Below are 72089 nucleotides of genomic sequence, written 5' to 3'. Positions count from 1 at the left end.
TTTACGATATATGCAAGGTAAGTATGCTACAATCCCTACCTTAAACTCCACATAAGCTTTTTAGAAGTAGGAAGGAAATAAAGGCATTATTGTGATGTGCCTTGGTGAGGAATCAAACACCATTGAGAGATTTGAGAGTACCATTTAAAGAGTATATAGTGAAATATGCCTTTCTTGTGAAAACTTTAAAAACTCCAAGCTACTGAGATGAGAATTTGGGAAGACGACTTCGCTTCGTGAGCTGTTCCACTTTTCAACCACTCAAGGAGATATGTTAGCCACTCCACATATCCTACAGATATAAGGAATGTTTTGGAATAATCTATATGCTAGTTCCATTTCTTCAAAAGTTATGCTTACTTTATTCTAACCTTTACTCGATGACGAGCAAAGAACAAGTGTGGGAGAACTTGTTGACGGTTGTTAATGTCAATCCTAAAGCATTAATATACTCTACATATACACTTAATTCCATCAACAAACATAGGTATAGGGTTTTAAACTAATGAATTCCATAGGTTTTGGTGAATATTTGGATGCAGGAAGATTTATCCAGAAAATAGCTCCCGGGACCACTATCATACACTCCAAACAAGCAAACCGACAACAACAAGCGATTCAACTCACAAAAACTACAAAAGTCGACTCAAGACGGAGCCCAGGACCCACCACCCAAAGGGGAGGTCCACCTACCATAGTAGCAGGCTGGCCGGCCCATTACAGAGGCCCCTCGCCCTCCGCTGCCTCGTACGCCTTCCTAAGATTTGGACCCTTGATTTTAAGACTATTTTAGGTTGGTTCATCCATCGGTGATCTAGGGAGTTGATGTGGATCGATGATGTGATGATTCCTTGCCCTATAATCCACCATGATTCCTTGCCCCATACGCCTAGAACCCCTCTAGGAGACATACATCTACACACCCTATGCTCTAGAGCTTCATTATTTCATACCCTAATTGTAGTAGTGTCCATCTAGATGATTCTATCTAATTGAATTATAGAAAATAGGGAGAGAGGAGACGAGAGAGATCTGAGGAGGAGCGGGATCTATCGAATTCTTCTCGACTTTGTACCTCTATGGATCTAATTCATCTTTGAGTTACATCCAGGTTCTTCTATTGGTATTTTTAAGTTCTCCAGTTAATTGAATTCAATCTTTACTATATTTTATTTACGGGAACTCCACTTGCATTGAGTGCTCTAGTCTTAAGATCTAGATTATAGTAATAACCATTAGTGTAAATATGGTGCCTAGGCTAGTGTTTACCTGAGTTTGCGCCCAATCCTACAGTTAGTTGTGGTAGCCCCAGAGGTGATAGCTCTATCAGGACATTGTAATCCACCATGTTAGAATTGATGTTTCATAGACTTAGGCAGCCTTCCCCTGACTACTTTTCTCACCTATTTCAAGAGTCAAAAAGGTACTATTGCTCCAAAGTAAGTAAAGTATAGTAAGCTTGATCCTTAGTTATCTAGTTTAAGCCTAGAAAACCCCTCTCTACCCACAAAAACACTTTTCAATCTTTACCCTTAGATGACCTTGATTCATACTAGAACACTTCACGTTCCTCGTGGAAATTGATACTCTGGAATACTCCCTGGTGAAAGCTATAGCAGTATCCATGTGCTTGTAGATTTTTCTGTGTGCGTTAAGAAATACCAACACATAGCATGTCATACTATTAATAAATGCTATGTACTCTTCACAAATGTATAGATGCTTGATAATTATGTTGCATCCACCAAATGTTATATGTTGGACTTAAGCCCTGTGAGTATGCAATGTACTCACGGTGTTGCCGTTAAGTTGTTTTGCAGGTATGTGATAGAATGGGTGGAGCCACGGCTCTAACTACCGCTGCATAGTATCACTTGGAATGGGAGATTCCAATTGTGCTACAAGTTAACTCCAAAGTTCATGTATGAGCGACCATGAGTACCAACTTTAGATTGAATGAGTACTCCTGTCCAAGGGTTGGACCGGGCAGTAAAATTTATGTAACATCCTTTAAATACATTGATCTTAGATGCAATAATTGGGTGTTATCTGTTAGTGATGTGTACGTTTATTATTTGGATCACTATATGCTACTCAACATGATCCTAAAGAGGAGTTGCCGAGTGTGCTCCTAGGGGGCTCATGGTGGAAATGCGACAACCCCCGTCAGCCTCGATCTCGCAGGCATGATAGGGATCGAGCTCCACTTTGAGTAGTGGTGGTGCTTGTTCTAGGTGATCCGCCTAACGTTCAGAGGCGTCCCTCCTCGGATGAGGGGAGCACTAATCCAAGTTTGCCCTGAAATGGTGGATGAGTACCCGACCACTAGGTGGGCCCAATGCGGATGATGCAATAGAGTGGTAGAGGCATTGGTTCTTCCTAACAAACCTCATTCCAATGCTGCCACCATACTCCGCTGCTTGGCTAGGCCTCATGGCGCTGGCATCGTGGACATGACTCCCTACCACGCGCATGTGGAAAGGACTAGCCCCACTACTGGTGGTGATCTAGTACCTTAGGGAGATCATCGTGTTTAGATTTTGTGTGTGCGTGTTTGGGTTCTTGTCCCATATTTTCCTCTTAATATACTAAAGCATAGCTCTCCTATGTTTTTGAGAAAAGGGAGCTTGAGCTGATGGGCCCAAGGGTGCTCTACAACTTCTTGAGCCGGAGGGACCTTCCCTTAATAGTGCGTGATCATCCTCAATGGATGTATGAGGGGAAGAGGGACCCAACGGCCGAATGTAGCATCCCTATCACCATAGGAGAGCTGGATGACTAGGTGATGGCCATCCGGGGGGCATACTCGATGGGTCATGACGAGGGAGAGGCCCTGGTGGCCTTCCAAAGGGATCAACCTTCTCCATCCAACAACCGTTTTTTGGTGTGATTTCCCTTCCACCCCTTCCACCTTCGGAAGTGGAATGGGTGGGTGAGATGGTGGCAGTGTCCCTGGTCAAAGCGTTAGGCTCTCAGTCAATAATTGCATTAGGGAAGCACCCTTACATGGTGCCTCCTAGCGGTGGCGAGCATCGGGCCATCCACAACCTGTTGTAGTGAAGCTTCCCATAAGTCCTCGTTGCCCCCCTATGTGACATGCCTCTTTCTTTCTTTTGAGCTTGAGTTCTTCTTTAATGTTGCAGTATGCAAGGTCATTTCCTCGGTAGGATTATCGCTCACTATGGGCCGTCCTCTCAGGGAGGGTGGCCCTTAGTCTACGTGATGCTCGCGCTCTCCATCCCCCATCTTGGCTCATTTGCCTCAGTGATCGACCACGACCTTGGGATCTTCTAGTTCCAAAGCCAGGGGGTCATCGGACATCATCGCATAGGTGCACGACTGCTAGATGGCGCATGAGGTGGCTGGGGCGGCCAACTTAGAGGCCGAGGGGTTGCAGAGTTCCTTGCCCACTGCACATGGGATGCTCGATGAGGCCCTCCAAGAGGAGGCCACCGCCATGGCGGTGGTGGCCAAAGCATAGGCCAACTTGTCCTATAAGTGTGGTCACATCCTAGTTCCTAGCCACACTCTTTGTCTTGTTTCGTTTTTAGTCCTAGTGTTGAACTGTCATTTCTGACAGCTAAGCAGGAGCAATTGTCTGCTGAGCATGAGAGCACTAGGCGCCTTCGTGTGGACACCATGAAGGTGGTGCATGCTCACCAAACTATAGAAGGGAACACCTCGTAGGCAAGAGTGTTCTTTGGTCATGTGGCCTTTGGCTTCACTCGCTGCAAGGGGCAATGACTGCTACCTATGACATAGTCTTCCCCACTAAGGAAAGGGATGATAGGTGGACATTGAGGTGCGCCTCTAGGCCCTACCAGGCTGTCTTTGGAGAGGTGACACTTATGCCATCAAGTGGTGGGCAGCCACTGCCTTAGCCATGGCCTAACTTTGGACTGGTGGGCCTGCGGTCATGCATGAGGTGGAACACGGGTTCCCGTCGGGGTTGACCTCAGTGGGGATCGCGGAGATGGTGTGGAGGCCTTGGCATGACCATTGACATCATCCTAGTGGAGATGGATGTGGAGGCGATCCTCATGAGGCCCTTGATGCGGGCGAGGACGATGAGTGATGTGGGTCATGCACATCCCCCTTGTCCTATAGCAAAGGAAAAAAGACCGACAATTTGTTTTGTGTGTGTGTGCGGGGCATCATCCCCATAAACTAAATTTTGGTAAATAATGTTTGTCATTCATTGCAATTTCTATCACCAACTTTTTTCCATTTTTTGGCTGTTTTTGGGGTTTCCTTCAACAGTCGGGGTCCCCTCCCCCCATGAGCCTCAACCTTAACCTCATTGGCCTGGGTTAGTCCCCTTTTGGTGCTTAGGTATTAGCACTTGGTCAAGGTCAGGACCACATGAATAGGATGAGAGGAGGCTCGGCCAGAAATGGCAAATTGAGCGTGTGCGTGTGGTTTTTCTGCGTTGAGCAAAATTTACCCAAGGATGCACACTTAGGGGGAGCCTTGAGCCTTCCACCTCACTTCGGTTGGGCAAGTGAGGTGAAACGTTCTTCACTGTAATGCTCTCTCTAGAAAAAACAAGGCTTCATAGCAATGAGGACATGATTTTCATTCAAGGTGAAAGTTGGGAGAGTACAGAAAGTAAATGAAAGACTTAGGGTTGAGCTAGGTAGCTTTCATTCCACCTCCTAGATGCCTTGTTGATGTAGAGTCTCGGGATCCTCTACCTCCTAGAAATGCCGTGCTACTTGCCTTGTGGCTCAGCTGAAGCCCTCCTTTGGGGGAAAGGGTTGGTACCCACCTAGGTCGGGCTGGTTCCTACTACAAACTCAAGCATCTAAGCGGAGGTGCTAGCTGTTGGTGGTCCTTATCGACCAAATTCAACCACCAAATAAGACAGAAAAATAGGAGAACTAAGCAAACTTACACACATATGTTATTTATATTGACCTATTTCCACATGTATTAGAGAATCTTTGTATTACAGGACATATACATGAAACACATGGAAAGAGTCAAAATGCGCAACCAAAGAAGGAGTAAAGAAGAATCCACGCAAAAGAATAAAGAGAAGGCCCATGTACCTTGCAAATCTGGGCCAAGCATTGACAAAACCAGAGCCCCGGCCCACTCAGAAACCCACCTGCACAAGGCAGTGGCGAGGAAGGCTAGTAGGGCCACCATCGGCGTGGCTCAGCCCACCATTGCTTTGGCAATTGCATGGCGGCATGTGGAGGCGGTATAGGATAGTTCCCTATTTTACCATATGCCAAACCTACCTCAACATGTATAAATATAGGGTGTAGGTGCTATTCTCAAACACACACCACACAAGAGCCTCTCTCTCCCTCCACCTGTATATGTTTACTATTTTTAGTTTTGTTGGAGCAAGGCAAGCTTCATTGGAGAGCTTGAACTTCTAGGGGCAAACTTGGTATGAATAATATGAAGAGTTCTCTTATGTTCTTGCTCTCACATTATTAATATAGTTATGTTATGAAACTGGAGCTAAGTTCTTATGTTATTCATTTAGCATATAGAACTTTATGCTTAATCTTTCATACATACATGTTTAGATCATGACCTAAATTGAGGTAGTGGGTTCTACTTTAAGTTAGTTTTGGTCGCTATATGCTTGTGGGTTCATCGTCCATCCACGTGGTGGATGCCCTAGTAGAGGACTCCTAATAAAGACAGATGTTCCTAGCCAACGCTAGAGTAGTAGTCAATATCATAGACGTGGTGTCTACGCTATAGGCTACCTTTGTTTGCCTCATATCCCATGGTTGAGGGGTAGGCGGTAGGTGGTGATAGCCCAGTCCGTCCTTCATAATCCCCCATGTTCGGATATGACATAGAGCCGTACGTTGGTACCGCCTGGCAGACTAGGTGCACTATCTTAACTTAGGATCTCTACCCTTAGAAATTCATGTATTTGTATGACCAAAGCTATCTTAACTTAGGATCTCTACCCTTAGAAATTCATATATTTGTATGATCTGCTAATCTTAACATATCTATACAAGATAAGCCTGCTCCCGGTTAGATATATTCTTTATTCTTTCTTTTTATCTTTATCCTTGAGATCGGCTTGAGTGTGTATGTCACACTATCCAACAATTATCCTAGCGTATCCCTATTATGAACTTTGGTCTATTATATAGTCATGTTATCTTGACCATGTCCATACTAGAGACTTTTACACCATGCCTTCCTTTGGAAAAATATAATTGAACGCTACCCGAATACTTCCAGGTGAAATGCTACAATGATATATCCGTGCGCTTGCAGAGTATTTCTACATGTGTTTAGAAATATCGTCATGGAGTTTCTGGTGCCATTGCTAGGAAACACCAATCCTAGTGATAATGCTAAGAATACCAACAAGTATTTCTATCACCGTTGCTGTGGAATGCACTAGTTAAAAGAATATATTAGGACATGTTCTTGATGATATGCATGTGTAGTAGCCATTGATCATAATAGGATAACTTTACTTATTTTCTCCTATTGTGGGTGAAAACATGATAGTGTATGATGATTTTGACTTGCCTGTTGGCGGTCTTTAACGATCAAATCCGACCACTAATTAAGACACAAAAAGAGGAGAAATTGGCAATCTTAAACACATATGCATTTACTATTGACCTAGTTCCATATGTATTTGGAGAATATTGTTTTGCAGGACATAAACACAAATGCATGGGAAATTTCACCAAAAGGCGCTTTTCAACGCTGATTTGCACAAAGGAACAATAAAGACATCCATCAATTCAACACATTTGGATGAAAAACCCACCGAGGAGCAGCCTAGGACCAGCCCATGGCTCACCATGCGAAGGCGATGGCAAGGGGGCTTGGTCAGGGGGCATCTGACCCCTAGGGGCGGCCGACCCCCACCAGTGCCTCTCTACCACCCCTTTGTATGGTGGTCGCATGAGGCCATGCAGAGGCGGTGGAAACTGAGCTTCGTGCCAAATTTAGCCTCCACACTACCTCATACCTCTGTATAAATAAGGGGGTAGAGTCCCCTCTACAACACACACCTACCTTGAGCTTCATCTTCATACATTTGGTAGTAGTCTCCCTCTAGGTGCTTCGCACCTAGTTGTAATAGAGAAAAAGAGGAAGAGAGGAGAGGAATAGAGCGGAGGAGGAGCTAGGTTTGTTGGGTCCTCCTCAACTTTGTATCTCTATGGAACCAACTCAACTTGAGTAATATCCAAGTTTTCGTTTGGTATTTTCAAGCATACTACTTAACTAAGTTTAGTTGTTGCTTTGCTTACTGGAACTCCGCTTGACCGAGTGCTCTAGTCTAAGAATTCGGGTTAGAGTAGTAATCATTATCATAGACGTGGTGTCTAGGCTAGTGTTTACCTAAGTTTGCGCCCAATCACATGGATAGTTGTGGTAGCCCCAGAGGTGACAGCTCTGACCAAGCCTTTGTAATCCACCACGTTCGGATTGGTGTTTTCATAGAGCTTTTTGGCAGCATGACCCCGATCACCCCTTCACAGTCTTTTCGATGATCAGAAAGGTACTGTTGCTCTAAAGTAAGTAAGTATAGTAAGCCTAAACCTTGGTTATCTAGTTTACTTGGGAAAACCTTAGAAAACCCCTCTCTTCCCACAAAAACACTTTATCCTTGGACGAGCTTGATCATTTCTAGTAAACTTCATGTTCCCCGTGGAAATCGATATCTAGGAATACTCTAGGTCAAAGCTACAGTGGTATCCGTGTGCTTGCGGATTTATCTGTTTGCGTTAACAAATACCAACAAACTTTCTGGCATCGTTGCTGGGGAATGGTAGTTGTTCTAGAATTGAACCAAGTTTGTCCATGTATCCTTTTTTCCCACATCATAAGTACCTCACCACCACCACCACTACCGTCCCTACCACATGGATTCCACTCCTATCTATAAATTCTCCGCTCCAAAGGGCGAATTGTTGGAGCCTCCACCATCATCACATCCCATTCTTACAGATGGCTATGAGCTTCTCCCTACTTTCATAGCCATGGTTCAGGAGCAATCCTTCTCTGGGCGAGAAGAAGAAAATCCTTACGCCTACCTTCATGAATTTGAGCACTAGTGTTCTTGCCTAATTTTTTCTGGCATAACACCAAAGACCATTAAATGGAAATTATTTCCGTTCTCCCTTTTAGGAAGAACAAAACAATGGTACGCTCATACCATAGGAGGTGTACACAGAAATTTGGATGAACTTTGAGACAAATTTTGTCTTGCTTTCTTCCCTCTTTCTCGAGTTGCCGCCCTTCAAATAGAACTTCTTACCTTTCAACAGAACAAGAAGGAGACTCTAGGAGCATCCTAGGCTAGGTTCACAAATCTTATCAATATCGGTTCAAATCTTTCCATGCCTGACCATGTGCTTCTTTTCCACTTCCTTATTGGTCTTTGTAAGGAAGCTGCTCTCCAACTTGACCTATCTTTAGGAGGCTCGTTCATGCACAACTCCATTAGTGAGGGGAAAGCCATTCTTGAGAAAAACTTTGAAAACACCCCTTACACTAGCATTTATGATGAGTTTCTTGAATAAACAATTGAGTCAGGCCCCGACCAACAAGAGGAGGCATATGCAGCTGAATGCAAAATTGCTTCAAGTCCTTCCTATGATCCGGTTGCCAAATAACCTCCCATTTAGGGAACATATCACACTTTTAGGGATGATGAACCCCATCCTTTTACATGTCCCTTTGAATTTGAGGATGACCTTTTCCTTGATGCTGATCTTGGGAACACCTTAGAGCCTCCCAATTCAACATCACCTCGTGCCTCGAATTCCTATACGAGACATTAGGGAAAATTTAAGAATGGAATATCAAGCGAACCCATAGAGGGAGAACCAATTCATATAAAAGCCATTTCTATCATCTCTCCCTCTATGCCGCAATTAATGTCTCATCAAAATTGGTTTTTAGGGGTGAGCTTATGTTAATCTCTCCCTTGTGGAGGATTTGAATTATCATGAGAAGGAAAGTGCTCCCCCTAAATTGAAAGATTTTATCAATGAGCATGGAAGTTATTTCCAAACAATCCCATCAAATTCATGCTTATATGAGAAATCTCTCGAATTGATCTATAACTCTGCCATCATTAGCAAAAGCTACAACCCTTTCTTACTCCCTGTCCATAAGATCTTGGAAAAGGTTGTTGTAGATGCATTTGTCTATAACAAATTTTGCAAATTTCGTGGTGTCATGGCATGAGTTTTATAGATAGGCCCGTGAAGGTTGGTGTTGGAGGGGAAACCACATCACCAACATAAGATGTAATAGGTTTCCCAAGGACGAGCTTTTGTCCCAAAACAAGCACTTTTGGGAGATAACCCGATCTTTCATCATTCCTTAAAAATGTTCTTTTCAATAAAACAAATCCTTTTACTTCCATAAAATAAACACAATAATAATTAATAACATGACTACTAAAAATGAGCTTAAGGACATATTTGTGAATATGCTCCTTCAGGTATTTTTGTCACTAACCTTTTAGGTTTTGAATGAAAAGAACGAAGGGTGGAAACACAAGGTAAATCCAATAGAACATCATTCAACAATGAAGCACATCCAACGGAGGGTGCTACCATCCAAACTTGATTTTGCATACTGCAAAATTCAAGTGTGGGGGTGAACTTCTCTAAAACATCTCATGACATGCTTCACTCATTGATTTTGTCTTGGTTGTCTCTACTTTGTTTCACCTTTATGGGCTCACTATGCTAAAGTCACTCAAAAAAGTATATAATGATAATAAAAAACATGCTTGTTTCATTCTTTTCAGTCATTAGAACTTTTCAATAATGATAATAAAATAATTAAATATATTTTTTTTGCATAATAAACTCATTTTAAACCTAGTTTTTTAGAATAAAGCTATGACCTCCCTTTCTCCCTCAATAAAAAAACTGGGTTCTAGACATGTTCCCTTCTAGTATTATTTGTCACTAACAATTAAAGAAACGAAGAATGAATGATGTCTAGGAACACGGGTGCTACAATACACACTAAGGAGGTGCTCCAACATTCACACTTGCCTTTTAGTCTCAAATGACATAAAAGTCCAAGTGTGGGGGACCTGACCCTACCATGCTTTTTCTCGGGCACACTGGTTTGCACTCCATCTTCTCACCCATGCCTTGCACCTACAATTTTGATTGTGTTGGAAATGCCATACATGATAATCAAAATTAAAATATGAAACAAAAGCACTGAACCACATCATGAACTAGTGGAGAAGCCTATACATAACTCGATTTGATTCCTTCCCACTTATTCATGTGCTTGGTCCTGGTTCTACCCTCATTTAAACATGCAAATTAAAAAGAACCAAGTTTCACACTTAGAGTCAAATTTGAAAGTGAACATGAATATAGCTCTTTGAGATTGGCCTGCATAATCTTCATTCCTTACATACACTTAGTGCTTGTGGGAAAATATCTTATAGGAAAAACATATTGACTAAGTTGTAGTGAAGTGAGATATGGCATTGACATGGAAATCTAACCTTTTCTATTCAAAGCACTTGGAGAATTTTCTTTTTATAAAATGTCAAATTCCATAGTTTCTCATATACTCCTCAATGGTAAAGAAATTCTTACCAAGGCCAAATATCAAGATAAAACCTCCTACATATGCTACTTGTTTTTGTGTTGAGCTTTGTCAAACTTTGTTGACCCATGTTGAGAAAGTTATCATGCTTTTAAAATCAAGAATACGTACACACCACCAAATATAAGCACTACTCCTACACTAGGAGTAGTCACAAAAACATGCCTTCCACTTAGATCCATCCACAAATGTTCTACTCCTACACTAGGAGTGAACAAAAATATCTTTGTTAGGATCCATCAAAATAAATGCTCCAAATCCTTGTTAATATCTCACTCAAAAGTTTGGTTGCAAAAAAGAGGCATGAGTGTTGACGGTAGTTAACAACCATTATAAACTATCAAAAAACATGTATAAGTGAACAATTGTGATCACCAACAAAGGTCTAGGGGTTTAAACTAACACATTCCATAAGTTTTGGTGAATTTGTATTTTTTGCAGGGTTTATCTAGAAAACCGTCAAGGCAGACCTACATGTCAGAATTAATCGTGCTTATCCACCGTGAAATGGGCACCAAAAGGTTCCAGAGGACACCACACCAAAGCAGGAGCCTAGGGGCTGCCATGTGGGTTTGGCCTGCCCCACCTGCAGGCCGCCCGGCCCCTAGGGCCACCAGTTAGTCTCCACCCCATCATGTCTATTCTACACTGCCTCCAAGATTGCATCTAAGCCATTCTTTATGTTGGTTTGATCCAAGGGCTCATGATGGACACTCCGGCCTATATATATCAACCCTTGCCCCCTCCCTCAGCAGATCCCTAAAACCCTAATTCATATCTCAGGATTAGAGCCAGCAATCAAGAGAAGACTAGTCCTCCATAGGATCTAGTCTTATAAATAGAATAGTGAGATAGAGAGTGAGGGAAGAGTTTGGAGGAGGTGCGGCTTGTCGGTGCCCTCTCTACGGCTTGTACAGATCCAAGTTCTACTTGAGCTTGCTTTCGAGATTTCTCTGGTAATCAATTTCTAATTCAAGTAAGTAATTGTTTATATTGTTCATCAGGATCATGACTCTCTTTTGAGTGCTTTAATCTATAGACGCTCTAGGTTAAAGTATTAATCGTAAGTGTAAGCGTGGTGCTTAGACTTGGGTTAATCGTGGAGGCCCCCTGCATTTCGGAAGGTGGTAGATCACATGTGTGACATAAGTTCTATATAGCATGTACTATATAGCTTCGTTGATCCTTTGTAGTCCACCTCCTGTCTGTAGGTGCACATAGGACTCGATTGCGAAAGAAAGCATCCTCTACTAGTGTCTTTCCCTAGTAATGTCCCCAGTTGAATAGTAGAAGACATGGTTTACCTAAGTTAGAAGTAGAGAACCTCAGTTATCCTCTCTACGCTCCTATCCTAACCTTGTTGCTAACCCTAGTTAAGTTAGACCGTAGTTAGTCTCACACATTTCCCTGTGGATACGATACTTGGAATACCTCTGGGTGAAAGCTACAGCGGTATTTGTGCGCTTGTGGATTTATTTGTGTGCATTAAAATATACCAACAATGAGGCTATCACCAAAAGAAAGAAAAAAAGAAAAAGGAAAAAGAAAAAGAGATGATAACAAAGAAAGAAAATAATAAAAGAAAGATGAGGATAAAGATAGCCCATGTTCTCACAAAAACTATCCAAATGCCAATAAAGAGAGAGATTTGTTTTAAAGAGCATAGTAGAATTAGATTAGCCACCATACATATCCACCTAATGTTCCACACACATGCACATCTTGATTTGATTGTATGGCATCTTTCTCCTCGGATCCATTGTTTGACTTAGCAAAATACACAATGCAAGTATGCCTTCATCCTTTTTTCTACCCAAGCTCCATATAAGCTTTTTAGAAGTAGGAAGAAAAAAGGCATTGCTATGATATGCCTTGGTGAGGAACCAAACATCATTGAGCGATTTGAGAGTACCATTCGAGGAGTACATGTGAAATATGTTTTATTTCAAAATGTTACAAAAACTCCAAGTGACTAAGATGTGAAAATGGGAAGAGATAACTTTGTTTCAGAGCCCTTCTATTTCTCAACCACTCAAGGAGATATGATAGACACTCCACATATCCCACGAGGTATATTTTGGAATAATCGTTTTCCTAGTCTCATATCATGAATTGCCATGTTTATGTTTACTTTATCCTAACCTTTGCTCGAAACGAGCAAACATCTCAGTATGGGGGAGCTTGTTGGCACAAAAGAGGAGAAATTGGCAATCTTAAACACATATGCATTTACTATTGACCTAGTTCCACATGTATTTGGAGAATATTGTTTTGCAGGACATAAACACAAATGCATGGGAAATTTCACCAAAAGGCTCTTTTCGATGATGATTTGCACAAAGGAACAATAAAGACATCCATCAATTCAACACATTCGGATGAAAAAACCCACCGAGGAGCAGCCCAAGACAATCCCATGGCTCACCACGTGAAGACAGTTGCGTGGGGGCTTGGTCAGGGGGTGGCCGACCCCCCACCAGTGCCTCTCTGCCACCCCTTTGTATGGTGGTCGCATGAGGCTATGTAGAGGCGGTAGAGACTGAGCTTCGGGCCAAATTTAGCCTCCACACTGCCTCATACCTCTGTATAAATAGGGGGTAGAGTCCCCTCTACAACACACACCTACCTTGAGCTTCATCTTCATACATTTTGTAGTAGTCTCCCTCTATGTGCTTCACACCTAGTTGTAATAGATAAAAAGAGGAAGAGAGGAGAGGAATAGAGCAGAGGAGCTAGGTTTGTCGGGTCCTCCTCAACTTTGTATCTCTACAGAGCCGACTCGACTTGAGTAATATCCAAGTTTTCTTTTAGTCTTTTCAAGCATACTACTTAACTAAGTTTAGTAGTTGCTTTGCTTACTTATGGGAACTCTGCTCAACCGAGTGCTCTAGTCTAAGAATTTAGGTTAGTGTAGTAATCGTTAGTGTAGATGTGGTGTCTAGGCTAGTGTTTACCTAAGTTTGCACCTGATCCCACGGATAGTTATGGTATCTGCAGAGGAGACCACTCTTACAAGGCCTTTGTAATCCACCATGTTCAGATTGGTGTTTTCATAGAGCCTGACCCCGATCACCCCTTCCCAGTCTTTTTGAGGATCGGAAAGGTACTATTGCTGTGAAGTATCCATGGAAATTGATACCTAGGAATACTCCGGGTGAAAGATACAGTGGTATCCATGCGCTTGCGGATTTATCTATTTGGGTTAACAAATACCAACATTGCCGACAACCTTCACAAAGAATCCAAAGTCATTCATGAATAAGGCTCGACCTCGTGTCGGTCCTCCTTCCACTACTCCACTAGCAACCGAACCCATCATCCAAGCACCTTCCGTACCAAACACCATGGCTGACAAGGCACTATGCGAGTACTCTATCCCTACTATTGCCAACATGCCCATTGGGCCTGCTGTCAACATGAGCGATGTGAACTTCTAACTAAAGTCTGGACTAATCATGATAGTGCAGGCAAATCCATTCTGTGGATTGCCTAGCGAGGACGCCAACGCACATCTCCAACACTTCCTGGAGTTGTGCGACACTATCATCATGAAGTATGTCGCACCGAAGATAATTAGACTCCACTTGTTCCCATTCTCCCTCTTGGGGAGGGCAAAATAGTGGTTCTACAAGGATCAAGAAGTTGTCAACACGTGGAACAAGTGTTCCATGGCATTCCTCGTGAAGTTCTTCCCGACAGGCAAAACCAATGCCCTTTGTGGAAGAATTTCCAACTTCCAACAAACAGCATCAGAATCCATCTATGAAGCATGGGATAGGCTACAAGAATACATCCTTGTCTACCCACACCACAGGATGGAAAACTAGTTAATCCTTCAAAACTTCTATAATGGGCTAACTTCCACATCTAGAGCCCACACAGATGCGGCTGCCGGAGGAGGCTTCTTCTCGCTCACAGTCAACAAAGATACGTCTCTCATTGAGAAGATGGTCTCCAACCAGGGGTGGAGTGAAGATAGACTCCAACCCTAAGAAGACGGCATGCATACCATAGCAGAAATGGATATGCTGGCCACAAAATTAGATCTCCTAATAAAATGCTTGGACGAAGATGATGACATAAAAGGAACAACCTATGGTACTATCCAATCACTCTACTCGCATACACCATGCGAGGTGTGTGGAGACTTCCGACACTTAGGGAACGACGGCCTCAAAACCCATGTAGATGTGTGGTACAAAAACTACAACAGGTTCTGTCCACAAGGAGATCCAGGGTGGAATCAGCCGCACCCACAATATCAAGAAGGAAAATACAGAAAGCACGGGGGTATAACCCTAAACCTGAGGATTTGAGCTAGCTTGGGGGAGGACCCCCACAAGGTAATGTGTATCTTGCACTCTCACCATTTTCTGTTACCTTGCATCAGGAAAAAAAATAATAGTGAAAAAAACCAATGGTTCTCTTGTACCATTCAATGTTTTCATCTCTGTTGGATGATTATTGTTTAGACTTCAATGCTTCCTCTCTCCGTGCCGGCATGTTTTGGTTTGGGAGTGTTGGTTATACATCTTTTAAATTAAGCATGGTGCTTAGTTTGAAGTTTGGATGTCATGATCATACTTCTATAGGTTTCTTAACTTAAGCATGGTGCTTAGATTAATCACCTATCTTGATCAAATTAGACATGGTTTCTAATTTGGTTATTGAACTGAAACTGCTAGTATAGATTTTAGTTGATCTTATGGACTAACCCCTGCAGGAATTTATCAACTTCATGAGGGTAAGTCTTTGAGATGACAATAGAAATGAAAATTTGTTTGGTGAACCTTGATAAAAAATAATACAATAATAATAATTATTATTATAATAACAATAAAATTTATTCCACTCCACATATGTGTAAGTAAGAATGTTTAGTTTCTCCTTTTGTTGAAATGATGAATAGTTGCTCTGTTTTATAATTCATTTGTGCCTAGTTTATAACTTAGTATTCTCCAAGATTTAAGTTTGTTGGCTAAAAATATCTCATCCTAAAAACTTGAAACTTGTGGGATGCAAATGTATGATCCTTTTCTAAGTTGTTGCGAGCTATGATATGGTATAAATGGAATTTGCAATGATCTTGTTCTAAGAGAGACTTGACATCTAGAGTTTTCAATTTAAAAATGCTAAAATGAAAAGTTCCTCAATGATTATGAATACATACCAAGGCCATATGATAATACTCAAAGATACAAAACGTTAGTCATATGCTACTTGTTATTGCATTGAGCTTTGTCAAATTGTTGTGACACTTGTTGAGATTCTCGTCATGCACCCATGATCAAGATTCACGTACACCCACAAATAAAATGCTAACTCTTACACAGAGAGTTATGCAAAAATATGTTTTTCCATCCACCAAATAAAATACTCTAGTCACATGTCATGAGTCTCTCTCTCAAAAGTTTTCATGTACCAAAAGAGAGTATGCGCTATGCTAAAAAAAGAAAAGAAAGGAAATACATGCCAAACAGCATGAGAAAAAATAATAATACATGCCAAAGAGCATGAGAAAAAAGGGAGGTAATAATCCAATGCAAAAAAACATGATTAAAAAAGGAAAAAGAAAATAGAAAGATAGCTCATACTTTCAAAGGCAATCATCAGTGAGAGAGAGAGAGTTATGAATCAAAGGAGTACAAAAATATTTAGAATTAGGAAGGTTATAAAAACTCCACACACTTGCATGTCTTGATCAAAGTGTATGACTTGCATCTCCTTGGATCCGGTTTTGACTTAGCAATATTATGTGATGCAAGTACGTCTCCCTTTCATCCCTACCCAAAACTCCACAAAAAGCTTTAGAAGTAGGATGAAAAGAAAGGCAATTTCAAAAAGCCTTTGGTAAGGAACATACACTTTTGAGTGATTGAGTGGATCATTCGAGAAACTTACTTTTATTTTACAAAACTCTTAAAACCTCCGAAAAGAAAGTCAATCAAGGAATGAATGATTAGCGGTTCTGTGAAACCGTTCTATCTTGCAACCGCCCAAGACTTGGAAAAGCAACGAGCCCCATAAGGATCAAGGTAAAAGGGTGGATAAAATGCCAACTTATTTAATTCAAGGAAGAATACTTTGTTATAAACATGGTACTTTTAAAATGTAATCAGCGTTGAAGTAACTCATGATCAACAACCAATGTCTTAGCTCTTGCTTGGGACGAGCAAGGGGTGAGCTTACGGGATCTTGTTGGTGGTCCTTTTTGACCAAATCCAACCACCAAATAAGATAGAAAAACAAGAGAACTAAGCAAACTTACACACATATGTTATTTATATTAACCTATTTCCACATGTATTAGAGAATCTTTGTATTACAGGACATATACATGAAACACATGGAAAGAGTCAAAATGCGCAACCAAAGAAGGAGTAAAGAAGAATCCACGCAAAAGAATAAAGAGAAGGCCCATGTACCTTGCAAATCCAGGCCAAGCATCGACAAAACCAGAGCCCCGGCCCACTCAGAAACCCACCTACGCAAGGCAGTGGCGAGGAAGGCTAGCAAGGCTGCCATCGGCTTGGCTCAGCCCACCGTTGCTCTGGCAGTTGCATGGCAGCATGTGGAGGCAGTATAGGATAGTTTCCTATTTTACCATATGCCAAACCACCTCAACATGTATAAATATAGGGTGTAGGTGCTATTCTCAAACACACACCACACAAGAGCCTCTCTCTCCCTCCACTTGTATATGTTTACTATTTTTAGTTTTGTTGGAGCAAGGCAAGCTTCATTGGAGAGCTTGAACTTCTAGGGGCAAACTTGGTATGAATAATATGAAGAGTTCTCTTATGTTCTTGCTCTCACATTATTAATATAGCTATGTTATGAAACTAGAGCTAAGTTCTTATGTTATTCATTTAGCATATAGAACTTTATGCTTAATCTTTCATACATACATGTTTAGATCATGACCTAAATTGAGGTAGTGGATTCTACTTTAAGTTAGTCTTGGTCGCTATATGCTTGTGGGTTCATCGTCCGTCCCCGTGGTGGATGCTCTAGTAGAGGACTCCTGATAAAGACAGATGTTCCTAGCCAACGCTAGAGTAGTAGTCAATATCATAGACATGGTGTCTACGCTAGAGGCGACCTTCGTTTGCCTCGTATCCCATGGTTGAGGGGTAGGCGGCAGGTGGTGATAGCCCTGTCCATCCATCATAATCCCCCATGTTCGGATACGGCATAGAGCCATACGCCAGTATCAACTGGCAGACTAGGTGTGCTCCGGTGCCTGAAGTAAGTTTATAGTGATGATAAAGAACTACTTAGTATCATTCTAGTAGTGATGTTAGGCAGTACCAACAAGCATCTCTGGCACCATCACTAGCGATAACAACCTAGTAAAGTAATGTTAGGAGATGTAGGTAATTAATAGGTGGCTCCTAAAACAAGTGACAAGTTAATAAATACGAACACCTGCGCATAAAGAAAAAGGGAAGGAAAGTTGTCACGACCTAATGGAAAGAAGTCGACGAAAGGCGCGCTGCCGTCGGATCTGTCCTACGACACTTCAGCCACGAAAATGGAGTCGCACTAAGCTAAGCCTCATGGGTCAATTCCTAGGCAAGGTCGTGCATCTATGACATTCGAATGACTGGATCATCGGTGAGCACATGAAAGAAAAAGAAATACATGGCACAAACTAAGAAGTTTTCTTTATTAAAGGACCCTAGGTACAACCTAAGGCCCTTGGCCACCACCATGGAGGATGTCCTCCATGTCCATGGTGGCCACGACAGCGGCCGTGGAGGCAGCAAAGTCGCCGACCAGCTCCGCCTACCCCGCTTGCCTAGCATGATCCGAGAACCTAGGCGCCACCTAACAAAAGTCTTGGCTGATACGGAGCTACAATGCAGTAAGGCCTACACCGGCTCCCTACCGAACTATAGCCACTACTGTGCGCTCATGGTCCTCCATCAGGAGAACCTCCCAGAGGCGAGCCTCTTCCATCTCATGGCAGGAGGCCACCAGCTGCTCCTCCAATGCTGACGACAAGATGAAGAGCATCCTTACCCACGACATGCGCCTGTGCATCGGCGGCCACCTCCTACTTGGTGGTAGTATCCCCCTCTAAAGCCTCAAGGGGCACCCTAATGGTGTCAAGGTAGCGCTCTAGCTGACCCACCTCATAGGTGGCATCAGAGTAGCACTGGCGGGCCTCATCCACTGCATGAACCAGCTCATAGAACTCACGATGATCATCCAAAGACAATGTCGATGATGACGATGCGCCCGACCCCTCCATTGGTGGGGTCATAGCACAATGAGCATGAGACGGCCCTCCAGCTACTGCCACATCATGAGAAACGTCCCTAGGAGCACACATGGTCAATACAGGTCAAATTTCAAACTTGAACACCATCCAAATGCACTTACCCCTGATCGCGCAGACAAGAACGAAGACGTGGTGGTGGCCCACCGGCATCTAGTGACTCCTCTAGTGGTCGTTTGTCATGATCCATTCTAGCTTGTGGAGAAGGAGCTCCAAATGCATGAGAAAAAGAATAGGGAAGTGGCAGAGCAGGTGACTCAAAGCGAATGCCTCTCCCGCCGTACCACTTTAAGCATATTTATAGCCACTGAGGACAATTAACATGCACGTGTGTTCACTCGCATTTACTAACCGCTAAGGAAACATCGCAGAGCAAGTGAAGCAATTGGAGGGGAGGCGGAGTGACGGTTGCCCAACCAGCGGTGCGAACCAAGTAAGCCTTGCACATTTCCACTTTTTCCATATCATTTTGACTCACGCGCCCGCTGTTGACGGTCACTAACACCTGTTTTAACCATCAACATTCCACCCAAAAGCATGGTAAAGTGAGGTAAATCATCATCACATGTGAAGAATTATGTTTAAATTTCACCTAGTTCCACTTGTGCTTGTAGAATTATTTGTATGCAGGAAATATAGCAAAGTTTAACGAAAAAGGTGACATATATGGACATATGAAGCATGTGGATGTGGTAGGGCCACTTGGGCCCACAGGAAGGTGTCGCTCAGCCCCCAAGTGGCCATGCCATGTTAGTGATCCATGGGAGCTCCTCCTCAGCCAATGGAAAGCCTCCATTCAAGTCGGTGTGATCAAGGGCCAAGATTTGTTCATGGTGGATTCATGACCATCATGATAGCCCAATCGATCTCCATTACCATGACCTAACTTAACTACCTCTGCAAAACACACGTTAGTCACAGTAATCACGTATTGTCATTAATCACCGAAACCCAACTGGGGGCCTAGATGCTTTCAATCTCCCCCTTTTTGGTGATTGATGACAATACCACCTCAAGTATGTGAAAGAGATGAGGTTTTTAATATGCTTGGTTCATATAAGCGTTTTGCAATAAGAACAAAAGTGTTAGGCAAGCTTATATGACCCAAGCCAACATGATGTACTCAACAGATATGAAATAAGCATGAGTACTAGTAATAAAGCTCATTTGCATTGGAGTAAATGCGGAAGCAAAGCAAATGAGCATAGCACAAGTGATATGACATATAAATAATTCAAAGTAGAAAGCACACATGTCATATATCATGATCACGTAGATATCACTATCACATAGATATAGTTTAATGCATAAAAGTAAACACATGACGAATGCATAAAAGTGTAAAGCACATAAACTCCAAATGTACTAGATAATAAGCTACTAAGTAAGCTAAGCTCCCCCTAAATAGTCATTCCCCCTAAGACTATCATACTCAAACCCTCTCCCCTTTGGCGTCAAACACCAAAACCTAAGGGTCGGTCGGTGGGGCGGCAGCAGACGAGCTAGGCGCTGAGGTACTAGGAGCTAGCTAGAACTGGGCACCATCATCATCTGACCCTGAGCTTTGAGCAGTCTGACCCTTTGTAGCTAGAAGTGATGCTGAAGCAGTCTGGGTTAGATCAGGAATAGGAGCTGCTGTAGGTTGTGCTTGTATGACTGAAGTAGCTGGCTCTGATGATGCCACTGAGGAAGGGAGCATCTCTATAGTCCTGGTAATAGGTGCAACAATAGAAGGACCTAGGACATGCAAGTATGGAGGAGTAGGCTACCCTGTCAACTCACTGAAGGATGCACCAAGGCTCCTAAACACTGTAGTCTCTAGCACTAGCAGCGAGGACATCTCAGCCGGTGTGAAGCCCATCTGAAGAGGTGTGAACTGTAGGGCTATCATCGATGAAGAAAAATACTAGGACACCTACTCTGTAGGTGAAGCAAATTATGCTAGTGGTTGTCCCTGACTCTAAAGCCCACTAGGCTGTAACACTAGAGTCATAGAAGTAGTGTTCGTCTGACCAAGCTAGGGCGAAGGCTGTGGCAGTGGAGCCCCAATAGCTGTCACAACATGCTGCATAAATCTAAGTAGCTACTGCTGCATGAGGATCTGCTACTGATGCATGGCCTGCTGCTGCTGCTGTAGAGCCTACGTTTGCTGCTGAATAGCTAGCTACTATCTCTGAAATTCGTCCTACCGAGTCTAGAACTATGCAAAAGTGGCAGCGGTCTCCTAAGCCTGGCATGCCTAATCCTGCCTCATCCGCTCAAGTATAGCAAGGAGAGCAGGGTCTGTCTGTAGTGCAGGTGGAGCTAAACTAGAGTTGCCGACCTCATGATCATGTCGACGTGCAGGCATCTGAGGAATGTCCTGGTAGTCCTCATCTGAGCTGTCACTGGGGTCGCTCTCGACCATCCCCTCCTACTGAGCAAGCTGCTCCTCCTCAGTAGCTGCAATACCCCTAATAATAGCATCCTGCTAGGCTATAGTCTCTGGTACATCTGGATGACGGCGTGGCTGACTAGGTGCCTGTGGTGTACTATGGCGGATCATCTGAGTCAGGTTGTATGTAGGGAACTCTATAGTAGCACCACTATATTCAGCTAGCATCTCAGGCAGCCTCACTATAACTGCCCTATGAATAAGAAATGTGATCCAATGGGCATAGGGCAACTGTCGATGACCTTTGAACCCCTCAGCAATAGTGTCCTCCATCTCTAAAAGAAGGAGATCCCAAATGTCAAATACAATCTGCTACACTAGGGAGTTCAGAAGCCATAGTTGCAAGCAAGTCAAGCCCTCATGATACCCCATCCTTGGAATCAGGGTCCTCCTCATAATGGCATCTAGCATTCTAGCTATAGGAGTGAGATCACTAGGAGTCTTGCTCGACCCCTCACCAAAAGGCTCCTTGAAGCAGTGGTGAACCAAATCCGTGGGAGGCACCATACGGCCATGAGGGCATCTAGGAGGCGCTGTCTGTCCATAGAAAACATCATGTAACCTAATGGGCTACTCCTAAAGCCTGAGTATCTCCCTGACCCTAGTGCTCATCAGCCTATAATCTCTGCCTCTAAATGTAAAGTGAATGTATCTATGCCGCGGGTCAATCCGTAGTGTAGCATAGAACTGACGGACCCAAGATGGAACATATAATCCTATCCGCCCAATCAAGTTTGTCAGCCCTAGCAGATATGTAAGGTAGGGGCAAATGTGCTCTCTAGCTACTACCACTATAGACTCAATGTTGCACACCATCTGAGGTCTGAATATAGCTCCACTATTAAGATATGCATTGTAAAAATCCTCCTGGAGTGGTGTATAGAAGTCCTCTGATGCTCTATCATCCCTCCTCGGTGGGAACCACTGCTCAAACTCTACCAACCTAAGCTACTGCACCTGCTTGGCTATGGCAGCCCTCAAGTCCAAGTGTGTCATAAGAGGTGGACCCTATGGTCTGGGTAGTGGACGAGAACCCATCCGCTATGTATCTTCCCTCAGCATGACTAGTGCATGGGTACGACTAGAGTGGCGAAGCTATGGCTAAGGTGCTTGCTTAGTCTCCTTGGCCTGCTATCCCCCCTGAGCCTGCTCTGCTGATGGTGCCTACTGCTGTGACTCCCCCTGAGGCTGATCCTCATCAATGGCAACATGCCGACCTCTAATCATGAGAGTCCTAGCTGGACCACCATGAAGGCGCTTAACCTGCTCAAGTGTAGCCCTCACTTCTGGTGAAAGCTAATCAGCAATCCAAACTCCACTACAAGCACCTCCTCTCTCGGCATGCTCTACAGCCTCTACAACTGTGGCTACTCTAGCTGTCTCTACATCTAGGTACTTGCGCTTCTTTGTTGTAGTCTTCTTTGTCACCTTGCCTTTTAGATCTACAGGCATGCGAGGTGGACGCCTTAGATCCTCATCACCTAGACCACCTCCAACATTCTTGACGTGAACCATTAGTTGGATCTGAAAGGAACAACTACCGCTAACAAGAAACAACTGCCAACTGTCACTTCCGAGGCTTGGCCTCGATCCATACTCGTGAGTTTGGCCCTGAGTTGACTGACAACTGCCACTGAGACCTCAGCGGCACCAACTCGCTGCATGATTGAATAGATAGGATTTATAAATAATAACACTAAATCTAGAGATGTGAAACCCTAAGAAAGCAAGCAATTAGGTACAAAATTGAAACGGAGGCTTGCTACCTGACAAACCAGCGACCCGAGAAGAAGAGAAATGACGCGTGGGGAACCACCGAATTGCGAGGCTAGGGTTAGGGTTAGGCGACGTACATGGGCAATGCAGCTCGTGGAGCAGAGGCAAACCCTAGGGCACGACGGCATAGGGTGTTGTGGGCAGCGCGTGGAGCAGCGGAGGCGGTGAAGCACGGCGCACGGGTGCGACTATGGCGGCGCAGGGAGCTACGGGCAGTGCGCGGAGCAGCGGCGTGTGGTGGAGCATGGAGGTGCGGCAAGCAGCATGACGGCATGGGCTCAGCTGGTGCGGCGGTTCGGTGAGGTTGTGGAGGCGGCAATGCGGGCGGAATAGGTCAAGGACGTGCGGTGGCTCATGGTTATTAGGGTCCCCGATGGAGGTGGATAGGGAAAGAAGAAAGGAGTTCATAAGCCACATGAAACCTATTGACCGAACGCTCTGGTGGCAACGACCAGATGCTACCACCCAGCGTCTAGTCGATTCTAGAGAGGTCCAAATCTCCTAGAATCGTGACCAGACGCGTCCGGTGGATACCGACCGGACGTAGCCAGAGTCTGGTCACCTTGCCTTGAACGCCTTCATGCTCGACCGGACGCTGAACCTTCAACAGACTGGACGCTGAAATGCAAAGTCCGATCACTCCTTCACAGCGAGGTCACCTCCTGTGAACTGATCGGACGCTAGACTCTAGAGTCCGGTGCAGCGTCTGGTCAATCTTTTTCCAGCAAATCTTCAAAGTTCTTCGTGCTGCCTGTTCCCAATCAAGTCCCAACTTGAATAAGATCCAAATAAACACCAATTGGGACTGATGTGAGTGACCTCTCTCAAACCCTCAAATTTTTCAAAAATATTTTGCCTTAGGCTATAATTCTTTTTAAGAAAATGGGCAATAAGAGGGCAATTTGAAGACAAACGACAAAACAATATTCATGCATATGCAATGCAATGCTTGTAAGTAAATCTAGTTGCTTGTCAAGTTTGATCCAAGGTTAAGCTTCTTCACACACTTTTCGGCGGTTATCTTAACCATGTTAGACAAGCCCTATATGCATTACAAAACATTAAACATGTTGTATATTATAATGCAATGCAAGGGACAACACAAGCTCATTGTTTAGTGAAGTTACTAAAATCAAGCACATTGAGCTCATTCTGCAATCTACAAAATGTTGCCTCATCTAGCGGTTTAGTGAAGATATCCGTCAATTGATCCTCGGTCCATACACCTTCTAGTGAAATATCGTTTTTAGCAACATGATCTCTAAGAAGGTGATGACGGATATCTATGTGCTTGGTGCAAGAGTATTGAACCAGATTATTTGCAAGTTTTACCGCACTGTCATTATTGCACAAAAGAGGTACTTTATCTAGAACTACACCATAGTCTAGAAAAGTTTGTTTCATGTAAAGTATTTGTGCACAACAAGCACCCACGGTAATGTATTTCACTTCGGTGGTGGACAAAGCCACACTATTTTGCTTTTTGGAGGACCAAGACACAAGTGATCTACCAAGCAAATGGCACCCTCCGGATGTGCTTTTTCTATTAACTTTGCAACCGGCATAATCCGAATCAGAATAGCCAACTAACTCAAATATAGCTCCTTTGGGATACCAAAGGCCAATGCTTGGTGTGTGCTTAAGATACCTAAGGATTCTTTTTACAGCAATTAAATGAGTTTCCTTAGGATTAGCTTGAAATCTAGCACACATACACACACTAAACATGATGTTGGGCCTAGATGCGGTCAAATATAACAAGCTACCAATCATAGAACGGTAGAGAGTTTGATCAACTGTGTTACCTCCCTCATCTAGGTCGAGATGTCCATTAGTTAGCATTGGTGTCTTGATTGGCTTACATTCATCCATCTTGAATCTCTTGAGAAGATCATTTGTATATTTCTCTTGAGAGATGAAAATCCCTTCTTTCATTTGCTTGACTTGAAAACCAAGAAAGAATGTAAGCTCTCCAATTATTGACATCTCGTACTCCTTCGACATCAATTCACCAAACTCTTTGCAAGATTCTTCATTTGATGATCCAAAGATGACATCATCAACATACACTTGACAAATGAAGATATGCACATCAAGCTTCTTGGTGAATAGTGTAGTGTCGATCTTCCCAATGGTGAAACCCTTCTCAATGAGGAAGTCCTGAAGGCACTCATACCAAGCTCTTGGGGCTTGCTTAAGCCCATATAATGCCTTGGACAACCTATAAACATGATTAGGATATCTAGGGTCTTCAAACCCGAGAGGTTGATCAACATAGACTAGTTCATTAATAAAGCTATTTAAAAAAGAACTTTTCACATCCATTTGATAAAGTTTTATTTCATGATGTGATGCATATACAAGGAGGATATGGATGGCTTCTAATCTTGCAACCGGTGTAAAGGTCTCTCCAAAATCCAAACCTTCAACTTGAGAGAACCCCTTTGCCACTAGTCTAGCCTTGTTCCTCACAACAATGCCTTGATCATCTTGCTTGTTTCGGAACACCCACTTTGTTCCAATGACTCTTGCACCCTTTGGCCGCTCTTCAAGAGTCCAAACTTCATTGCGGGTGAAGTTGTTCAACTCTTCATGCATTGCATTTATCCAATCTAGATTTTGAAGAGCTTCTTCTACCTTAGTAGGCTCAAAGCAAGAGACAAAAGAGTGATGAGTAATAAATGAAGCAAGTTTTTGTGAGCGAGTCATTACACCCTTTGATGGACTCCCTATGATGAGATCTTGTGGATGATCTTGTAGTAGAGGTGTATTTCTTCTATTGACCACTTGAGGAGGAGGTTGTGGAGCATCAACATCTTGTGCTTGTACCACCATTTGATCATGAGAGACATGAGTGTCTTCATTTTCTACTCTCCCATCTTTATCACCATCTTATGGCACACTTGATGAAGAAGGTGGATCAATCACTTGTACATCATCTTCATCATCTTTAGGCTTGATGTCTCCAACTGGAATGTTCTTCATAGCCTCCCTCAATGGTTCATCACCTACATCATCAAGATTCTCATGTGCTCCTTGGGAGCCATTAAATTCATCAAATTCAACATCATATGTTTCTTCAACCAAGCCAGTGGCATGATTAAATACTCTATATGCTTTGGACTTTGATGAGTAACCAACAAGAAAACAATATCACAACATCTTTGAAACTTCCCTAGGTGTTGGCGCTTTTTGTAGATGTAGCATTTGCAACCAAACACCCTAAGGAAAGAGACGTCTAGCTTCTTCCCATTGAGCAACTCATAAGGTGTCTTGCCAAGGAACTTTTGAAGGAATAAGCGGTTTGATGCATAGCATGCGGTGTTGATAGCTTCTGCCCATAGAGCTTCGGGGGTGTTGTACTCATCAAGCATTGTTCTTGCAAGAGTGATCAATGTTCGGTTCTTCCTCTCAACTACACCATTTTGTTGAGGAGTATATGTTGCGGAGACCTCATGCTTGATCCCAACTTCATCAAAATAGGCTTCTATGTTTGTGTTGTCAAATTCCTTCCTATTGTCACTTCTTATCTTCTTAAGCTTCACTTCAAATTCATTTTGAGCTCTCTTGGCAAACTTCTTGAAACAACATGCAACTTCGGATTTGTCATGAAGGAAGAATACCCATGTATACCTTGAATAGTCATCAACAATCACAAGACAATAAAGATTTCCTCCCAAACTCTTGTATGGTGTTGGTCCAAATAAATCCATATGAAGGAGTTCTCGCACTCTTGTGGTTGACATGAAAGCTTTTGTTGGATGGGTATTTACAACTTGCTTGCCGGCTTGACATGCACTACAAAGCTTGTCCTTCTCAAACTTCACATCCTTCAACCCTCTCATCAAATCATTCTTCATTAGCTTCTTGAGTGAGCTCATCCCAACATGAGCAAGTCTTCTATGCCATAGCCACCCAAGTGTTGTTTTGGTGAATAGGCATGTCTTCAAGTTTGCATTTTCGGAGGTGAAGTCCACTAGATATAGGTTGTTGTATCTAAATCCTTTAAATATCACATGATCATCATCCTTCTTAGATACAACAACATCCTTCTTGGTAAACAAGCATTGGAAGCCAAGATCACACAATTTTCCAATGGATAGCAAGTTGAAACTCAATGAAGCAACATATAGCACATTGGAGATGGAATGATCATTTGATATAGCCACTTTGCCCAATCCTTTGACCTTGCCCTTTGAGTTATCTCCAAATGTGATTCTTTCTTGTCCATCTACTTCTTCATCTAGTGAGGTGAACATACGAGGATCACCGGTCATATATTGTGTGTAACCACTATCAATAACCCAATGACTTCCACCGGTCTTGTAGTTCACCTACACACAAGAGATCAAGCTTTAGGAACCCAAACTTGTTGAGGGCCCTTCACCTTCTCAACAAGTGACTTTGCAACCCAAATTTTCTTAGGCCTATTTTTGTTGGGAGGTCCTAAGAACATCACTTTCATCTTTCCACTAAAATCCTTTCTAAGCATGTAGTGAGCATTGAAGGCAAAAGGTCTAGCATGCTTGGACAAGGATTGTGGTGGTGGAGTTTAGCACTCATGAGCAAAGTGGCATTCTTGTCCACACTCAAAACATCTCTTTGGCTTTGGCTTGGACTTATGTTGTTGTTGAGCTTGAGCCTTCTTTTCTTGGTTTGCCAAGTACCCAATGCTAGTTTGACAACATTTTGCATAAAAAGCCACTAATTTAGCTATACATTTTATAATTCGGTCATCAAGTTAATTATAGCTATTCATCTCTAGATTAGCAACAAACCTATACCAGACATGTCATATATCCATAGTGATAGAACAATAGTAACTATAGCAGTTTATTATATCATTCTCATAACCATTCCACTTGCCATTATCACTATGATAGAAGAAAGCTCAGTTAAGTTTCTCACTATCCGGGAGAGATGGTAATTCGAATCGATTGCAACCAGCTAGGTAGTATTCCTAATACAAACCTAGGTCTACCAGCCATGATATCCTTAGGTCACCATTGGTATAACTCAGGTCCAATTTGCGGGTTCAATCAAGGCCGCACCCTTAGAGACACTACCGGATGCTAGGTCGATCAGGACTCTAACCTGCCCTTGGCCTCACACCAGCTCCCCGCACATCCTTACTACCTCTAGTGTGTGCACTTTGATAGAATGAGGCCTAGCCTAAGTTGAGCTACTCGGCTTCGTGGTTAGAACAAGTTATCTGGCTAGCTAGTGAGAGGCATGCCTTAAAAATGACCAAGGACCAACAATGATGCGGTCCTTAATCAGTGTAGATAGAATCACAGGAGTCAACCTACAACATAGATTCCGTCCAGCCTCGATTTACAACCTCCCATGGTTCTTTTACACAATAGCAAATATAGCCAACCGTGGTTCAATGTACACCTATATCTCGCAGGTGACAGGAAATCACCTAACTTCTACTGAGCTAAGCATTGCTAAGCAATTATTCGATCCCAGACCTACATAGGATTCAAGGTATATTTCTGGACAAGGTAGTTCTATGCAACTAGTGTTTCCGATCAACTCTTATAACCTAATGCATCAAACATAAAGGACTCAAGTGATATTTTAAAAAACATAGGTGGCTTATAATTCTCTAGGGCTTGCCTTTCAGGAAAGAAATGGGTCAGTGGTCAGGGCACTCCGGAAGTTCCTTGGTATCAGGCTCCTCACCTTTAGGAGCTGCTAGTTGTGGTGTTGCCTCATTCTCCTTCGCCTCTTCTTTGAATTCTAGTAGGGTTACTCCTTTAGGCGATCCTATATGTATGAGCATGAAATAAGATATCATGGATGCATAGATAATGACATGGATGATATGATATGATAAAATGCATACTCATAAGTGTCCTTAACAGTAATGTATTAAATTGATAACATGATAAATTTTCTTTTACTTAGTAGGTGCATATCTCCTCTTCAGTAATTAAACATACACTTATTTAAACATTTTCTGGGCCACAATACAGCAGCCACTTGTTTTGACCATAACTAGAGTTATGCATATCCAAACAATATGGTTGTGGACTTTCTGGAAATCTTATGAAATTTCCTATAACTTTATTTTAATTATCTTAAGGTGATTTAGTAGCTATCTAGGACAAACAATTCAATCTTCTAGATCTATCCAGAGGACAAGCAAATCTAATAGCAGACTTCTAACACCTATAAATCTTAAACCATTTAGCCTATAGCTATGGAATTTTAGGACAAGCAATATGAGTAAGTTGCCTATAAATTTTTATTAACAAGTTTAATCAGAAAAGTTACTATCATCATAAATTTGTCAACACAACAGAAACTACTCCTATAGCCATCTAGTTGAATTATAAAACAATGATTAAGTAGCTGCCAATAACCAATCAATTCTAAGCACAACTACTAATATAAATAGATCATATGTATCACAAGCACCATAGAAAACATCATGGTTAAGCCCAAATAATTTACTTATGTGTATTTATTAATTTCCTTATATAATAAGGTGATTTAAAGGATAAATATTTTCAGTAGTCAATAAATTCTAAGAAACTTATAGTAGCCTATATCTGACCCTAATAGTCTGCTATATAAATTTCATGCCATTTGGATAAGAATAGCAACCTCTATAAAAATGACAAGTTGCATGCTTATTTTAGCAAAAATAGTTTAACCTAGTAAAAAGTGCCAAACAACAGATTTCATATTTTTCTTAGTGTCATCCTAGCATAAGAACATTGTGTAAAAATTTGCATGATCATAAGTTATGTATTTTTACCCCTTTTATTTTTACTAGAAACTAGCAATTATTTAAGATTAAATAGGAGGACCATATTCCAAGTATGCCAACTGTAGATTTAGTATTTTTCTTAGCTAGAGCATGTCAATGCAAGACCAGAAAAATTGGAATCACAGTTTTTGCACTTCCCTAGCTCAAGATATGAATTTTACAAGATAGAAACTATTTTAAAAGCACTTAATTAGCTCAATTTAATTCCCCAGAATAATATCCCAAATAGTAGGTTTCATATTTTTATCAAATAGTGCTTTTTATGATGAACCCAACAAAATTTGGTTCACTCAATTTAGACATTCCTAGCTCTAGTTATGAATTTTTGAAGTTTGCAACAAAATCTAGAAAAATAAATAAAGAAAAAATTCAAAACCCTGACTGATAGTTGGGCCCCGCAGGTCAACGGGCCCATGCGTCAGCAAGACATGAGCAGAGGATGGCGCTGACCAGCCAGAGCTCGGTGACGGTGAGCTCACCGGTAGTAGCGTCTTCACCATCGTGACCAACTCGACATCCCGCGTCGACTAGTGCCCTTGGTTGGCTCAGCGGTTCGTTGGAGCTACCTCGCTGGCGACAATGGCGGCATGGCAGAGGTGCTCGGCAGTGGGATCATCACCTCCGGCAATGACATGGCTAGGTGAGCGACACTACAGCATCATGGAGTCCTAGCGGAGCTCTAGGGTTAGGTCTAGGGCACGGTGAAGCGGCGGTGTGCTCCGATCACGTGCATGGTGGCACGACGGCACATAGAGCATGGCGGTGGTGTTGCCATTTCAACGAGACGACGGTCGAAGGTAGGTCTCCATCTTTAGGTATGGTGCCGGGGTTCATGACAATGTGGCAACATGTGCTAGAGGGACGATGGGGTCTAGTTAGGGATGGCCGCGGCAAGCTTGAGCTCACGGCCGTGGTGGACGTGCATGGTGCGGTCACATGTTCCTGCATGGCGACAGTGGTAGCAGTTAAATCGACTATGATGTGAGCTATTGGAACTTAAGACGATGATGGACCAGGGAGAAAAAGGTAGGAGGAGCAGTGGATATGGCTAGCCATGGTGAGCTCGGAGCTCGGCGGCGCTCCATGGCCATGGCGACGACAGCGACACACAATGTGGCTATACCTTGGCTCAAATAGTGATAATAGCAGGTCGGGGAGGTAGAGGAGATGATGGCAAAGCTATGAGCACGATGGATCAGATGGAGGTGTAGAAATGACGACGAGCGAGCACGCAGAGCTCAGCGGCGATGGTGTTGCTCGGCTATGGGAGAGAGAGCGAGAGCGAGGCGAGGTAGAGAGTGAGCGTGAGAGAGTAAGCGAGCATGACATGGTGCCCTCTTCTACCCATTCTGGCCTGACGCATGGGGCCGGTGCCGACGTATGGATGCCAAGTGGTGGCTGCAGCGTGTGGCCGATCGGCCACGACGGCTACTGCCTCGGCCGGGTCAGACGGGTGAAGGAGCTGACTGACTGAGCAACTTCGTGCTCCTATAACTCCTAATCCGTGGTGATTTAGTGAAATGGTATTAGTGAAAGTTGCAGAGATATATGAGATCTCCAACTTTGCTTTAAGAAGCATTGCCGAAATTGCTATGGTTTTCAAACTACAGAGCTCCAAATTGGTGCACTTGAAACTGAAATCTGCATTTTGACTTAGCAAAATTTCAAAGTCTAGAAACAGCATTTCATTGCTACTTTGGCTCTATTTTTGACTATGTTAGGCACTAAATTAGCTCATGGACCTAAAACAAAGTCTGTTACCCATGTTAAGAACTACAACTTTTATTAAGGGTGCACTACCATGCAAATAATCTAGGATATAGTTCAACTTTGGTCAAAGTAGGATCATGAAAAATGACACTATGAGTAAACTAGGACTTAGAAGCAAAATTGGCCCATGTCATGAATACAAACATTGTTCCATTTACCATCCTAGACATGTCTAAGGTGTTTTTTTGACCTCACAACCATCTCTTGCATTGGTCACACATGATCACAAGCATATGCATGTATATAATCAACATCACATGTGATAATATGTAAAGAATAAGGTGAAATTCCATATGCTCATGCTCATGAATGCTTGGATGATGGTTGTGCTCATGAAATGCAAGTGCCAAATGCAATGCTTAACACTAGGGTGTTATAGACCCCCTCGGGGGGAGGCATCTTGCCCTCTGACCGCTGTAGAGGAGGTTGGGGACTGATGGGTTTGACGGTCGATGATTTATTGGACATCTCTCGATGAGGCACAGCCAAACTCCATGTCGATTGGGGAGGATATCGTGTCCGGCTCAAATTACCCATCGACCTAGACGAGGCACACTGCTCCAACTATGTGGTTATGGTGGACATGCCTCTCCCTATGTGGGGCAAAACCAAACCTGCCTATAATACGGCAACACAAACTCTCAAGGTCAACAAGGATGCTAGGGGAAAATGGAGTCAGGTCCCTGTGACCCCATAATAGGTCAAGGCTAGGCCACAACCGAGCTCCTCCCTACATCTCAGGCCCAAGACCTAAGGCTAGCTCTAAAGACTCATAAACCCTCAGAGGTCCACGACCTCTATGGGAAAGATCGACAAAGTAGATGGCCGGGGTGACGCAGCAGAGTCTTCCTTGTGAAGAAATGCGGAGCCCAAAGGGTGATCACGGCTCGGTCATGTGGAAGGAACAAGAAGGTCCAAGACCTACGCAATTGTAGAAAACCTCGTGATCACACAAAAAGAGGTCGAGGAAATAATTCCTCGCATCATCAAGCCAAAAGCACGACCCCAATCCCGTGGCTCGGGGGCTCACCACAGACATAGGGGAAACCCGAATACATTGAAAAGAGCATTTTTTCACTTAAATCCTCGAAATTACATGAGTTGTTGAACTGCTTGAAAAAGTGCTAAGCAACAATGCTATCACCTAGGCGGTGGCGTCGAGGTCCCCATAGGCGCCTGCTATAAGTGCAAAAGGGAGAAGACAAGAAATCGCCTTGCACCCCTTCTCGTAGTACCAAAGCCTCTGAGGCAAAAAAGCGCGGGGAGGAAAGGACGGTGTGGGACCAAGCCCATAGGCCACCACCATCATTCTTTGGAAAGCATGATGGAGGCACCAAGGGATGGCAACGCCTCCCTCGAACCTCAGGCAGCCTCTAAGGGTGGCCTGCAAGCTCTGGCAGAAGCTGGTTGTAGTCCTACAGGTTTGGGGGAGCACTAGAATCATGAGGGCCCTCGTAGCACCAGCTGATGGAAGGGGCACTATAAGCCTCCAACCACTATAGACAACTCCTAGCGGGTCGCATGATCAGAACCACACTGTTGTCTCCAAATCTCTCTTCCTTCACCTCTCTCAAACACGGCTTCACAAAGGGGCCAAAAGGAAATGCATAGATATGGTTACTAGTAGTTCAAATGGTTCGAAGGTCCCTATTTAGAGGCCCAAGGGTGGACTGAGCAGCCTGAGACCCTCACGCCGCATGGCAAATAATGGGAGATCACAGCCAATGCCAGATGCACATGTAAGGTCAAGGAAATCAAGACCTCCCAAAGGCTAGGCCGGTACAGCATCAAAGAGACTACTTGGCCCTGCCTAGGTCATGAACCCCAATACGTAGCACACTGACACGGTAGGGCTCAGCAGTCACGTACCACATCGTTAGGGCATCCTTATGAGGAGGAACGTAGCCACCTACCGCATTGAATGCACTAGCCCATAAGGGGTTGAGCGATGAAGCTCGAACAAGCCATGACTATGAACCCGCACTCAACACACACACATCTCAACGCTTTCATGATCACTTCACGATCACAAAAATGCTCGGGGCCTACTATCGGGGTTATGATCCTCGGGTGTCTCAAGGTGTCGATTAGTTAGCAGGCCGAGTAGCCCATGGCACATTAACTAGCGAAAGCCCATACGATTGAGGCTCGACTAAGCCAAGCAGACCAAGCCAGATGCTAAGATCAGGGTTGGCCATGACCCCACCCATCTATCTTAGCCACACATGCAATAAGGATTCATGACCTCTCACTATCCTGACCCTTGGGAGGAATGGGGAGAGGCCAAGCTCAGCCAGGCATGACTGCTCTGATAGGGGCGGACTGCCACATTGACCCTACAAGGACTGAGGGGATAGCGGTCACCTCGGTCCAGTCAGACGCCATCATTGCACCATGCAGCATAGACAAAGACAACATCGCCTAGTAGTGACTACCAATACGGTGACCTGCCATATAAATAAGGACCAATAAGACATGTGTACAATTCTACCCACTATGAGATGGGATCCATGATGGAGGTCTTGACTTAGAGGCCATCCAAGCCAACAGGAGCCATGACCCCAAAGCTCTGGATCGTGGCCAAGCACTCCACAAGCCAACCAGGCGACCGATGACCTAGGGGCGGCTACCAACTCCTATACAACACCCCCAGGAGACCAGGAGGCAATGCCAATGGCCATGGTGGAGAAAACATCGCATTGGACGGCTGGCAAACCACCACCATGCCTACAGTGCCGCCCTGGCCAGCATAGTAGCACCATGTCACACCATGCCGCGACATGGCCACAAGACCATGACGACAACCATGCCTAGACGTGCTCCACAAGACGGCGTAGCTTGCAAGCCAAGTTAGCTAGGACCCTCCCTTAGTCTCACGACCCCTCGATCGAGAGAACCTTTGTTGGCATTTCTTAGCACAATCACCAAGTGTGGAGGTTTTAAGTCCACCCTCGGCAACAGCACCAGAAATGCCTGTTGGTATTTCTTAGCACCATCACTAAGATTGAGTAAACCTTAGTGATGCCACCAAGAAACACCAACTATGATAATTCTTAATGATTACAAAAAATATCTACAAGAGCATGGATCTATCATTGTAGCATTTCACCTGGAAGTATTCAGGGTATCATTATTTATATTTCCCAAAGGAGGGCAAGGTATAAGAGTCTAGCATGAATATGAACAAGATTACATACTTGCATTAGTAAACCAATGGTTCATGATAGGGGTAAAAACGATATTTCAAGGATAGTGGACACACATCTAGGCCAATCTCAAGGATAAAAGGAAAATAAAGAATAAAAGAATGTTCCTATGTGGAGCCAGCATGTTCTCATATAGCCGTGCAAAGAACAGTTAGTGATCATAAGTGTAAGATGGACGAGGAGATCTCTAAGCACTGGTCTGCCAACAAGCGTGAGAGACTTTAAAACTCCTACATAATACCCGAATGTGGGGGATTACAAAGGACGGACAGGGTTGTCACCACCTATTGCCTACCCCTCAACCGGGGGGCACCATCATATCTAAAGGTTCCCATGCACTCTAGCATCATGCCCGTGTACAAAGAAACTACCCATATCCACTTGAGACTCCGACCCTATGGATCGACAAGCATAGGACATGGGCAAACACGAAGGAACAATGAACCACCACCTCAACCTAGCTCCACTTCTACTCATACAAGTCATATGAATAGTTAAGCATAAAGTTGAACATGTGTTGGTATTTATTAGCTTGTCACTTGTTTTAAGTATCCACCTATTGTATGTCTACATCTCTTAACATTGCTTTACTAGGTTGTCATCCCTAGTGATGATGCCAGAGATGCTTGTTGGTACTACACAACATTACTACTAGAATAATACTAAGTAGCTCTTTATTATTTTATGTGACTAGGAAGAATATATATATATATAAGGGATCTGCAAGCGCACAGATAATATACTATTGTAAAACTTCACCCGAGTGTATTCTAGGTATCGTTATTTATATTTTAACCATAGGGAAGGTCTGGCATGGATATGTATTGATAACTTATACTATTGATGGAGAAGTAAACCATAACCAATATTCTACTCACAACAGGGGTAAGTCAAGAGGTAAATGTATATATGAATGGTGCATAATAACTAATCATTGATCACTCAGAGTACTCCTTCCTATGACATTAGCATGGCTAAGTAGAATATTAGAGGAATAATTCCTAAGTCATTCTTAATTACAAGTTAAAGCATACATTTATTAGTGCAATTATACTTAGTAATCATGGCTAAGATCAACTTTATATCTACATATAAGGGATATTACTAAGGAAGATTAAGAACAGAGCGTGTCTTCTTTCGTAACTCGATCCCACTTGTATATCTATATTTGGGGAATGGACTATAAAGGACTCAATGGGAGTGTTACATCCACGATCTACCACATGACCTAGAATATATGGTGTGTCCATAGGTAAACAACATATAAGCACCATGCTTACACAATGTCGACCACTCACCCCTTGTACTTTGGAGCAAGCGCTATACGAACTTAAGCACGAACTTGATGATAATCTAGCTATACTAAGCATATAATCAAAGTAGACGATGAACATTATAACTAGAAATATGATAAATATGAAGATGAATGTTGTAACAATTGTAACAAACATATAAAAGTAATGGTAGATACAAAAGAGAGGGGGTACAAAGGTTATACCAAACCACGCTCTTGACACGATCGGGAATCCAAGTGAAGCCTACTTGGCTCCCACTAGACCTAGCCTAACTAGCTATGCCCTAGAATATGGTGGAGCTTTGAGGATGATTAGGGTTGTTGTCTTATATATGCCTCAAGGGGGTGGTAGGGGCTGGTATATATAGGCCAAAGCATCAATCCTAATCCCTTGGATTAAACTGACTTGAATAAATGGTGTAGATGCAATCTAGGAGTTGGTGGAGAACCGACATAGCAACGGAGGGCTAATAGGTGGGCCCCAGGGGCCGCCTGGCCTGCAGGTGGGGCCGCCTAGCCCACCTAGCGGTGCCTCATCCTCCACTTTAGTGGGGAGTCCTCTTGAGTCTTCTAGAACCTTCTAAGGTTGTTTTCACTGTGGATAAGCACGATTAAGTCTGACATCTAGGTCCACCTTCACGATTTTCTAGATAAACCCTACAGAAAATACAAATTCATCAAAACTTGTGGAATTTGTTAGTTTAAACCCCTAGATCTTCATTGGTGATTACATTTGTGCCCTTATACATGTTATATTGATTGTTTATAATGTTTATTAAGTACCATCAACAACATGTTAAGATCATAACACACAAACTATATGCTAGTTCATATATCATGATTATATCTTATTCATCTCTTTTCCCTTTTTTAGGCGAGCATCAGAGTACCCATTATTTTAGATATCTCATACACTTGTTCATTTTTTTCTCAACTCTTTTTTTATGAATAACTTTTGCATAGCCCAATGCTTCTTTTCTGCAACAAAACTTTTGAAAGATAGCAACAAGAACTTGGAGCATTTATTTGGAGTGGAAACCTATCAAGCATACTTTTGGTGTTTACCCCCAGTGTAGGAGTAAAACATTTTTAGGTGAATCTAGATGGAATGGTAAGTTTTTGCTCCTACCCCTAGTGTAGGAGTAGTGCATATATGAGTGGTGTGTACGTGATCTTAATTTTAAGAGCATGACAAACCTCTCATAAGGGTCAACAAAGCTTGACTAAACTTAATGCAAAACAAACAGCATATATGTGAAAGTTTTCAAATTCTAAATAACATATAGGGCTTTGGTAGGAATTCAAGCTTTCTCATACAGGAGCTCATCATGTAGAATTTTTTTATGTTTTTTAAAACATAAATCTCTAGAACTCTAGCATCACTAGGAACAAGATAAATAGTAGCTCAGACCTTTTCATATTATATCCATCAATTACCTAGACTTAGATCAAGCATATGCTACCCACGAGTTTCAAGTTCAGAGTAAATTCTTATATCAAAATAGTAATACCCAAAACTTAGGAGAATTCAAGGCTAAAAACTAGGTACTTGAAAAGAATTATAACAGAGCAACTATTCATCATTTCCATTGCAAGAGATTATCCTCAGAGTCCATTTTATTTATTCAGCTCCGACAAACAAAATTAAGCTAGACACACATTTTTTTTTGTTTTCATTTTTAAGATCACACCTTATTAATATACTGTTATCACAAAGACGAAACTTTTATTTTGCTTTTAGTTATGCATCTTTTTTTCAAGTAACTATATATCAAACTTAGAAATAGTAAAATAGAAGGGAAAGTAATACTTATCTAGATACATGGGGATGTCCTTCCCCCAAGCTGGATGTTGTCATGGTTGAATGTTGAAGTTGGGTGATCCTTCTCATCCAGAAGTGGAGGGAGATGAAGATGACCGGGTACACTTGCTATTGATCTTTGTGCATCATCCTGCAAAATACTAACAAGAATACCAAAACTCATAGAATGGATTAGGATAAGGGGTTAGCGGTCAGCCGTTTAGAGATTAGTTGTTCTTGAGGTTTAGAAATAGTTTTGCATTGGCAAAATTTTAGCAGGATATTTACCTAATATATTTTTGGATTTTCTTATTTATGATATGCAGAACAGAAAAATATGTATGCATGGTATTTTTAGTTTTATGCCACCACAGTAAATATTCCTTGTGGGTTTTTACACACCATAGGAAGTATTCACATGGGGCATAGGATTTATAATGCAATAATGAAATGCAATCATGAAACTTTTTATCCTTCTTTTATTAGCACAATGTAAATGTAGAAAAGTAAATATGCTAAACGGAAAAATAATTTATGCAATGCTAAAAAAATATGGATAATTACCGATATTATCTCACGATGAGGGTTTGGATTTTTAAGTCCTCCGGACAGGACTCTTCTCCAATCTTGTTCATTCTTTTGGTGCATATGTCGGTCCTAGGGATGGAGACCTTGATGGTTGCACCTCTAGTGATGGTGACTCGGATGTTGTCACCTTTCCTTTCCATACCTGCTTTGTCTATGGACTTGACTTTGTCGGAGTAGGTTCATCTTTGATAGGTTCTTTATCTTCCTCCCATTCATTCTTAGGGAGTTGATTCCCTTGGCGTTGGGATGATTGACATCTCCTCGTAGAGCAGGACTTCTTTAGCTGTTTATAAGTGGTATAACTATTGAAATAACAACGTACCTTTTCTCTAGGGAATTGAAGGTGGACTTGTCTAGATCCAACATAGATGATCACATTGGTAGTGTTAAGGAACGGTCTTCCAAGGATGATGGGTGTATCATCTTCTTCTCCCATGTCTAGAACCATGAAGTCGGCAGGGGCAAACTAGTTATGTATTCTTATCATGACATCTTTCGCTATTCCTTCTAGAAATCAGATTGATTGGTTCGCCATCTGCAATTGCATATATGTAGGAAACAAAGGTTCATCACCAAATAAATATTCAAATGTTACCTTGGACATTATGTTAACACCCGACCCAATGTCGTAGAATGTCATGTGGAACATTCTTTGTCCAATGCTACACTCGATCATCGGTACGCTAGGATCATCCTTCTTAGTAAGGAATGGTGAAGCAAGGACGTGGTCGCACTCTGATCGAAGTGTGTTGATCATGTTAATTGATTCTTCTTATGGCTGCCATACCTTGTTCTTCCTCCTTCTCCGGTTCTTCTTCTTCTTGGTCACTGCTGTCAATTCAGGCAAGTACGACATTTGTGGATGTCCAAGAGATTGCAAGATACGGTTCTTGAAAGAAAACTTCTCCTTTTTATTCTTGATTGTGAAGTAGATCTTGGCACTATCCGCGTAGATGATGGATTTTGCGGTGCTTAGAAAAGGTCGGCCTAAGATAAAGGGTATCCTTACATCTCCACCTATTTCCAAAACCACAAAGTCTACAGGAACACATGATTGTCCCACTCAAACAATGACATCTTCAAGAACTCCCTTGGGGTAGCAGAGCGACTAATCTACAAGCTGCAAACGCATATTTGTGTACAACAAAGTATCTCTATTAATTTTATTATAGATTACCTTAGGCATGATGTTGACACTTGCTCCAAAGTCACAAATGGCTCCTTAGAAAATGTGAGGTCCAATGGTGATGGGGATGACAGGTCTCCCTGGATCGCTCTCCTTTTCTGGCAAGGTATAATTTATCCACCTTCCCATAGATGGTTGTATACAGTAATATGTTGCATTATGAATATCGACAAGATTTGTAGTTTCTAGATCTTCCGGTTGCCCCAGAATCTTACATTTGTCGATCGAAGGAACAGTAGCAGCTAGCTAAGCTATTTGCAATTCTTTCATTTTATTAAAGCTATGCTGGTTTTTAATGACAGAAGAGAGGTTATCCATTCTATTATTTATATTTTCTAAAACTCTATCATTAGAAGCTAATTTTCTAGATAAACCCTCCATTATTTTAGTTGGCCAAAAATCAATTCTCTCAAGGGTGGTTGATTGAAATTAATGAGATTATTACCTTGAGGGTTACCTTAGTAATTACCTTGGTAGTTTGGCCTCTGTTGCTGATTCCATCCTTGATTCTGTTGAGGACGGAAGTAGTTGTTGTTGATGAAGTTCACATCCTCATGTGTTTCAGGGTAGCTGTTCCCTGAATGCCCAGTGTTTCCACACTCTTCACACGTCATGCGGTAATCATGAATATGCATGACATCTTGCTTCTCATTGACTTGATCTTCTAGCTTCTTCATCAATAGGTCCATCTTAGCAGACATCATGTCTACCTCCTTGAGTTGATGCATACCTCCACCTCTCTTGTGGGTTTGTAGATGTTCTTCATTCCAACCTTGGTTGGAGGTCATCTTCTCCATGACAGCTGTTGTAGCTAGTATGGTGAGTGATAGGAAAGCACCTCCAGCAGCAGCATCCATAGTCTCACAGGTACTGTTGGTCAACCCATGGTAGAAAGTCTTCATGAGTAGCAAATTCTCCATCCCATGATGAGGACATTCTGATATGTAATCTTGGAAGCATTTCCATGCCTCAGGGACAGATTCGTCATGTTGTGCTAAAAACATAAAATTCTCCCACACAGAGCATTGGTCTTGCATGTGGGAAAGAACTTGGCTAGGAAGGCGGTGGAGTAGTTATCCCATGTAGTATTTCTATCTTTGTTGGCGTAGAACCATTGCTTTGCCTTCCCCAAGAGTGAGAATGGGAAGAGGTGAAGTAATATGGCCTCTTTAGTAACTCCTTTGATGGTGAAGCTGATGCAGATCTCCAGAAAGTATTGGAGATGTGCACTCACATCTTCATGTGCCTTTCCACTAAACTGGCTTGCTTGCACCATGTTGATGAGAGCGGGCTTGAGCTCAAATCCATTGTCTCCAACATTGACTATTGGTTCAGTACGGATGTTGGCCATAGTTGGAGCAGAGAATTCATGGAGAGTCTTATGGCTTCGAATTCTGGTATTAAGCTTCGCCTTATCTGGTTGTCCTCCAACTCTAAAGCTAAAACTTTCTTGAGTTTAGCCTTAGTTCTCTTAAGTAATGTGTCGGTGCAGAAAGTGACCAACATATAAATATTTGTAGTTTTACTTTACGTTGTGATCGGAGGTGGCCTAGCACTCAATGACACAGGGTTTATACTAGTTCAGGCAACATGTCCTACATCCAGTTTGAGTCAGTCGGTGACTTTATTCCTGAGCCCAGGTGCTCAAAGTTTGCAATGGGGTTACAAACGAGAAGGAGAAAGATGGGGGTACAAGAGGTTCGGTCAGACTCTGGTCTAAAGGGCCAAGAGTGATGGGAGCCTCGCTATGTGCTAAGTATTTAAGCGTGTGCACGATATAACCTTAGAGTGTCTAAAGTTACAGAGGGTGAATCAATGTAGGTGAACTGATTGATCTAAATCAATCTATCTATTGGGAGAGAGCGCATCCCCTTTTATAGATGAAGGGGATGGCCTTACAAGTGATAGGGAGAGAGTGTGTATGCTACTAAGTCTTGCTGCCCACGCCGGTGGGTACAAGATGATGGTAGGCGCCCATAATACTGCTTAGTGTCAGATGCATGTAGGAGGTTGCATCGTCTTCTTCTGGTACGACAGACGTTGGTGCTCACCATACTATAGATGCCCAGAGGCACGCAAGGGGTTTTACCATGCTCATTCGGTATGGTAGTCGTTGCGGGCACCCACAACACTGTAGGTCAAATGTCGGCACCTACAACACTATTCTGACATGCCTGCATGTTATGTTAGGGCAATCCCCTGACATATCCTATCGGTACTGTCCTATAGGTCTACAGGGTATGGCCCCTAGTCTTGTGGTTGACTTGAGTGCCTTGCCTTACCTTCTTTGCCCATTTCTTGGTCCTTACCGAGCGGGCATCCCCGGTCGATTGGTCCCAGTTGGCTCTAATTGCACCAATCGGAGATGAGCTATAAGCAGGGGTTCGATGCATTCCCGGTCGGAGAAGTGGGTTAGAGCCGGAAGTGGTGTTGAGGCCAGGCCTACCGATTAGAGTGGCCATCCAGAGGTGGGCTGGAGACCGAAGCGAGTGCTCTAGTCCGAGAGGTGGGCCAGAGTCAGAAGCGAGTGTCGCTCCTCCTCAACCAGGCCTTTCAGTTGGAGATTGGATTGCCCTTCTGGCCTATTGTTTAGGTATTTCAGTTGGCCTAGGAGTTGCACATTGTTTAAAACGCTGTCTACTAGATTGAGCCTTTGTTGGGAAGTCGATCCATGAGGGCCCTCGGGTTTATGAACCCGACAGGAGCCCCCCGAGCCCTTAGGTGATTTGAGTAGAATCGTTTGGGGGATTTTTGTCTTGATTGTGGCTGTGCGCTAGCGTACCCATGGGTATAGCCCCTAAGCCCCCAGGCGATTCAGGTAGAATTGTCTGGGGATTTTTTCATGTTGCTAGCGGGGAAGGTTTTGTTTTGTCTGTGGGTGCGCGTGAGCACACCCACGGGTGTAGCCCCTGAGCCCCGGGTGATTCGGTCAGGATCGCCTCAGGGTTTTTGTCAACGGGTGTGTGCGCATGCATTTTAGTTGAGATAGAGTCATCAGCCAAGGTGTTGTGTGTAGTCGAGGCGATCAGGCGAGCTGGAGCTCTCGGAACCTGGCATCGATGCAGCCCACGCAATCAAGGGAGTTAGTTTTGGGATCGGGTGAGACGAAACTTGCATATCCTAGCATCGGTGTAGCCCACGCAGCTGAGGTAGTCAGTTTTGGGATTGAGCGGGTCGGAGCTCGTGGATCCTAGCATCGGTGCAGCCTACGTAGTTGAGGCAGTTAGTTTTGTGATCGGATGAGTCAAAGCTCATGGATCCTAGCGTCACTGCAGCCTACATAGCCAAGGCAGTTAGTTTTGGGATCAGGCAAGATAGAGCTCATGGATCCTGGCATCGGTGCAACCCGCGCAGCCGAGGCAGTTACTTTTGGGATCTGGCGAGTCAGAGCTCGTGGATCCTGGTGTTGGTGTAGCTCAAGCAACCAAGGTAGTTAGTTTTGGGTTTCTTGAGCCCCTGAGCCCCGTTGGGCTTGGTAGGGGTCGGTTTGAGTTTTGTGTGTTACCCCGTCCTTAGTTTCTAACAACCAGAGGGGCTGAGCTTTGTTGCTTGTCTCGATTGCTTGGGCTTGAGTGACGCGCTCGGTGAGCTCGCTAACAGGTATGATTGAGTGGAATCCGGGTTCGTCGTTCGTGACGGGGTCAGCATAGCTCTCTTGTGACATTCCACTGCTCCTCAACCTGCAACCCGGTAGATGCCTGGGTCATTCCGAAGACCGACCCGGGTGGCCTATTGGCCTCCCCTCGATGGAGATTCTGTGGGTTTGGCGGAGGTTTAGGATCGAACGAGAAGGTTGAGATGACCCTGTCTTCTTTGGGGCAGACTAGGCGAGGGCCGCATGGGGCTCATCTACGTTTTCTCCCCTGGCTCTATTTGACCCGAGGCAGCCTCGAGCCCTTCATGGGCCAGCATTCGAACCCCGGTTGGTCGTTGCTCATGTTTGAATGAGGAAACTGCCATTTCGTGATGCAACATGGAGCATTGTGATGCATTTAGATGCATGTGCGATGCCTTAGTTCTTGAGCCCCTAGGCGATTCGGGCCTGAATTGTTCGGGAGGCATAGGCATATGGAATGAATGCGTGTATGGATGTATGAATGATTATAAAGAAAGAGAGAGGGTCGGTAATGTTACCTTGATGACTCGAGTGATGGGGTTTGAAGAGCTCCAATCGGAAATGTCTGACCAGGACCCACGCTCATCATTCATGATAGAGTTAGCATGGCCTACATGGGGCGTCCCTTTGCTCCATACCTGTCTCTCAGCATTTGCCTGAGCCATTCAATTGACTTAGGGAGCCCGATTATCTATCCTGGCGAAGATCTCATTGTTTGGGTTTTTTCTAAGTGCCGCCTGGGAAGGCGGAGAGCCACCCACGCGTGGTGGCATTTTTTTCTTGAGCCCAGTCGTGCGGTAGTGGTGGGCCATACCTAGGCCATGTCCCATCTTACCAAGCACCGTTCCATCGGTCAGTGTGTGTCCCATCGCTTCCCATCTGCATTGAATGGGGGAAGAGAGAAGGTTTCTCACCCAATCCTTTCACCTTTCCTCGCTTGCTCCGCCTCTTGTTTAAATAGGGGAAGGGAGAAGGAAAGGAGAACTCACAGATCTATTCATGATTCCAAAGTGTGATGTCAAGTTGGAGGTCCCCCAACGTAGATGAGATGGTGTTGGCCACCCTCGCCGAGAAGGGGTTGGTTCCACCGAAGGAGGTGGCGTACTAAGGGGTGTCGTACGTCGTCGACTTTGTCACCGTCTACGAGGCTTTCATCGGGATGGAGCCGCTCGTGGACTCCTTCCGGCGATTCTTCTTCGGGCGAGCCTTGCTGGAGAGGAAGACGCTTGGGACTACGCCGGTGGGAGGTTTCACCCTTGCATCTACTCAGGTTGGCCAGTTCATAAAGTTTGATGAGATATCTTCCAGCCATGGCAGCCATACCTTGGTGGGCAGCATCCCTACCTAGGAGCTACCTCGACTACATGAGAAGGTCAGGAGCTCCATGCTCTTATGCTGAGCATCTATGGGTGTGACTCCCTTGAGGTACTCGTTACGCCTCGCTGAAGTAGAGGGAGCGTAACCGGGTGGGGGCCCTTGAGGTCCCCGTTGTGTTCGCAGAAGTCATGGGAGCAGACCTAGGCGGGGCTCTTGTGGTGGCGTGTGTTGTGGCCTCTCCTTTGGCATTAGCCGATGCCGTCGAGCAGCCACAGTAGTATTTGGAGTAGAAGTAGTTAGAAAATGTAGTCATTGAGTTCATGGGTGAGCCCCTGTGTGAACAGTTTTTGTATCAATGAATACATCAGTTCTGTTTTTGTGATAGAATCATTATATGTTCCTTGTTTTTATCCTAGCATAGCTTTGTTTTTATCCTTTATTTTTCATACCTGCCCATTCGTTCTGTAGGCTGTAGCTTTTAAGAACCTAGGCATGGCCTACGGGGCTCAGCTGCTCATAACCGTAGGTCATGGCAGGGTGCGTTTGGTTGGGAGTAAGAACAAAGTCTCATAGGGCAATCAAAGGAATGGAATGCGCTTTTGTTCGGGGACAAGTTTTTACCATGTGATAGTAAAAAGAGAGGTAGTATTTAGTATTGTACCCTCATGGAGCCCCCGAGCTACCCGGGCTGAAAGTGTTTAGGCTAGGGTGCTTTATAGGAGCAAGTGTTGACTAGAAAGCGGTAAGACTAAATTTAGGGGCTTTATAGGAGCAAGTGTTGACTAGAAAGCGGTAAGACTGAATTTAGGGAAAATGACGTAGCTGTTCAATATTCCAAGTGTTGGTGAGAACGTTGCCGTTGTCATCCTTTAGTCGGTAGACGTCCGATCGGATCACTTCGCTCATCGTATAGGGTCCTTCCCATGGTGAAGAGAGTTTGTGCTTCTCCTTCATTGATTGGGTCCTCCTGAGTATGAGATCACCGACTTTGAGGATCCTTCCCTAGATCTTCCTTTTATGGTATCTGTGGAGAGTTTGCTAGTAGCGAGTGGAGCAGATGACGGTCATCTCGCGAGCCTCCTCAAGCAGGTCAATTGCATCTTGCTGAGCCTCCATGGCTCGGTCATGGTCAAAAGCCTTCACTCTTGGGGCGCCATGGTCAAGGTTAGAGGGCAACACTGCTTCAGCTCCGTAGGCCAGGAAGAAGGGTGTGAACCCTATGGATCAGTTAGGGGTCGTTCTCAGGCTACAGAGGATCGTTGGGACCTCTGCAACCCATCGCCTAGCATACTTGTTGAGTTGGTCAAAGATGCATGGCTTAAGTCCTTGGAGGACCATGCCATTGGCACGCTCGACCTAACCGTTAGTGTGTGGGTGTCCAACCAAGGCCCAGTCGATCCTGATGATGTATCCATCACTAAAGTCTAGGAACTTCTTCTTGGTGAAGTTAGTTCCATGGTCAGTGATGATGCAGTTAGGAATGCCGAACCAGTAGATGATGTCGAGGAAGAATTAGACCACCTCTTCCGAGCAGATGTTGGTGATGGGCTTAGCCTCTATCCACTTGGTGAACTTGTCGACTGCTATGAGTAGGTGAGTAAAGCTGCCCAGGCCTTTCTTGAGGGGTTCTACCATGTCGAGGCCCTAGACTACGAATAGCCAGGTGATGAGGATGGTTTGAAGCTCCTGTGCCGGCAAATGCGTTTGCCGAGCATAGAATTGGCAACCCTCACACATACGGATGACCTCCTCTACATCTCGTAGTGTGGTGGGCTAGTAAAAACCTTGCCAAAAGGCTTTTCTGACCAATGACCTCGAGGCCACATGATGTCCACAGATTCCAGCATGGACCTCGAGGAGGAGCTGCTTCCCTCGGTCGGTCGAGATGCACTTCATGAGTACTCCCGACAAACTTTGTTTGTAGAGTTCATTTCTGATCTCGACGAAGGTCTTGGCGCATTGGGCGATTCATCATGCTTCGGTCCTTTCGACTAGGAGAATCTCCTCGAGGAGGTAGGCGAGTAGCGATGCTCGCCAGTCGGTTTGATCGAGTGCCAACACGGCAATGTCAGTGGGTGATGTCATCATGAAGGCACTAGGGTCGGATCCCCCGAGTGCCGGCTCGGCGTCGGGGTGTGTCTAGATCGGACCTTCTAGGATGCGGGCAGATGGTTCATGGAGATCGTTGATGAAGATCCCGCTCAGGGACGGATCCTGCCTGGTGGCCAATTTCATGAGAAAATCGGCGGCATCATTGCCCTTTCGAGGGATATGATGTAGCTTGATCCCCTAGAATTTGTCCTCTAGCTTGTGCACTTCCTAGTAGTATGCTGTCATGAGGGGGCTTTTGCAGGAGGACTCCTTCATGACTTGGTCTACGACCAACTCTGAGTCACCACGAATGTAGAGTCACGTAGTGCCAAGTTCAATGGTGATGTACAGCCGATGAGGGCCTCGTATTCCATGGTGTTGTTTGAGGCCGAGAAATGGAAGCGGATGGAGTAGCGAAGCCTACTCCCATCCGAGGAGATCAGAACCACTCCAGCCCCCAAGCCGGGCGCCATTCTAGACCCATCAAAGTACATTGTCTAGTACTTGTGGGTGACGTTCGGAGTCGGTAGCTACACCTCCATCCATTCGGTGACAAAATCTATGAGAGCCTAGGATTTCACAGTGGTACGGGGGATATACCTGATGTCATGGCCCATGAGTTTGAGTGCCCACTTGGAGATCCGTCCCGCGGTGTTGCAGTTGTGGATGATGTCCCCGAGCAGGTATGAAGCGATGACCACAACTTCATGGCCAGTGAAGTAGTGTAGGAGCTTTCGGGTCGCCATCAGCACGGTGTATAGGAGTTTCTGCACCTGGGGGTACCGAACCTTGGGGTCGGCGAGTACCTCCCTAACAAAGTATACAGGCCACTAGACCTTAAGGTGGTGTCATGGCTCCTCCCTTTCAACGACAAGGGCGGCGCTTACCACATGGTTGCTGGCCATGACGTAGAGGAGGAGGGGTTCTCCCCGTTCAGGAGCAACAAGGATTGGGGCCAACATTAGGGACGCTTTGAGGCTTTCTAGAGCCTACTGAGCTTCCTTAGTCTAGATGAAGGCATCCATCTTTTTGAGGAGCTTGTAGAGTGGCATCCCCCGTTTGCCGAGCCAGGAGAATAATTGGCTCAGGGTAGCCAGATAGCCGGTGAGCCTTTGTACGCCCTTGAAGTTGCGTATAGGGCCCATGTTGGAGATGGCCATGATCTTTTCAGGGTTGGCCTTGATGTCGTGCTCGGACACGATGTATCCTAGCATCTTCCTCTTTGGCACCCCAAAAATGCATTTCTTGAGATTCAACCTGATGTTGAACCTTCGGAGGTTCGCGAATGTTGCGGCCAAGTTTGCGATCAGGTTGTAGGCTTGAGCCGTTTTGACCACTATGTCATCAACATAGATGGCGATTGTTGGTTTTGGCCGCTCAGCTTGATCAGGCTAATCGAGCAGGTCAATTTGGTCAGCAAAGCATTGTTGCATGCACCTTTGGTAGGTGGCGCCAGCATTCTTCAGGCCAAAAGGCATGGTTACATAGCAGTATGAACCATATGGGTGATGAACGAGGTTGCGAGCTGATTGGACTCTTTCATTGTGATATGGAGATAGCCCGAGTAGGCATCCAGAAAGGAGAGGATCTCACACCCGAGGTGGAGTCGACTATCTGGTCTAGCGGCAAAGGAAAGTGATCCTTTGCACACGCTTTGTTGAGGCCAGTATAATCAACGCACATTCTCCATTTCCCGGTCTTCTTTTTAACAAGAACGGGATTGGCAAGCCAGTCAGAGTGGAATACCTCTCTGATGAATCCAGCAACCAGGAGTTTGGTGATCTCTTCGCCTATGGCCCTACGCCTCTCATCGTTGAAGCAGCGCAGACGTTGCTTAGCAGGCTTTGAGCTCGGGATGAGGCATAGTGCGTGCTTGACAACATCCCATGGTATGCCTGGCATGTCAGATGGCTTCCATGTGAAGACATCGCGATTGGCGTGTAGGAAGTCAACGAGCTTGCATTCTTATTTGGCTAGGAGCTGGGTCCTGATCCGCACCATCTTGGTTGGGTCGGTGGTGTCGATCCCCACTGCCTTGGTTTCCTTGAGTGGGCGGAAGGCCATCGAGGTTGGTTTGTTGCAGTCCAGGACTGCTGGGGTCGATGACTCCCTGAGTTGTGGGAGCTTGGTCGAGTTGATGACCGCGGTGGCAAGCTCAAAATGCTCGCGGTCGCACGTGAAGGCATGCGAGAAGGCGCTGCTCATGGTGATGACACCATTTGGTCCTAGCATCTTCAATTTGAGGTAGGTGTAGTTTGGGATTGCCATGAATTTGGCGTAGCATGGCCGCCACAAGATGGCGTCGTAGGACCCTAGGAAGTCCACCACTTCAAAGGTGAGAACTTCCGAGCGGAAGTTGGCTCGGTTGCCAAATGTGACGGGCAGGTCGATCTGCCCAAGTGGGTATGCTTGCGTTCCCAGGATCACCCCATGGAAGGGTGAGGCCGCTAGGCGGAGTTTCGACCGGGGGATGCACATGGCGTCGAGGGTGTTGACATAGAGGATGTTGAGGCCGCTGCCTCCGTCCATTAGCACCATGGTGAGGTGCTTCTTGCGGACGATGGAGTCGACGATGAGCGAGTAGCGTCCCGGTCTCATGACGTGGGAGGGATGGTCCCTCTGATCAAAGGTGATCAGAGATTTCGGCTAGCTAAGGAAGAAGGGGACATCTATCTTGGCGGCGCATGCCTCTCTATAGCATACCTTGTGTTGGTGCTTGGACCAGATGGTGTCGGATCCACCAAAGATCATGATGCATTCCTTTGGGTTGGGGAAGTCGTCTCTATCCTTGCCCACTGTGCCTCCTTTCCTGGCTGCCGCCTCTTTGCTGCCTCCCTTTTTTGGCCTATCAGAGGAAACATTTGAGGAGCATGTAGTCTGTGTTGAGGTGTTTGACGGGGTAGGTGTGGTTGGTGCACGGGTTGTCCATGAGCTTGTTGAAGTGGTCAGGTAGACCCTGCTAGGGCTACTTGCCCTACGATCAGTTGCGGCGACCAATGCGGTGTTGTCTGGTTGACGCCGATCCCTCTTGTTCTTCTTGCCCATCTGTGTGGAGGGGCCCTCGTCTTGGTCTACGTGCTTGGCCTTGCCTTTGTCCCAGCCTCCGCTGAAGACCGCTCCAACCGCCTCCTTGCTGGAGGCGTGGTTAGTGGTGACGTCGAGTAGGTCACGGGTGGTACAGGGCTTTAGGCAACCAAGCTTGTGGATCAGGGACTCATAGGTCATCCCTGAGAGGAATGCGCTGATGACATCCGTGTCGACGACATCAGAAAGAGAGTTGCATTGTTGGGAGAACCTATGGATGTAATCCTGCAGGGATTTGCTAGGCTCCTGCTGACAGCTCTTGAGGTCCCAGGAGTTACCAGGGTGGACGTATGTCCCCTACAAATTTCTGACGAAGACCCTCTTGAGGTCCGGCCAGTCACGGATGCTGTCGTGCGGGAGGAATTTAAGCCATGCCCAAACATGTTTCCCCACGTAGATGGGGAGATATTGAATGATGAAAAGGTCATCATCCACCCCCCTGGCTCAGCACGCGAGCCAGAAATCTTCGAGTCAAATACTAGGGTTTGTCTCCCTGGTGTACTTAGCGATATTTGTGGGCTGTTGGAAGCGCTGTGGGAATGGTGTTCTCCGGATACATCGGCCAAAGGCCTGTGGTCATAGGCCCTCAGGGCTGGGACTCCGGTCATCTAGCCGATGACCATGCCTAGGGCGTGTTTCACTGCTCCCCTCGATGGTTCGGTCAGGACCCATGTCACATGTCCCCATCGCCGCCCGATGGACGTCATCATCATGTCAGGCCTGATGTCGGTTGCTGATGACGCTGTGAGCGTCTTGGTGTGGTTCGAGCCATTCGTGTACCAACGGACGATGTGGAGCAAACGCCCTGTCAGACCGTGGCGTAGCCGCTGCCTTCTGAGCCATGCCTAGCAGATGGAGCGGTGAGCGGATAGAGTGATCTATCTGGTGCGTTGCTACTCCCCTAGTGGGGAGAGAGGGTGCGTATCAGAGTCACAATGCAGAGCTTTTCGCCTGTTGAACGGTGCTAGCTTCTACCAGCACCCAGAGGTTCTGGTAGACTACCCCCTCCTAGGGGTTGACAGGCTCGGGAACACCGCGCAGAAGCATTATCACAGCGGCAATGTTCTGGCTAGCCCAAGCAAACTGTGGGGGGTCATTCCCCTTGTTCATGATGTCGCGCTAGACCTAGTGGGTGTGACCTCGAGCGTCGCTCGCCGGGTCTCACGCACAAGACTCAACATGTTGTACCAAGCGTGCCGACGCAGGAGGCGGCTGGTTTTGCCGCCGTTGCCATAGCTCCTTGGTGATCCCTTGTGCGAGCATGAGGGCCCCCGCATGAGGGTCCAGAGGGGTGTGAGTCTGCAAGGACTCCGCTACCACCGGTGGCTATCCCAGAGCATCTGCCATAGCGCACTCCCAGGATGGATGGTGGCTAGGCGCCACATCATTGATGCTAGAGCCATCACTCTCAACATCATCATCCATGAGGTCGAGGAAACAGGTGGGAGCATAGCTCACCATCCCCATGAATTCAGATGTGAGAGGGGGCGGCGTCGGCATCCTTTGGAGCCCCTGGGCATACGCGTCGACTGGGGACACGAGGCCGTGGGGGAACCGGTCGCATGGCGGTCGCGGTAGGGACAACGCGGTCCCTCCGGATAATCAACGGGAGATAGTAAATAGAGAGTAAATAACAGTATGCACATTACTCATAGCAGGGTTTGAGCAGAGAGTTTGCTTGGAATGAAGCGTAGGTGCCTTGTCGTTGAAGTCGTGGTGCATCCCAGAGCCGATGGAGGGTGCCCCTCCAATGGGCGCCAGAACAAGTGCCTCCTCGTGGAGGTGTAGTACGCCGAGTCGGTTGGCAATGAAGTATAGGCTTCCAAAGAAGAAGGCCTAGGACAGCTCGAAGATGGGTCGAACCCACATCCCAACGGGTGGGAGTGCAGGAAACTCCAATGAGTAGAAGCGAGTCGTATCGCTTGAGCCCATCATGGCGAAGGTGGCGGAAAAGTGGGCCATCCGATGACCAAAAAGTATTGAGCGCACAACGTCTTCCCCACGGATGGCGCCAACTGTCGGTGCAGAAAGTGACCAACACATAAATATTTGTAGTTTTACTGTATGTTGTGATTGGAGATGGCCTAGCACTCAATGATACAGGGTTTATACTAGTTCAGGCAACGTGCCCTACGTCTAGTTTGAGTCAGTCGGTGACTTTATTCCTGAGCCTAGGTGCTCGAAGTGTGCAGTGGGGTTACAAATGAGAAGGAAAAAGGTGGGGGTACAAGAGGTCCGGTCGGACTCTGGTCTGAAGGGCCAAGAGTGACAGGAGCCCCGCTATGTGCTAAGTATTTGAGCGTGTGCTCAGTATAACCTTAGAGTGTCTAAAGTTACAGAGGGTGAATCAATGTAGGTGAACTGATCGATCTGAATCAATCTATCTGTTGGAAGAGAGCACATCCCCTTTTATAGATGAAGGGGATGGCCTTACAAGTGAGGGAGAGAGTGCGTATGCTACTAAGTCTTGTTGTCTATGCCAGCAGGTACAAGATGATGGTAGGAGCCCACAATACTACTTAGTGTCAGATGCATGTAGGAGGTTGTGTCGTCTTCTTCTGGTGTGGTAGACGTCAGTGCTCGCCATACTGTTGAAGCCCAGAGGAACGCAAGGGGTTTTACCGTGCTTGTTCGATATGGCAGTCGTTGAGGCGCCCAGAACACTGTAGATCAAATGTCGATGTCTACAACACTGTTCTAACATGCCTGCAAGTTATGTCAGGGCAATCCCTAACAAATCCTGTCGGTACTATCCTGTAGGTATGTAGGGTATGGCCCCTAGTCTTGTGGTTGACTTGAGTGCCTTGCCTTACCTATTCCGTCTGTTTCTTGGTCCTTACTGAGTGGGCGTCCCTGGTCGGTTGGTCCTAGTCGGCTCTGATTGCGCCAGTTGGAGAGGAGCTATAAGCAGGGGTTCGGCGCATTCCCGGTCGGAGAAGCGGGTCGGAGCCGGAAGTGGTGTTGAGGCCAGGCCTTCCGATCAGAGAGGCCGTCCGGAGGCGGGCTAGAGACCGAAGCGAGCGCTCCGGTTAGAGAGGTGGGCTGGAGTCGGAAGTGGGTGCCGCTCCTCCTCGACCAGGCCTTCCGGTTGGAGATTAGATCGCCCTTCTAGCCTATCGTTTAGGTATTTGGGTCGGCCCAGGAGTTGCGCATTGTTTGCAACATTGTCTGCTGGACCGAGCCTTTGTTGGGAAGTTGGTCCGTGAGGGACCCTGGGTTTATGAACTTGACATAATGCTTCTGGATCGTCGACATAGTTTATCGAAAGGTCAAAACCGGTCATACATTTCCTAGCATAAGATACATAAGTAGACAACACAGGGGTAAGCTTGTTTGAGCAGAGGTCAATGGTTATCTCGATCACATTAATATGTATAAGTTTATCAATACATCCTTTGCCTAGCTACCTTCCCTGGCAACGGTGCTAGAAATGCTTGTTGGTATTTATTAGTTTGTCACTTGTTTTAAGTAGCCACCTATTACATGTCTACATCTCTTAACAATGCTTTACCAAGTTGTCATCCCTAGTGATGATGCCAGAGATGCTTGTTGGTACTACTTAGCATTACTACAAGAATAATACAAAGTAGCTCTTTATTATTTTATGTGACTAGGAAGAATATATATATATATATGAAAGGGATCTCCAAGCGCACAGATAATATACCATTATAGCACTTTACCCGAGAGTATTCCAGGCATCGTTATTTATATTTTAACCATAGGGAAGGTCTGGCATGGATATGTATTGATAACTTATACTATTGATGGAGAAGTAAACCATAACCAATATTCTACTCACAACAGGGGTAAGTCAAGAGGTAAATGTATATATGAATAGTGCATAATAACTAATCATTGATCACTTAGAGTACTCCTTTCTATGACATTAGCATGGTTAAGTAGAATATTAGAGGAATAATTTCTAAGTCATTATTAATTATAAGTCAAAGCATACATTGATTAGTGCAATTATACTTAGTAATCATGGCTAAGATCAACTTCATATCTACACATAAGGGATATTACTAAGGAAGATTAAGAATAGAGCTTGTCTTCCTTCGTAACTAGATCCTACTTGTATACCTATATTCGGGGAGTGGAATACAAAGGAGTCAACAGGAGTGTCACATCCGCGATCTACCACATGACCTAGAAAATAGGGTGTATCCACAGGTAAACAACATATAAGCACCACACTTACACAATGTCGACCACTCACCCCTTGTATTTTAGAGCAAGCGCTATAAGAACTTATGCATGAACATGATGATAATCTAGCTATACTAAGCATATAATCAAAGTAGAAGATGAACATTATAACTGGGAATATGATAAATATGAAGATGAATGTCATAACAATTGTAGCAAACATATAAAAGTAATGAGATATACAAAAGAGAGGGGGTACAAAGGTTATATCAAACCACGCTCTTGACACGATCGCGGATCCAAGCGAAGCCTGCTTGCCTCCCTCTAGACCTAGTCTAACTAGCTATGCCCTAGAATATGGTGGAGCTCTAAGGATGATTAGGGTTTCTATCTTCTCAAATGACTTGTGCCTCAGGGAGGGTGGCAGGGGCTGGTATATATAGGCCAGAGCATCAATCCTAAGCCCTCGGATCAAAACGACTTGAATAAACGGCATAGATGCAATCTAGGAGGCGGTGGAGAACCGACATAGCAATAGAGGGCTGACAGGTGGGCCCCAAGGGCCGGCCGACCTCGCCCTCCACTTCGGTGTGGAGTCCTCTTGAGTCTTCTAGAACCTTCTAGGGTTGTTTTCGCTGTGGATAAGCGCGATTAAGTCTGACATCTAGGTCCACCTTGATGATTTTCTAGATAAACCCTGCAGAAAATATAGATTCACCAAAATTTGTGGAATTTGTTCGTTTCAACCCCTAGACCTTTGTTGGTGATTATATTTGTGCCCTTATACATGTTATATTGATTGTTTATAATGTTTGTTAACTACCATCGACAACATGTTAAGATCATAACACACAAAGTATATGCTAGTTCATATATCATGATTATAACATGACAACTATACTCTAGTTCATATGCACTACTATATTGAAGATATGAGGGCATGACTATGGAAGAACTCTTTATAATATTCATACCAAGATTCCTCTCTTCTTCCAAGGAGCCAAGCCCTCCTTGATAGCTTTGCTAGCTCACAAAAGACTACTGAAGTAAAAATACAAGAAGTGGTAGTGAGGTGTGTAGCTCCAAATGAGGTGTGTGTTGAAGGAGAGCTCCACCCCTCTTCTTATAGTGGCTAATGGTCGGTTTGGCATAGATAAATTAGGAAACCGGCCAAAACTGCCATTGCATGCCTCCATGCATCAGTCGATGGAAGCCGGGCCTAGGTGGCAGCCCTTGGGGTATGGCCACACCTCTAGTGGGCCCACCTTGTGACCGCCTTCATGTGGTCGGTTCCTAGGTGGGACTAGGCCCCTTCCACATCGATGCTCGAGCCAAGTTTGGCATGTAGGTGGGCTTTCTTCTCCTTTGATATTTGGTTGCGCGAATCTACTTTACGCTTTGCCTGATTGCACCTTTTGCTTGGTTTTCCACTTGTGTGTCCTGCAAAACATGTTTTCTCCAATACAACTAGAACTAGGTCAACTGTATATGCATGTGTCATAAGTTTATTTATTTCTCCCATTTTGGACTTTAATTGGCGGTCTGATTTGATCAATAGTGACCGCCAACAACCTTATTCTTTGTACATGCCCTGACCCCAAACTCTATATAAGGGCAGCCAAGGCAACATCTTCTTCATCTTTATCATCTCCACATTCTTCACATCCCCCGGACTCCTAAAGCTTCCCTTTAGGCAGTTTATCTCCTAGCTCTAGCTCTCCTACCTCTTCCACCATTCTTACACCCCCCATTGTAAGAACTTCAGAGCATTCAAGTGAGGAACATGCACTCGATCATCTCTGAGACTGGACGTAGGGCTTCGGCCTGAACCAATATAAATCCTTGTGTCTTTTGGATGCCACCATTATCTTCCTTGAGCAACGCGACAATCACATAAGTTTACTAGTCCGGTTTATGAAACACCGACAACTTCTCTACTACACATTGGCTAGTGAAACAAAAATATATAGATTATACCATTTCCTTTGGGCTTGTCTCCATTTCCATCATCCTTCTCCATCCATATTGAGCACTTGCACCATGGTCATCTTCATCTCCACCATGTTCCTTGCCTTTCTCAACACCATCTTGTGGACCCTAGCTTAAACACTCAAATGAAAGAATTAGTCTATGTTGTCACTCAATTATCAAAACTAAACTTGGGACTTTCAACCACATCATGTTGTAGCATGGCACAGCTTGGCCCTCACCCATGCATGTCACGCTCACACCTCACCATGGCATAGCTTGACTCAGCACACCCATTGTCTTTCTCAACTTCACAACAGATGCACACAAAAGCCACCTATTTGACTTGAGTCAATGTTTAGTCAAAATCTCATATTGAATTAAAAAAAGGCCGATCCTATTTACAATCTAACACTATTTATAACCAGAAGCAACGTGGGTAGCTGGATCAAACGTGGAGAGCCGAGTAATCTGGAGTAGCTGGATCCAACATCATAGGTCACTGCTAGGCCATGGCTCAACCCAGCAGTGCTATATCATGGCGTCGCTGTCGGGTCAATCCACGACTCGATATTGGCATATCAATGTCAGATTATGGTCTGACCCGACAGTGATACTCCCTATCATTGCCAAATCGTGTCTCTACCCGATAGTGAGAGGAGCTTCTACTACCAGGTCAATAGGATCCCAGATCATTATCCAGATCCTAGACTTATGACGGGTAGTAAAGCCTCATCACTGCCGGCTCTAGAACACACAGTGATGGGCCAACAAGAATTATGTGTTGTGTAGTAGTATTGCCTACAATTATTTTCCTCTCATAAATTTCTTCATTGACTGATTATAGTCCACCTAAAGATAAAAAAAAAAGGTGTCTTTTCTTGTCGATTGACAATCTTGAGTTAATTGAAAATAGTCAAAACTGACCGTGATATGTACAAAGAGCACCAAAAGGAGAGACAAACTGACATCATTACCCTATACATGTTGGTGCCATGCAGTGTCATTCACGCTTTCTAAGAAGTCAAATGCAGTCAACTTTGACCATTTATATATATAAGAAAATATTAATATTTATGGTATATAATTAGTATCATTAGATAGATCATTTAATCTATTTTTATAATAAATTTATTTAGAGATACAAATATTGCTAATATTTACTATAAATCTAGTCAAGCTTAAAAAGTTTAGCCAGCATGGTTACCATAACTACACTTATTCTGGAATGGAGGGAGTAAACACCCGTTGATGCATGAATCCGTACGATGCAGCTATCATTAGACTACCGTTAAAGCAAATCTTAAATTAGTGGTGGATTAATAATCATTTATTCTGGCCCCCTCTAAGAGAGTAATACTAACAAATTAAACGTGCATTATCTTTTTGAACGTAAATTGGTCGTGATGACAGTAAGGGGGTGTTTTGTTGTTTAGTCGCTTCTAAAATTCATGTCACATCGAATATTTAGATACTTATAAAGAGCATTAAATATAGATTAATTACAAAACCAATTAAATAGATTGAGGCTAATTTACGAGATGATTTTTTAAAGCCTAATTAATCTGTCATTAGCATATGTACTGTAGCACCTCGTTGTCAAATCATGAACTAATTAGGCTTAAAAAATTCGTCTCGTAAATTAGTCGCAAGTTGTGTAATTAGTTTCGTAATTAGTCTATATTTAATACTCTATGCATGTGTCTAAATATTCGATGTGACAGAAATTTTAGGAGCTCATGTAGGAACCAAACAGAGCCTAAGACCGATAGCTGTCCAATCAATCCGGCCGAGTATAGTGCCCTACCTGCCAAAAAAAAGCAAAAGAAAAGAGTATATGAGTAGTGCCCCTGATTGTCAAGCACTACATTTCCAATAAATCAAACAATATATTTTTTATAAATCTCTCTGCCCTTTTGAATTCTAAATTATGCTTAGTGTGTGATCATGATTAGGATTTGTCCCATCTGTGGCTCCATCAGTGTGCGTACAGTGCATGCACCAAACTATAACTGGCTTTATTTTTTTTATGCTTTGGCCCTCAACCACTCGTGATTTTTTTTTAATATATATGAATCTGTTTCGTGTGGCGAAAGCTATACAGGTACCTTACAATAGCTTGGGTACAATACATGTGTAGAGTGGGGATAATCTAACTAGGGTTATTTTTTTCCTGTTGTCTGTGACCAACAATGTTACCAAGATCAAACAGGAGAGCTAAAGAAAATAACTAGTGTATATATATTATATAGTGTGATTATTTCTCTAGTTTTGAAAATGAAATATTCCTATATACTAGATTTTATAAAGAAAGACACAGTACAATCGTGGATATATAGCGTGGGCATATACAATTAGTGCACGGCATTGTACAGAAGTATTGAAAATTTGAAATACGTTTTCAATTGAACATATATAGAGAAACTTCTCTGTTTACTGACAATATTTCTCTAGAAAATCCAGCCATAAATAAAAGAATTAAATTTGTCCAGTTATCTTAACTATTACAAATTGAAAGCCACCAACGGAGGCTCGAAGTTAATCCTCACAAGATGCACTTAGAAAAAATAAATCTTAGAATATTTCATGAAAAATATAATCATTTTCCGTTTGATTAATTTATAGATTCTAATCATCATTGTCAATAATAGTCATTAGGTCTATTTTGTTCTATAAAAATTACTCACACCTGCTATTATCAGAAATACATAAAGAAGCAACCAATAAATTTGCGTCTAAATTACACAACTTATTTATCATTTTGAAAGGTAAATTAAAATAGCCCCCTAAATTTACATTTAAATTACACATATCTGCCATTATGAAAGTTAATGTAAAGTAACTCCTAAATTTTCTTTTATACTACCCACATAATGACAACTGATTTAAAGTAGCCATTTTATTTTGTATTTAAATTATCCATATCCGTCGCTATAAAATATAAACTAATATATCCTTCAAATCTAAGTCTAATACCAATATACAGTATTATGGAAAAAATAATTCAATAACCATAAAGTGTGCTATATGTTTCTAAACTACACATTTCTACCATTTTAAATTTAAAATTAAGCATAAATGCTATGTGTCACCATATAGACCAAGTAAACATGCATACATTAAGATAAAAGCAATCTTTATTTAATAGTTTATTAATAGTGTAAAAGTGTTTCTTTAACAAGCCAAATATAGTGCTAATGTTTTCTGCGAACAGGCCGCCAGTCTAGTGGTTGGAGCTCCTCAATAGCACCCCAGAGCAGGCTAGGATCGAATCCACACGGGGATGAATTTCTTGGGCTGGGTTTAAAAAACAAAAAAAATAAGGTAGGGGGTTCTCCTACCAATGGTTAAAAAAATGTTTTCTTGAATTTCCCAAAAGGTCAGTTTCAATGGACAGATGAGGCCGGGATTATAGTGCTAGAGGGGTCTAGCTCGTGTAACGTGCCTTCGTCTAGCAAGAAAGGGTGTTCCATCAGAAGTCTTCTTCACATGAATGTTTTCCACATTTTTGGACTTAGCGAAGAAAGAAAAGCGAACTATATGTGTCTTCTAATTTGACCCAATCGCTAGAAGCCTAACACTCTATACAGTAGACGAATGTTGCCTCTCTTTTGTAGTGTCAACTTAATAACTCATTTCCTTATGATGTCTTGTTTCTTAAATAAAGGAATAATCATGTCATCAGAAATCAAACATATTCTACCAGCAGTACTTATGGCTTCGTTAGTAGCTTATGAACGCACGACCACATTCATGTTGCTTCTATCTAAAAGAGATTGTTCCTTGCCGATTCACACCTTGCTTCTACTGAAATACTACACTAGCTAGACACGTGAATTTTCCCTCAACATAATAAGTGCCTAGTATTTCACTACTGGAGGCCGCGGCTTTGCCGAGTGTTTTTACACTCGGCAAAGAGCCCTTTGCACTCGGCAAAGGCTTTGCCGAGTGTAGCACTTGACAAAGTCCGCTCGGCAAAATTTTTCTTGGCAAAGGGTCTTTGTCGAGTGCTTTTTATCGGGACACTCGGCAAAATAAAAAACAATTTTACCGAGTGCTTGGGCGGCACTCGGCAAAATATTTTCGGCCGTTGCGGCGCCGGCCGTTAACGGTTATTTTGCCGAGTGCCCGACCCATCGCTCGGCAAAAAAAAAATTATTTTTTTAAAAAATTTCTTTGCCGAGTGCCCCAGCCCAGGCACTCGGCAAAATTTTTTTTATTTTTTTTAAAAAGTACTTTGCCGAGTGCCCCTGTCCAGGCACTCGGCAAAGTTTTTTTTATTTTTTTAAAAAAATTACTTTGCCGAGTGCCCCTGTTTAGGCACTCGGCAAAGAATTTCTGAATTTTTTTAAAAAAAATACTTTGCCGAGTGCCGCGGCGATGCACTCGGCAAAGAAATTTTATTATTTTTTGTTTGAAAAATCTTTGTCGAGTGCCTTGCCCATGGCACTCGGCAAAGACCCCAAGAATTGCAATTTTTTTACATTCCATTGTAACAGACAATATATATATATATATATATATATATATATATATATATATATATATATATATATATACATCAATCATCACATCTATATCACCAACATGCATTATATATCACAAGCACACGCATATTTAATAAATCCATCGAAAATCCATCACAAATGCACCAAAGTTCAACATCACAAGTTTATTATTACAAGTTCAACATCACAAAGTTCAACATCCCTACTGCGGAGACGGAGACTGCAGGTGTGACCCCCTGGACAGCGGTGAAGGATCGGACTGCGACGAAGGGTTGACGCGATCAGCCGCCGGTGACACGCTAGCGGGATTGTTTGAACCCGCCGACGGAGGCTGCACAAAACAGAAGAGATTGCATGTGTTAGACTCAAAATTGAAAATTTTGGCAGCACCTCCCCTGCACGGGGAGGTTTCCAACCTGCAAAAAACAACGGCACGAAGGCCGACAATCACAACGGCACGAAGGCCGACAATCCCAACGGCATGAAGGCTGAAAATCATAACGGCACGAAGGCCGACAATCCCAACGGCACGAACGCATTAAACTTTCATACTCACAGGAGTGAAGTGTCGAACCGGAGCTGGAGCTGGCAACTGCACTTGGACACCCGGTGCTTGCCCGATGGTTTGCATGATCTGATACATGTCCGCCATCTGCTTCTTCGTGGCCTCCAGCTCTGCGGTTAGGTGCGCTTACGTCTCCCTTGTCTTTGCCAACTCAGCCTATAGTGTTTCAATCACATGTTTCAGTATTGCAAATCTGAATAATGTGTGTAACGTTCAATGTACGATGAGTGAAACCAAAATTACCTGAAGTTCGTCGACCCGCGACAGTGTTGGAGTAGGCCGTGCACGTATGGGAAGGCTTCTGGCCATGCTCCGTGCCCTCACGTCGGAGAGAGAGGGTGCAGAGCTCGAGGAGTTGGCATCGTCTGCAATCCATAATAGGCCCGTGCTTCCTGCCTTGCCCCAGCCTCACAATCATCTCTGTCTCAAGGGGCTCAATGCTCAGATTATGATCTGAGCCACGGAGCGCCCTAACCGCCTCCGTGTAGTCTCTGACCTTAGCGTGGATGCTCGGGTCAGAGTAAGCCTAGGCAGTGGCATCCGGGTTGAAGACGACATCGGATTTCACCGGGCCCATGTGGGACACAGCCCATGCCCCAAATTCCGACACCGGCACGTCCGGGTGGGCCACCTCCTGCGAGAAAGACGGCAAGATGATTAGAAATCAGGCAAAATTGAGCGTTAGAATAGATAAATGACATCTCGTACAAGTGCCCGCTTGAATGCGGGGAGGTTGCGGCTGCCTTGGTGGTGAGTTGGAGCGGTCCTCAGTGCCCGCTTCCGCTTGCCTTGCTCGTGCTTTGCGATGTACGCCGGGTCAAGGTACCTGTCCACGATCCTCAACCATACCGATCTATGCAGCATGCACCACGAGGCTGGCACCTACACATCATCAAGTGTTTGACATATAAGAAGATCAATTCTGGACCTACTAAATCCCAAAACGAATCAATATTATTCACCTACCTAAAGGTACTGCTCCTTGGTCAGCGCCACCTTTCTTGTGCCGGTTTTGTTGAGGGGCTCTTTCTTGATGGACCTATAGTAGTCGACGTGGGCCTGGAGTCGCGCCTCGTGAATCATGTCGCCGACGTACTTCTTACAGGCTCTGTGTGCCGTCTGATCCGCCAGGGTTTCTCTACCTTCTTTGACCTTGAAGTACCTCTGCATACAAACACGATGTATCTGTTCATTATTTCAATAAAAGACTTAAGCAATGGAGGAGATGTATTGAGCTATGTTGTGAGACACTTACCCAAAAGTCCACCAAAACCCACTCCTGCTTGTTGTCCTGCTCGTCATCCGAGCCAAGCTTGTACCTGTCCCATGACCAGGCCGGCTCCCACCTCCCCTCTTTCAAGTCCACAAGGTCGGAACTTGATCACATGTGGAGATGTCTGGGTTTTGGCATCTGACGTCACAACTTGCTCGAAACCTTCACAATTTTTTACCACAGCCTCCACATGCGATAACACGACGCCTCGACAAGTTTCGTGATTTTTGAACTTCGTTTGCATTTTATATAATTTAAAATCACATTTCCGGCAAGTACCTCGACATGTTATGTCAACGAGATGCTCGAGATTTCATGTGAGTTCCTGGATACGGCCTAAACATGCCCTAAATATCATGAGTATCAATTTTTGGATGACCAAAGTCTATTATTCCATGTACCTGCAGTTCAAATTTGAAATATCCCGAAAAATTCGACGAAACGAAATAAACTAATGAAATATATCAAAAAAAAGTCAAAATTGCCACAAATTTTAAAATAGAGTTTGAAATACTGTCACAGGGCCCCAGAAAAAAATTTGGGCCCAAAATCAAAAAAAAAATTTGCCGAGTGCCGGCCTAGGGGGCACTCGGCAAAGTTGATTTTCAAAAATAAAAAAAATTTGTCGAGTGTCTGGCGCTGGCACTCGGCAAAATAAGTTTTAAAAAATTAAAAAAAAATTGCCAAGTGCCGGCCCAGGGGGCACTCGGCAAAGTTGATTTTCAAAAATAAAAAAAAATTGTCGAGTGCCTGGCGCTGGCACTCGGCAAAATAAGTTTTAAAAAATTAAAAAAAATTACCGAGTGCCCAAGGCTTACACTCAGCAAAATATGTTTTTAAAAAATAAAAAAATTTGCCAAGTGCCTTGGTCTGGCACTCGGCAAAATAAGTTTTTAAAAATAAAAAAAATTTGCCGAGTGCCAGCCGTTAGGCGCTCGGCAAAATCTGACGGCAGGTGGCCGCCGTCACGGGCCGACCACCTTTTGCCGAGTGCCGCGGCACTCGGCAAAGCCAGTTTTGCCGAGAGCCAGGCTTTACCGAGTGTCTGGCACTCGGCAAAGCCACCTTTGCCGAGTGCTTTATTTTGGCGAGGGCGGCACTCGGCAAAATATTGCTTTGCCGAGTGCTCCGATAAAAAGCACTCGGCAAAGTCTCAGGCACTCGACAAAGTACAGTTTTCCAGTAGTGTTTTATCAGAAGTAATAAAACATATCTTTTTGTATTTGGAGTTAGTCTTATAATGTTTTATGATTAGCAGCGTAAATTGCTACTTAGCCTTTTATTTTTCAATATAATAATAAGTGCCTATTGTTTTGTTGGATCATATATAATGTAACAAAAACTAGAAAAAAATATAGCCCATTCAACTATACATAACTTGCCTTGTGGCATTACGAGAACGTACATTTATTTGCAGTGACCATATTTGCAGTCCATATTTGCAGTGACCACAAAACTGGAAACACTGTTCATGCTGGAATTTGATGAGAGAAAAACACTGCTCCGGCTGAAAAAAAAAAGGCCAGTCAGCCCGTCGAAGTTGACCAGCCGAACACGCTGAATGGCATGCTGAGTATTTTGCCATCAATGTAAATGCATTTTTAAGTTCGAGAACGTACAATTCATTGAACCTTATATGCATGTATAACATTACCACGTTGCAATATCACTGAGAATAACGAATTTTGCAGTTTGTGTGTCACCGCGAAAGAGATGTGTGTCTATTTTCGCGTGGGAAATTAATCCCATTGCATACACGTTATGCCAATACAAATATTCACGACGTCATATCAGCCAGCTGTTGTTGGGTAGCAAAATTCAAAGCAGTATCCTAGCTAGTTTCAGAAGCTGACATGATATTCCACGATGTCCCACCAGCTGACCTGACCCAAGCCTGCCACGTCACTCTTCCACAGCCCCGGTGATGTATCCAAAATCCCATTCGAACTAAAGGCTAGCTAAGCAAAGTGCATCCATATGGAGGAGTATGAAATCAGAGTACTCTTCCACGGCACGACCGATGAATCCAAAACCCTATATATGCACGACAAATAAAAAGACGTTGAACTGTTGAAAAAATTTTCTTTAAATAAAAGAGCCTACGTATATAATATATATATACTATATAATAACACCCATACAAATATAGGAGTACATAATATGATACAAAAGACATGACAAACTAAAATGCTACATTAATTAATGAACCCAGGAGTTGAACATGCTTACTGATTGGTACGTACAGTACAATACAACAACGGTAAATAAATGAGAAACAGTAATAAAGAAATGATTACGATTAAGCAGTCGACAGCGTGTAGTGGAGACGCTATTAACGCAACCAGCGACAAAAGCCGCACACACTCCCTCCCAACCAGCCGCTTCTTTCTTTCTTTCTTCCTGCTAGGTGCTTTCTTCCTCCCATCGTCCTTCGTAGCTTGATTCTCTCTGCCTGCCTGCGCTGGTAGGCGCGGGAGCCTCGCTCTCTCTCCCACCTACGACACGGCTACACTTAAACAGCAAGCACCTGCGGCTGCGGGCAGGGAGAGCTGCTGCTAACGGATCGATCGGAGAGCTAGCTGCTGGCCATGGAGCCTGGTCCTGACGCGCCTGCTGGTGGCGGAGGAACCAGTAGTACTGCGCCAGCGGAGGCCGGGCCGTCGCCGTCGCCGTTGTCGTCCTCGGCCGCCGCCGCAGCAGCCTCGTCGTCGAGCCGGCAGCAGGCAGAGCAGGAAGGGACGCCGCAGCAACAAGCCGGAGCACAGCAGCTGAGGCAACAGCCGGCAGCAGCCCCAGCGCCGGCGGCCCAGGCGGCTCAGCCGCAGCCACTGGCGCAGCAGCCTCCGCCTCCGCCGCCGCCGCCACCGGCGGGGCTGAGCCGGTACGAGTCGCAGAAGCGGCGCGACTGGAACACGTTCCTGCAGTACCTGCGGAACCACAAGCCGCCGCTGACGCTGGCGCGCTGCAGCGGCGCGCACGTCATCGAGTTCCTCCGCTACCTGGACCAGTTCGGCAAGACCAAGGTGCACGCCGAGGGCTGCGCCTACTTCGGCCAGCCCAACCCGCCGGCGCCCTGCGCGTGCCCGCTGCGCCAGGCCTGGGGCAGCCTTGACGCGCTCATCGGCCGCCTCCGCGCCGCGTACGAGGAGTCGGGGGGCCGCCCGGAGTCCAATCCGTTCGCGGCCAAAGCCGTGCGCATCTACCTGCGCGACGTAAGGGAGGCGCAGGCCAAGGCGCGCGGCATCCCCTACGAGAAGAAGAAGCGCAAGCGAGGGAGCGCGGCAGCGCCTCCAGTCGCGCCGCCTCCTGTTGTAACCGCAGGGACGACGTCAGGGGCCGCCGGCGGTGAGGAGGAGGACGACGACGACGATGAACCATCGCCGTCTGCAGGTGAACCACAACAGCCGGCGTCCGCCTCGGCTCCTCCTCCTGCAAGTACTTCCAGCGCTAGCGCAAGTAGTAGCAGTTCCGCCGCTGCCACGACGACGACGACGACAAGGAAGGAGGAAGAAGGATCCGCGCCAAGCTCGTGATAAGGGTAGATCATCTACTAGCCTTTTGATTCAATCATACCATCGCCGGCCTCCCAATTCTAATCCCATCCCACCACCTCCATCTTAAATTTTTTTAGTTGCTTATTATTACAACTATATATTGTTATTGTTTGTTTGTATAAGAGAGGTCTAAGGGACTTGGAGGATCATGTTAGGAGTACATACATATAAACAAAACATATATATCAGTTCACTTGAAGAAAAAAAAATTAAATTTGCATTGCAGGAAGTATAGTAGAGAAAGATAAGTTCTCTGCTCCAACTCAGATATATTATATATACATATATGATATCTTTCTTCATATATAGTCAGGATACATGCTCAAGCTTTTACCCTCTGCTGATTTGAGTGCTATATATGGGGTCAGTCACATTGATATGGATTTCCAGTGTGATGTCTGTATTCCTGCTTAACAAGTAATCATGATTGTCTCAGTAGTGCAGCCTGTGGACTCTCATCCTCCATTATTATATTCTATTAGTTTATTTATTTTCCCTCCATTTTCTAGGTCCCATTCATCACATATTCACATTTCAGTCGTCTCAGATGGCACTATCGCTCGTTGGAGCGGAGAACATAGCTAGGGTCCACACACATATATATACATAATGTTTGAACAGTAGTTGTTGAATGAACGTAACCTTCGGTATTGTATATACAATTCTATATATACAACATTAGTTGCCATGTCCTTGCAAAAGGAAGAAGAATAAGAGTTTTTTGTTTTGACTTCCGCAGAGAACGAATGATCATCAGCACCCTAACTATCATACATATATTATAATTGTTTCTTTAACAAGCAATTTCGTGGGTGCTTTGTGTACTACAGTTGCAAACAAAAAATAATGTGTGTGAGCTGAGTACACCAAAAAGTAGCACATCACATGTCGGTCTCAATACGATATATCTGGATTAAATGTGCAACAGTGCATACATAACATACATAAGCTTCTCGAATCCATATAATTGCTTCTCTTCATCTTTTTGTTCTGGCGGCCACTGCCAGCATGATGAGATGATATGTCATGTTGTCTTGATCATTTGTGTACCTGTATTTGGAGTTTCTATTGTAATGACTCCCCAACGGTGCGTTATTCATGCTCACATATATAGATAATAAAATGTTATTGTTTTTTTTTTTGTGATCTCTGTGTTCATATATGCTAATTGTTCATGGATGTTTCTCATAAATAAAAGGAAAAAAAATGTATTGACGCATAATATTCCTGGTTACTAAAATAGATTAGATGGCTGCCTACATAAGATATGCTCCTTGAAATTAAATAATAATGTGCTGTTCATGAATCCATATATTTGCATATATGCATATGAAAACTATATCTTTATAACTCTAACTACAAATATATCCATACATAGATATTTTTATAGTAATAGAAAAACGTATGAATAGGCTTGTCTTTAAAAATATATTATTAAGCAGTATCATTTTTAAACTTAAAAATAAAGTACAATAGAATATTTTATAGTTCTAATTGTGCCTTTGAGATGTACTCAGCATCCAAAATAAGGACACTCTCTTTTTGTGGCTAGAGATGGTGGATATAGTTATTATCTTAAATTTTTCTTGAAGATGCATGCTACTTGCCCATTTTCTTTAGAATTTCAAACGCTGACATCAGGTTGTCTTCTAATAATGCACATCAAGATTAAAAATAATAATACATCAAACTATAAGCAATATATAGTATAATGGTTCCCCTTTTCATCGATCTGTTCATATTCTATATATAAGAAGGTAACTCGATCATCAGTATTCTCCAAAATAATCCAAAGCAATGTTTGTTTTAGTCTGCATATTGTAGTTTTGGGACTGTTACAATCCACAAGCTAGGGGAAGAATGCATATTGTTGGATTTTAACAATATGGTATGTGGATTGTCATTATATATAATCAATAAGGACCTATTTGTTTAGGCTTGCAGATTGTATAACAACCTGCAAGCTGGAACCCTTGAATCCACGAATCATAAACAGAGTTTAAACAGATTAATTAGGTTGTCAAATGCAACTACTGCTACATCTTGGGAGTTCTCTTATCATGTTTAGATGCATCTAAAAGTCTACAATACAATTGTTATTTCTCTGTGCTTTTGTCTCATTCTCTTTGCATAGTATATGCGTCAGCCTGAAATAAATTTAGCTGAGCATTCGGAACGAGAAAAGAATACAAAATGGAAAAACAAACATGGTAAGGTAGAATCCGTTTACATGGGAGAGAGTACATTAAACAGGGAATACTGTAAAAGTAACTGAGCTAGCCGATCTTGGTAACTTTCTTTTTCTCTTTCGGTGGGGGAGATGTGAGGGTTTTTTTTCCGACAGTCAGTCAGAATGAAATCTAGTACACGAGTACGATCTCCTTGATCGACGAGCAGCCATCTGAAAACTCGCAAATTCTCCTTGTACAGTACCGCATGCAGGTCCAGTCAGGTGAACAGTGTCATTGACATATCAAAAGACACCCACGGAATGATAGGCACCCCTGCAGGCAGTACTGCTCCTGTTGTGCTCCAGTTCTCCCAGGAAATAGTAGTCCGCCGTACATGTGCTGATTCATGTCTCTGCTCGATCTGCTCGTCGATGAGAGAGAGAGAGACGGTGAGGGAGAGGGAGAGGGAGAGGGAGAGAGACGATATGATGGAGCCATGGAGGAGAGCTACCCTTGGCGTCTCTCTCTCCTCTTGTGGTTCTTGGAGCTTTTTGTCGGTCGGCCTGCAGCTCTTTTACTCCTCTACCTACCTTCCCTCCGCTCCTTTTGTTTGCTTTTGAACTGACGTCACACCGTAGCCCCAGTGGCGGATCTATGATTGGGACAAAGGAGGGGCTGAACAAAGAAGATTTAGGACTAAAGCTAAAAATTAAAGGTGAATTCAAACTAAGCTACAGTAATTAATGAAGGATTAAGGCAGCTTAGGAGGGGCTGTAGCCCCGGCAGCCCCCCCTTAGATCCGCCACTGCGTAGCCCCATGGTGGCCCGCGTCGTCAGCGGCAAGTCCGGTACCGGATCCTCTTTCTCTACTCCAGCTCTGCAATGATAGGGCTTGGTTTGGAAGAGCTTTGGCAGCTTTGGATTCAAAAAAAAACTTTAGATCTATTTTTCCGAGCCAATTAAATAAAATCCATGGATCAAGGGCAGCTCCACGGATTTTGTGGAGCACTTCAAAAGGTGCTCTGAAAACTCAAGTTTGGTAGAGTTGGAAAAGATTACCCACTATGTCACATCACAGGTTACACGTATATCCGTCCGTTTCTTTCTTTTCCATACACCACGCGCCTGCTTCTATCGCCAACCACAAGCGCAGCAGTGTGCGCCGCCCAACTCATGCAAGCCGCCTGACACCTCACCAGCACTCCTAGCCACCACCGTGCATGCATGCTTAGCCCTACCGCACCCCGGCGAGGAGCTCCGACGGCCATTCCGAGCCCTACCAAGGAGCTCCGACGGCCGCACCATCCTCCCCACCGTGCCACCCCACGTATCTCCCTTCCTACCGCGCCACGCCACACCACGCTGAGGAGGTCCAACGACCATGATGTCATGCCTGTGCTCCGAGCCCGCCGAGGAGCTCCGACAGCCTTCCCGCATGTTGTGCAAAACCTCCGAGACCAGCCGCGCCATTCCACCGCCGGTGCAAGTGCTCTCGGCGACAACAGCGCCATCCAAGAAGACGATAGGTCACGTCCTAGCAATGCTAGTCACCCAACATACTTCTCGGATCCATGGATCACTAGTGGAACTGGATCCGGTAGAGGGCAATTGACAATGATAGGACTTCCCTATCACTATTAGTTCCTGACCCACTAGTGACACAGTCTAGCTCCTTAACCGATAGCGATAGGATGAAAATCACCGTTGGTTCATGCCTACACTAGACAGTGATTTGACTGGCTCACTATTGGGTTAAGAACATACCCGGTAGCACTGTTTGTCTAAACGGCTGTTTATTCCTTTAAACAACGGTTAAATAGTAAATGATGGCCACCCATGTCATTTAGGCCCTAAATAGTGAATTAAACAGTTGGATCGTTTAAACTGTTAAACAACCATATAAACGTTCTAAACAAATCAAGTTAGACGTGATTAAATGACCTAAATGGCCATTTAATTCACCATTTATTCAATGGCAACTACCAAAATTGTAACCAACTAATTAACATTGTAAGTATATGAGGTGGATTGTTTCTTCCAAAAAAAATATTTAATAGAATACATATTTTTTTACATACGTAAATATGTATTACTTTTTTAGCATATGACGTTAACCTAATATTAGAATGCTTAGCAATAAGTACTACTTCTAACATGACCATGTAGGAAGGATGTAAATCATCATATATCATTGGTCTGCTATGAGTGCTAGCCCTCTCAGCAAATGGATTCATTTCATGGGTTACAAAGTCAGAGGAAACCTTACATTTATGAGTCTTTTATCTGTGTCACAAACAGTTTAAAATTTCATATCTGTCACTAAAAAGGTCGTGGCGCCTAACGTGCCACGGAGTAAAATTTCTCGTGCCACTGCCGTGAGAATGTGGCATGATGGCTATTCACTGAAGTGTGAAACGGTCTTACCCTTGGCGTTGACCGAGCTCGAAATTTTTGCGGTTTCCCTAATGCCGCAGCCATGGCCACAATACCACCAATTGCTTGCTTGGCGCCAAAGCATTGTTGTGTAATTTCTTCATAGATCATTTCACCGATGAAGCTGACGACTGCGTTCGTTTGTGCCTGCCGTGGCACTGTGGCAGCGTCGAGCGTGACAATCTTTGTGGTGGTGCGTGAACTCGGAGCTAAAGTTGTGTGGGCATCAGCGAACACGCATCAGCGTTGTGTGGGCAAAGGAAGCAACCTCACGTTGGCACCCTCGAAGAACCTCTCTTGGTCTCCTCATCCTGCGTCTTCGTCAGGCCAGTGTTGCCACGGCATCACCAGCACGCCCACCTCCTCGTCGGCCTTCCGGTTCAGCAGCGCGCTCACCCGTGTGCGTCTCATGAGCGTGAACTGCAGGCGGACGCCGAGGCTCGTCGTGTGCGTCTCATGGGCGTGCTCGCGGCTCGATCGTGTCGTCGCAGAGATCGAGCGAGCACTCGAGTGGCTGTAGTCCAGAGGCGCCCATGCGAGCACGGACCCGACACCAAGGACGCCGCGCCGATGAGGTGCTCGTTCAAGCATTCAAGCTTGCCAATATCTTCATGAGCTCCTTTTGCTTCTCAGCAAGGACACAAACGTCAGACGGTCTGACATCAACGAGAACAAGGGAAAGGTTTGTGATACTCAACTTGCAAGAACAGCACAAAGCGTGGAGGGCCACTCACCTCAGAACGTACGTGCAGTAAGTAACGGCAGTTGTCAGCCTATTCCGCTGGGCCTATACGATCATGGATTATAAGCTGGAATAGTATTTTTCTATTACACCAAACCAGTCAAACCAGCCAGCAATAAATAATCAACGATCGTTTACGACGAAACGAACATGCTGGATATTCATCCTCCAATTGTTTTGGGCGTAAAGAGTTGCTGATGCTGCCTGTCGACGGCACCATTTGATCCTGATGGATCCGGCTTGATTAATAAGAAGGACGAGTGGCATTGTTGCTAGGAGCTTTCATTAGTAGAGAAATAATTTTTGATCCACTTCGAAATTTGGCTTTAGTCCCGATATTTTTCGCGCCCGGGACTAGAGAGACCTTTAGTCCCGGTTTGTAGCTCCGACCGGAACTAAAGGTCCCTGCCCAACGGCTACTGCGGCAGACTTTTGTTGCAGGGGACCTTTAGTTCTGGTTGGAGCTACCAACCGGGACTAAAGGTTAACTTTTACTCCCGGTTGGTCCCTCCAACCAGGAGTAAAAGTCTACTCCCGGCTGGAGGCTCCGTCCGGGACTAGAAAGGGACCTTTAGTCCCGGTTAGTGTCTCTAACCGGGACTAAAGGTCACCTTCTATATACCCCTTCTTCCTCCCCGAGCCCGAGCCACTTCGACCTCAGTGTTCTTGCTTCATCGCCGGCCTCTCTTCTTCCTCATCGCCGGTAATCACAAGATTTCTTCGATTCCTCCATCGATTCTTCGGTTCTAAAGGTTACCAACTTTATACTCTCATGTTTCATCAGTAGCATATCTCATTTTGTGGACTAGATATATGTGGTTTTTTATGGTGGATTTTTTTTATTTGTAAGCCATTTAAGCTCAAAATCACTTTAAAGTTTGCATATTTGGATGAAGGAA

The 72089-nt window shown here is 44.4% G+C and overlaps 1 protein-coding gene and 2 non-coding genes across 3 annotated transcripts; 2 read left to right on the top strand and 1 right to left on the bottom strand.

Annotated features, from left to right (window-relative positions):
- Positions 1-14306: 14306 nt before the first annotated feature.
- LOC136519165 (small nucleolar RNA R71) lies at positions 14307-14413 on the bottom strand. The gene has a single exon (XR_010774726.1). It is a non-coding gene; the product is annotated as a small nucleolar RNA R71 (small nucleolar RNA).
- Positions 14414-40634: 26221 nt separating this feature from the next.
- LOC136519182 (small nucleolar RNA R71) lies at positions 40635-40742 on the top strand. Its single transcript, XR_010774743.1, has one exon. It is a non-coding gene; the product is annotated as a small nucleolar RNA R71 (small nucleolar RNA).
- Positions 40743-64658: 23916 nt separating this feature from the next.
- On the top strand, positions 64659-66386 carry LOC136517468 (protein G1-like7). The gene has a single exon (XM_066511031.1). It carries the CDS (start codon positions 64879-64881, stop codon positions 65821-65823), a length of 945 nt encoding a protein of 314 aa, XP_066367128.1. The 5' UTR covers positions 64659-64878; the 3' UTR covers positions 65824-66386.
- Positions 66387-72089: the final 5703 nt, after the last annotated feature.

The sequence above is a fragment of the Miscanthus floridulus genome, chromosome 17, assembly GCF_019320115.1.
Source record: "Miscanthus floridulus cultivar M001 chromosome 17, ASM1932011v1, whole genome shotgun sequence".
Taxonomy (NCBI): Eukaryota; Viridiplantae; Streptophyta; class Magnoliopsida; order Poales; family Poaceae; genus Miscanthus; species Miscanthus floridulus.
The sequence above is the reverse complement of the archived record's forward strand: the minus strand, read 5'-3'. Positions and strand labels throughout refer to the sequence as shown.

Coding starts and splice junctions, on each gene's coding strand:
- LOC136517468 (XM_066511031.1), top strand. CDS start 64,879: ATGGAGCCTGGTCCTGACGCGCCTGCTGGTGGCGGAGGAACCAGTAGT.